The following is a 72,089-nucleotide window of genomic DNA, read 5'->3' on the forward strand; positions in this document are numbered from 1 at the left end:
TATTTAGTGCCATACTATATTGTACAAAATTACATTTATAAAACGCCTTTTACGTTAGGAGGACGTCCCAAGGCGCTGAGCAGTCAGTGATTTCGACCCGAGCGAGGTGAGATGGGAAGTGGAGTTTAGGATCAGCCAGGGTGGATTTACTATTATTATTATTATTATTTATATTATAATTATTATTAATATTTTTATTCATATTATTATTATTATTATGTGATGAAGTCCCACAAAATAGTGCAGTTGGTGCAAAGTGGAGAAGTAGGATTCATTTGGACAGCTCTTTTGAAGAGCTGTCCTTCTCTGCTCTATCAATTTAATCATTATTATTCATACGCCTTCGCAATAGTTCAACAAAAACTGTATCATCCCTTCATTTGGAGTAGCGTACTGAAGCACTTCCTAGATCTTTGCCCCCTAATCATCTTCTGCCTTCTCTATGTTTCCCATCGTTCCACCACTTTCAATCCAAACTGCCAAAGTTAGATATTTGAAAAAGACACATTTGGTGGGCTACGGGGAGAGACTGGAAGAGTCGGATTAATCAAGAAAGCTCCCAGTTGCTCGTCTGTGTTATCAGGTTCTGCTGATAAGCCAGCCTGGGCCATGCTGTCATCAGCAGTGTGTCACTGTGTAACTGCGGGAAGCAATGAGGCAAGTAACTAAGAAATTATACAGTGTAAGCCACTAAAAAGGGGAAGCAGTAAATCAGACACAGAGCCTAAATTGAGAGAGTAAATCTGTGGTTCCTCCAATTTATATTTTGTTACATTTGACTCCAGGTCTTATCGCTCCGTCCAAACGTTTCGTATCGTAAACGCGTGACTGCATGTTTGCAGACAAACACACACACATACTTTGGGTACTGTAATATCCCACAAACAGGCGTGACGTGACTAAGCAACATTTAACTGAGAAATTGTCCAATGTGACACAAATCTCACTTCTTCTTTCCCAGACACTGTCCAGCTCAGCCCACATCTGCGTATCAGGCGTTTACTCAACGTATTGAAAATAACTTAGTGCGGTGTGTGTGTGTCAATGTGTGTACGTGAGAGCGAGAGGCCTGTGTTGCAAGGATTCCTGTAAAACAGCCGTTCTGATTCCGTATGATCTCAGCAGAAAGAGAGAGAGAGCGAGAAGGTGAAACACTGTGACTCTGCTTCCCAGCTCTGATTGTTGCTCAATATCGATCTCTAAGTCACAGCTCGAGATCACTTCTGAGTCTGTGTGTTTGTGTGTGTTTTTGTAAGTGTGTCAGACTGCTTCTCAGTATATGTGTTCCATAGCATCTCTGTGTGTTTCACAGTGAATTGGACATTTCGGAATCACAGAGATCAGTGATTCTGTAAATACTGCTCCTGAGATTTACTACGTGTGATTTACCTCCAAATCTACGGAGAAACCTCCCCATCGGACACACACGCACGTCTGCAGGCTACAGTCACACGAGCACCTCCTCATCCTCGACATGGAGCGATTGTTTCTCATCCTCGGTGAGTATAGTTTCTAACCCGATGACAGAGACGGCCCAGCCAGAGAGATGGAACGTGGAGAGGAATCTGAGGCCTCTTGTTTGACCTTCAATTGTCCTTTCTACAAATCTTCCGTGCCATAACACTGTCTGCCTTCCTACAACTCCACAACATCATCCGGCTCCACCGTTGTCTCACAACGCAGACTGCGTGACTCCTAATACATTGATTGATAACATCCAGGCTTGACTTTGCAATCTTCCTGCTTGGCGGCCTCCCCAACTATTTCTTCGATAGGCGGCAGGTCATCCAGAACACTGCATGTCGTGTACTCTTCTGCACGTTTCTCCATGATACTATCAACCCCATCCTCGCTTCACTCCATTGGATAATGTTCAAGATAATGATCTTCAGCTTCAAAACCATCTATGGCCTCGCTCCCTTCTACATCTGCAAACTCATAACCCCTTATCAACCTACCCGCTACCTCCGCTCAGCGAGCTCTCTGCTGCTTCGCGTCCCCCTGAAGAATGTTAGGAGGACCTGCAGCCGCCCAATGGGACTTTCCATTTCAAGAGATTCCTATTGATTCGCGATTCGATCACACTCCTTCGCCACCTTCTCTACACCCTCCTTAATCCAGACCCCAAGATCGGATCTGACGCACTGTCCGTCCAGCGATTTTGGACGTCAAATGCCTTGTACAAATGCATTTTTGTTGTTGAGAGAGGAGAGGCGAAATAGTAGAAAAGGGAGAGGTGGCGAGAGAGTGGAGAGTCGAGCGAGAGGAAAACAGACAGAGTATGGAAAGGAGAGAGGGGAGAGCAGTCCGAGAAGATAGAGCTGAGAGGGTAGAAGAGCGAGAGAATGTGGAGAGCTGAATGGAGTTAGAATAAAAAGTGGGTGACAGAGAGAGGAATGAGGTTCTGTAGAGGGATAGAGATGAAAGGCAGAGGGAAGACGGTCTGGGTGGACGGACAGAGGGAGAGATGAGGGAGAAAATGAGTGTCAATATAGAACAGATGGGGGACAAAGTGGAGGATAGGAAGGGGTAAATCGACGGTGTGAGGAAGAAGAAGTGGGAGAATAATGGGGCGAAGACAAGAGAAGAAAGGGGAGCAAAAGGGAGTGAGCGAGGAGGAGCAGGAGGGGAGAGTTAGGGGAGGATGGAGATGGAGATGGGATGAGTAGTTGAAGAGTATGGAGGGAGGCAAGAGCGAGCAGGAGAGGGAGCGAGTGAGTGATGAGGGAATGCAGTGCAAGGGAGGGTACTAGGGAGAGAAATGCGAGTGCTAAAAGCAGGTAGAAAGGCATGGGACGTCGGAGAAAGGAAAGAAATGGAGCTGTGCAAATGATAGAGAGAACGGTGAAAGGATTTTGGCAATGATAATGTCCGTCGGGTAGCTTTCCCGCAAAAAGCTATATTGTAATATTGCTACATAAATGCAAAGCGTCAAAATGCAAAGTACAGCCAGAGAAAACAACAGCGAGCGAGAACACTCATTTCCGAAAGGGAATAACAGTGTAATCTGGCTTGTAACGGGAGTTCAGATGAACTAATCTGTTTCTGGCAGAGGAGAGACGGAAGAGGGGGTAGAGGGGCATAGAGGAGAGAGGTGAGGGTGGAGAGGGGATCGGAGGAGAGAGGGGATAAGAGGGGAGTGATAAATGAGGAGGGATTGGAAGGGAGCAGAGAGACGGAAGAAGGTAGAGGAGAGGGGGGAGAGGAGCGGGGGGAGGAAATTTGATAGAAGGGATAAGACGAGAGGGGGCATGAGAGGCGAGAGGAGACAGCAAAGAGTGGAGAGGAGATTGGAGATTGCTGCTGGGAAAGGACAGCGCAGAAGAGCGTAGAGAGGAGGGAGTGGAGGAGATGGAATTTCGGTTTCTGGGATGTCACCACATCTCATATTCTCCAAGACTTGAAAGAGAAACAGAAAGGATCCTTGGACAGAAAACGCCGATCAGCCCAATGGTGTGTTTGTGAATCTGTGAATGTGTTCCTTCTTAGTCCTCTTGTCTGCTTCCCAATTGTGCCTGTGCTGGTGCTTGCTTCCCCATTGGAGCTCTCAACGCCAGTCCCATTTTCTGCTCTCTCCATTTCGTAGCTCTGCTCATGCTCTCTCCCCAACTAGAGTTCTCTACTCTAATCCCGTTCCCTTTCCTCTCTCTCCCCATCCTGTCTGTGCTAATGCAAACTGGGGCCTTTTAGGTTGATATTTGAATGGCTGCGCTGTTGTTAACAATCCACCACTTATTGTGTGAAAGGCCGGACCGATCAAATCTCCGATTGTGTAATTTACCATATTAATAACTTCTGCTTCGGTCTTGTTTCTTTTTTTGTGCAGTGATATTTCTGAAGAGAAAGATGGTGGAATGTGAAGGTTAGTGTCACAATCTCACAGCCAGAAGCTGCGGGAACAATAGCTGATGAGAGTGAGAATCGGCCTCTCTTCACGTCCATCTGTGGAACAAGAGAAGAAACCGTCATACAATCCACAGACAACGTTAATAGTCTGCTTCCAACCATACACTTGTCCGTCGTGCGCCATTGGTGACCGCGTTTTGAGCCGCTGCACCACGAAACCCTGATATAATTTACATCTATCCCTCTGCCTTGTCAATTCATTTTCAATCTTCAGATGGAGTCTGAAATCCTTCCTAGCGCACCGTACACAAGTCATCTTCCCAACCCCCCCGGCTCGATTTCGAGCTACGCCTGAGGGCACCATCGCGTGTGAGGGGCGCTGCATGAATAAAAGTTTATGTTGCGGTGCTTGCTGTGTGCCTGGGTTTACAGATGGTATTTCTTAAGGTGGCATCTTGGAGTACGGTGCAGAAAATCAGGGTGAGACGCGGAGACTTTGGAGTTTGCGATCACATGGCTGCCCCTTTGTTCGTTAATTATTGGAGCTGTGCTCTGAGTGGGGCTATGCAAAGGGTTGGTGGGTTGGTGGTGGCGCATGTAACCTGTGGAGTGGCTGTTGCCTGTGGATCTGTGCTTGCCGATGGGTGCAATGTTGAGGGGCTGTTCCCTGGTGTTCCGTGCCCTCGGGGGAAGTGCTGTGCCATTGGTTAATGTATAAAGCCCTGTGGGTTCTGTGCGCTTCGGACGGGCTGGGCTTCGGAGAGGCTGCGCCTCTGGATGTCCGTCGGGGAAGGAGCTGTGATCTGAGGGGTCGGATTGTTCCTGGAGCGGAGTGTTCGTACTGGTGTCTGGGCAATTTGCGTTCAGTGAGCTGGGCTGTGTCTGTTGCTGGAGAGTGCTGTGCTTGCGGTTGGTTTGTGGGCTTCTGACGAGGGTTTATAAACTGGTTGGATTGGGCTGGGCACTGGGGCGAGGGGCTATGCCCTGAGGGAGCAGGACTCTTGAGGGAGGGGGAGCGGTCAAGGCACTGGTAGGGTGGTGTGCCTGTTTTTTGTGTGCGGTCTTGCACTGTGGAGTGCTATGCCTTTTCGGAGTGACTGCCTCTTGCGACTGGGTTGTGGGGGTGGGGTTTCGGGCTGCTAGGGCGGTGTGGTGGTCGGAGGTGGCGAATGTACCAGGCGAATACTCTTTGCCTGGAATTAGCTGTGCTTTTTGGTGAGGCTGCAGCCTGTGGTGAGCTGTGCCTTGGTGTTGGGTTTGGGTTTCCTTTGTTCTGAGCATTTGTGACATGGGGCGGGGAAGGCAGTGCCTGGGGTGGGATGTGCCTTTGTGGATCTGTGGCTTGGACGGGTGTGCTTATGCCGGGGGCATGGTGTTTTGCCCTGGGGGAGATGGCTGTGATTTTGCGTGTGGCTGTCTCTGTGTGGAAGATGTTGTGCCCACAGGGAGGTGCCTGTGCTCTGGGGGGAGGGGCTGTACACTGGGTGGACGGGTCTCTGTGCCTGGGCCGTCTGTGAGTGATGCTGAATTGTGATGCACCCCATCAACCCCAACTCCCATATATTTTACAGAAAGTGTGAGTGTGAGGCTGGTCAGTGGCAGCAGCCGTTGTGTCGGGACAGTGGAGGTTTACCATAGAGGAAACTGGGGCACAGTCGATGGCGATGGCTGGGATATGCTGGACGCGGCTGTGGTGTGTAAGGATTTGGGCTGTGGAGCCGCGCTGACAGCATCAAGGAGAAGTACCTTTGGGAAGCCATTATCTCACATTGAGACTTATTATGTCCAGTGCGATGGCAACGAGTCTGCTCTGACAGATTGCCACCCAAAGCCCTGGAGTGAATATTCCAGTATGCCACACTCCTCTGATGCCGGCGTCATGTGCTCAGGTAAGTAGTTCATTCTTTGAACATATTTCGGTTCTCCTGTTTCCCGTAATGCGGAGTTTGAGAAACTTTGAAAAAGAAATTATCCACAATATGTCAGTTCTTTATCATTAAATCTGAGTGGTGGTATGTGTTTACACACATGGGCCATTGGAATAGCTGTTCAGCATCACACACGTATGACGTCGGAGTCACCTATTCAGGTAAATAAGTCTGTCTCTGATCATCAGTTCGTTCTCGGGTGGCGTAGTGAGAACAGGGGGCTGGGTAAAATGTGTCAGCAATAACATTTGAGTACAGGGTGGGGGTTGAGTACACGGTGGGCGGGCACAGTGGGTGAGTACAGGAGGGTGAGCAAAAGGGATGAGCACAGTGGGTGATTACTGTGGGTGAGCACAGTGGGCGACCACATGGTGGTGTCGCAAGGGTTCTGAGTAAATGCATGCGAGCACACGCGGTGAGCTCATGGTAGGGTAGCTCATGTGGTGAGTAACTGGAGGATGAGAACAGAGGGTGAATACAGGATTTGGGCACATTTTCGGTTAGTATAGGAGGTGAATACAGATTGTGAGTACGGGGTGGATGAGAACACGAAGTAGGGTGAGTACAACGGGGATGGGGTGAGGGCAGTTTCGGTTGGCTGAGCACATGGGGCGGAGAACATTGGGTGTGGAGGACAATGGTGTGAACACATTGTGGATGAGCAAAGAGGGATCACCACAGTGATGATGGTGGGGTGAGGACGGTGGCGAAATGAGCAGTGGGTGTTGAGAACACGGTGGAGTGTGTGTGCGTGGTGCGGTGAGCACAGGGTGAGAGAATACAGTAGTGGTGGCCACATTGTGGAGCACATGGATGCGCGCACAGGCCATGAGCAGATAGAGGGATCGTGTGCAATGTTGGACGCAGCACACGGGTGTTGAGCACAAATGGGTGTGTTCACAGCGTATGAAAACAATCAATGTGGACACAGTGTAGAGGAAACTCGGTTTGTTAAGCACAAGCGGATGAGCATGGTGTGTTTGAGAATAGAGCGGTGGGATCACAAGAAGATTGTGAGCATAGTGGCGTGTCTTCGATGCGAAGAGCGCAGGGTTTGAGCACATTGGCGTCAAATGAAGTTCAGCAATTAAGGTGAGCACAGCGAGTTGAGAACAATGGGTTTGGAGCATAATGTGGGGTTAGCACTTGGGGGTTGAGCACAGGGAGCTGAACACAAGGACGATGTTCACAGCGCAACAGTGAGCACAATTGGTGCGAGCAGGAGTGGGTGTGAGCACAGTGGCTGAACACAGGAGGATGAGCACAGGGAGGACGAGCAGAGGGAAGGGGAGTACAGGGAAAGGCGTGCACAGCGTGGGCAGCAAAGAGGAGGGTGTGTATAGGGTGTGAGGATTCGCGGGGAGCACGATAGTGTGGGCAACGTGGGCGTGAGCATTGGGGTGGTAAACAGTGGTGTATGCAAAGTGGGCTTGAAAGTAGGGTCTTGAAGAGCCGGGGATTTCAGAGCAAAAGGGAGTTGAGCACAAGTCGGAGATCACGTGGGGTAAGCACAATTGCGGTGCTATAACAGGGGAAGCTATAACAGGGTGGGGGTAAAACAATGGAGTCAATTCAGGAGGTGAGGATATGAACTGTGCGCACATGGTGATTGAGCAAAGGGGGTGTGAGCAAAGTCTGGTAGAGAACGGTGTGAGTGATCACAGGGGTGCGTGATCACAGATGGGGTAAGCAGAGCGAGAAGAGCCCGAAGTGGGAGGGAGCAGGGTAAGGTGGGTGGGGAGGGAGGAAGGGACGTGCTAACTTGGACGAAGCACAGTTGGGAGCAACAGTAGCTGAGCAAAAGGTTTGGGGAGCATAGGGTTCAGCACAGGGCCGCATAATGGGATTGACGTTAAACCGTTGAGTTGAGCACAGGAAGGGGTTTCAGCACATGGATGGGGGTGAGCACATGAAGGGTTGAGCACAGGGAGGGGTGGTGTTGCTCAGGGACGGAAGCACACGATTTTGTTCAGTGAAGGTGGGTGTGCAAACAAGAGATTTGATCACAGACTGGTTAACATGATGGGGTTCAAAAGTGGGTAGAGTACAAGGGGGGGGGGGGTTGGGGGACAGGCTGTTGAGTATAAGAGCATGAATAACAGTGGCTGAGCACAGGGAGGGGGGTGAGCAGAGGAAGGGTTTCAGCACATGTGTGTGAACACAGGGTTGGTACATTGGGGGTTCGGGGGAGAGGTGGCGGGAGCACAGAGGTTTAAGCAGAGGGTTGAGCAAACCGATTTGCATATGGGTGGATCACCGCGGGGCGAGAACAGGTGTGATGAGCACAGGGTGGTGTGTATAGAGGGGTGACCACAGTTGGAGAGGGAGCAAAGTGGTACTGAGCACAGGGGATACAGCACCAATGGGGGAGCAACGGGCTTGACCATAAGGGGGGAAGCACAACGTTGTTGAGTACAAACGTGTGACAGCACAGAGTGAGGGCAGTGGGTGAGCATAGGGATTAGTTGTATGCACTGTGGTTGAACGCAGAGAGCGCGGGGGCTGAACACAGTTGGAATAAGCACAGGGTGGGGTGAGCACAGGGAGTGTGAGCGCACTGCGGGCTGAGCAGAGGGCACAAACCGTCGCATAGGCTGAGGCTCAGGTTATTGTCGATCCTGGTGGTCAATGTCACAGCACAGATCAGAGCAAGTGTTCGTAAGATTATCTTTACAATGCTTTAATTCCAGATTCGCTGCAGAAACCTACCATTTCCATGAAACCAGATTCCCGGGTGTTCGTCAGAGGGGAAAGCGCTCAGATCTCATGTTCTGGGAATTTTCCTGGCAGCAGTTTCTCTTTATACAGAGACGGCGAATTTATCACATCACGAACAGCTCCATTGAATAGCAACACGACCACATTGACACTTTAGGAGATCAGGGCAGGAAATTACACGTGTAAATATGCTAAGAAAATGGAAGGACGAGAGCTCACTTTACCAGAGAGTGAGCAAGTGGGAATCTCCATGTGGGGTAAGAGCGAGAGCTTGGACTTTCGCACAAATAGCCTCTCACCGATCCCTTGTGTCCAATCCCAAGTGGCTCCCCCAACACATCCTCCCTCTTGTTCCACACTCGTCCACATTTGTTGACACGTGTATCTCCCCATTCCTCGCTCACTTTTCCTTCACTCCACACCCTTTATCCTTCGCTTCCTCCCTTCTTCTCTCACACTTTATTCCTACCACCCAAAACAGTATTCCCCACTCCTTCATTTCCACGCCCTCTCCAGGCCCTTCACATGTCCCTTACTCTATACGCACTTCCTCCCACACCACCACTTCCACCATCACTCCCACACACATCCTCCCACAACCTCATTATCACACAAACCCTCTTTTCCAATCTTTCTATTGTGAAGTTCTCTCTTCCTTTCGGATGTATCTACAGTATTTGATTGCAACCCCGCTTTTGCGTGAAGTCGTTGCTCATAAATTTTCCGTTTGAACACTGGTGATCTTACCATCTTGTTAAAAAACACGACTGAAGATCGTAAGAGAGTTTCGAACTGATTTCACTGCCTGCCGTCCCAGGTTGGAGCTGTGTGTTAGCCCAATTCCCGGGCTCACTGGCATCCCTCGCCACACAGGTCAAAGCCGTCGCTCCCACTCCATCTGTGTAAATAAACACGAGATCAGATCTGTCCTGAATTTGACCCTCCAACCCCACTCCTCACTTCCCACCCACCCCAACTTCATCCTGACGCCTCCTCCAGGCCGCGAAACAAGGAAGTGGTCACTTTTATTCTGGTCTGAACAGTGTCCATTTCACAGACTATGTCTCATGGAAAAATACAACGAAACGTGGTGAGTGTTTGTTATATTAATTTTACCATTTTTGTTTCCAGATCCGCTTCAGAAACCCACCATTTACCTAAAGAAAGACACTCGGGTAATTGAGAGCCGACAAAGTGCTGAGATCTCATGTTCTGGGAATTATCGTGGCAGCAATTTCTCTTTATACAGAGATGGCGAATTTATCGCATCATTTACAGCTACCGATAATAACAGCACAGCAATATTCACTATCTCCGAGATCAGTGCAGGAAATTACTGGTGTAAATATGCTACACACATAGACGGACGAGTGCTCACATCACCAGAGAGCGAGCGAGTGGGAAACTCTGTGTGGGGTAAGAGCTGAATAAAATCGCACATAATAACTTCGTTGTCTTTTGACTATTTATAGCAGGTCCTGTTGAAACCATTCTTTACATCACCAATCATAGTTTCATGCTGATGTTGGCTGGATTGCTTGACTCGGGCGGAAACCGATCCCCGTGGTAAAACAGTTTCCAAACGCAAATTCCCGAAGCATCCCCACACGGCAGGTCTCAGGGTAAACGTTCTCCCCTTACCCCAGAGGCAGAGTCTTAGCAGCTCATCTAATGGTCACCACTTTTCGGTGTGTTTTTCCATGTGACAATGATTGCATAATCTGGGACGAACGCCTGCTTGTCCAGCGAGGATCTCTCAAATGGCTCACACTGATTTTGTTATTAAATCCAAGTGTGAAGAATCGCAGCTCCCAATGATCAATCTGTTCCTCAACCACTTACCGATGAGCTGTCCTCAGTAGTGCACTAGAATCCTGCGGATCTGCATGGCTAAGGGAACGGACTTGAGACCACCATCAAGTGTGGACTTGATTCGAACTTCCAAAGCTTGGCAGGTCACCAGTGCAGCACCTAAAGAGAACCTGCTTAGCCAGCACTGTCCTGGTTTAGTGGCGAGAGGCTTGTCTCATGAGGACAGACAAAGAAAACGTGGGCTATTTTCAATGGAACAGAGAAAACGTTACTTTCTGTTGCGATTTCACATCAGGGGAAGGTGAACGTTAGTGAGTTCTTAAAATGATGACTTTTCTACCATATTAGCTGATCAAAGTCGACAAATTGCTGTTTGCCCATTTCCCCCTATAGCAAACTGGACTTGGATGCAAACTGCAGGATTGGCTTTGGGGATTGTCACCGCGATAGTGGTCAGTGTATATATACTGAGATTCTGGGTGCATAAGAGAGGTAAGTATCCATTAATAGGAGTGAATATAGTTTACAAGTATTGGGAATAAAGGAAGAGACAGCAACAGAACTAACCACTGTGTATTGCTGTTCTGTTGTGTTAATGAATGTAGACGGAGAACTGGGAACAAACCTACCAAACCAGTATTCGGTCTTTATCAACTCTTTTATTATTGGGGGGCTAAGACATTATCATTGTTCTGAGTTAGAAAGACATGTCTTTGTTTGTTTTAGCGCAATAGGCAATTGGCTGTTTTATACTTATCTTTGAGCAAGTAAGATATTGTAGCTTTAAAGTATTGATTTAATATTAAGTTCTTCCGTTTGTAAAACCAGTGAGAGGGTTAACCAGGTGGCCTGTCTGCTTTATCTTACGGATGTTACAGATCGTACAGCACCATTCGTAAACAGAAGCGCATTTGTCCCAGTATCCAAGCCAATATTCCCCGAAATAATATTGGTAACTCACTACATGGCTGTTTGTGGGAAACTTGTGTGCAATTGATTGCCGCATTTCATTAAGAAAGCTGCACAGTAACTACACTTTCAGTAAATCATCTGAAGTTCGTATTGACACCTCGACAAGGCATTCAGATACTGTATCGAAGGGAAGGATTACTAATGTTATTTTATCTTGGGCAAAACCAATGCAAGAGAAGTCTATCTGAACAGATATTGTCCTCTTACATTCCGTATATAAAGCTCAACATAATGCATTGTAGTTACCAGATTATATTTTACAACAAAATATAATAACTTAATAGATCGTAATATACAGTATATAATAAACTATAACAATTATTTACATTGGGCTTTATACTGAATATTAATATTATTATCAGACACGGTTGAAATGGTGTTCTAGGGGCAAGAGAGTGGGTGCGAGGTGTAAACCAGCGGCAATCCGGGAAGTGTTTCTGGAAAGTGGGGCGCCAAATACAACATTATGAATCCAATACTGTAGAAGGTTTACGATTTATTATATGTTACAGTTGCAGCTAAACAGAAGATTCGAAGAGCGGAAAGGTGAATGCATTTCTACACAAATCCATGCTCTCACTCTATCCTACGTGTGCAGGTGCACTGTATCTCTGTATTCTCGTCGCATCCCCTGCTCTCTCCACAACCTGTCTGTGCTGGTGCTCGCTCCCCAGTTGAGGTCTCCACTTCACTCCCTTGCTCCTCACCATTGGTGTCTTTGCCGGTGCTCACTCACACACTCATCGGCAAGACTTGCAAGAGCAGACCAGGCAACGGGGATATAGGGAATCATCGAACTCAACTCCTTCTGCTCGGCATCGAAAAGACCATCGTGTTAAGGAGATGCTCACTGGAGAAGAAGCGGGAAGTTTGCGAGACGGCGCTTCCAATAGCAGCAGCAATCTATGTGGTTTGAGCTTGTGGGCCGCCAGCAGTTACACCAAGACACATTTTGAAGTAGGCGGACCATGACACTCGCCAGCCTGCGTCTAGTCCTCATGGTGATTCAGTTGGTAGAGAAAAGGCACGTTCATTAGAAACGCAACTATTTCCATGTTTTGGAGTTGTGACTGGAACTCGTCACCTGGTGTAGATAGCGAAATCACGGCGATGAGTTTCAATACTGAGCAAATACCTGGCTTCACACACAGAATCTTAAATAAATGTCCTGGCTGGTAAGCCAGTTGAAAATCCCAGATCTGAGCTCTGCATTATTCATCAGCAAAACAGCAGAGAATTCATCGCTCTCTCTTTTCTCTCTCAGCGATGCCCCCACGGGAGGCGGCCCTCAAACCAGCAATGTCACCTGTGAGTATGAGATTTCCTGGGTTTGAGCCCAGAGGGAAAGGAGCTGATCAGAAACAGGACTGGTCAGCCGTGTGCCCGAGCCACACGTCAACACATCGCTTGCTCATGAGCCTCCCCCAAAGCCGACGGCACTGTTCTCTTTGCCTCTCTCTCTCCAGCTCTGTCACGACCCTTTTCTCTTTGTCCATCTGAATGTGTGTGTGAGTTGTGAGTTGCTGTTTTTCCGCGAGTCTGTGTGTCTGCGTGTCTGACTGTCTGTCTGCGTGTCTGTGTTTCTGACCGTCTGTCTGTATACCTATCTGTATATTTGTCAGCATATCTTTCTGCATGTTGACTGTATGCCTGCCTGCATTTCTGAATGTGTCTGTGTGTCTGTCTGTATCTTACTTATCTGAATTTCATCCGCTTCTTGTTTTCTGTCCATCACACGACGTTAAATTAAGGTTCCATCTGCCTGTTCAGGTGGACAATAAATTTCCATCGGCACTATTTAAAGAGGGAAATGCGTTTATTCCCGTTGTCGTAGTCAACAAAGTAAAGTTGGTCTTTCATCCATGTTAGTTTGGGTACAAATTGGATATTCGTCTCGAACAAAAAGCCGAAAGTCTCTCCACGACACAATGCACCATGTGAGCGCTTTGGGACTCGCGACGTGGCGATAAGTTATTATGCAGAGTTCATTGATATATAACTGCTTGTCAAACAGTTATTTTTCTCATCATCATTAAACATCATACATACTAATTACTAATATCATCGATAATAATATTACATAACGCTGAGCGTTAAAGAAACGTGATACTGTTAAATCACGCTTCTGCTTGTTTCAGACGCGACGGTGAGATTTTCTGCACGATCGGTGACTCGAGAGGTGAGTAGTTACGGATTCATTATTTCAGCCCAACTCAGCCCTGTGTCAGCAAAGCTCAGCCTTGTGTCAGCACAAATCAGCACTGTATCAGCCCAGCTCAGCCCTGTGTTAGCACAGCTCAGACCGGTGTCAGCCAACTCAGCCCTGTGTCAGCCCAGCTCAGCCCTGTGTCAGCCCAGCTCAGCCCTGTGTCAGCCCAGCTCAGCCCTGTGTCAGCCCAGCTCAGCCCTGTGTCAGCCCAGCTCAGCCCTGTGTCAGCCCAGCTCAGCCCTGTGTCAGCCCAGCTCAGCCCTGTCTCAGACCAGCTCAGTCCTGTGTCAGCCCAGCTCAGACGTGTCTGAGTACAGCTCAGGCCATGTGTCAGCCATTGCTGATCGTTGGGTGTGTAATTCTGTGTAAGTGTATACGCGCATGTGTCTGTACATGTGTGTGCGGGTTGGATCTGTGCAATCGGTTTTATGTTTGTGTGTGTGTATATGTTTCTGTCTGTCTGTCTGTCTGTATCTTTATGTTTTTATGTTTTTGCCTTTGGTCTGGCATTGGGAAACAGGAGTGAGAATCGCCGTGAAGACGGTGAGGACCAATGTCCAGTCCACGCCACACTCAGAGTGTAGCGCGGAGGCCGGTGGCCATGAACTGCTCTCTCTCCTCTCCATATCTCCCCATCGTCAGCTATGTTCAATACCAGCTTCAGTCTGATCTTAATAACTCTCGCATCATTCGTCACTCTGATATAAAGAGAAAGTGTGGCAGAGAAAGACAGAGACACAGAGTGAGAGAGAGAGAGAGAGAGAGAGAGAGAGAGATAGAGAGAGACTGAGACAGAGAAAGCGATTGAGTGAGAGAGCGAGAGAGACTGAATGAATGAGTGAATGAATGAGTTAGTAAGTGAGTGAGCGAGCGGAGCCTAAGTGAGTGGGAGTACAGAGTGAGAGAGACACTTATTGAGAAAAAAGACTTAGTGAAATTAAGAGCCTCGGAGAGATAGAGTCTGAGTGAGAGAGTTAATGAGAGAGTGTCAACGATAATAATAATAATAATAGTCTTGCATTTGATATAGCGAATTATCACTGCTTTGTGAATTTTCAAAACCTTCACAGAATGTACTCTCAATTGCATAGAACGTATTTATTTTTTTGCGAAATACGACAGATAATTGCGAACAGCATTTTCCCTTGCATGGTTGTGAACTAAAGGGACCAATTTACCATTGTCGTCATATTTTTTGTAGGAATTGTCACCCCCGGTAAAAGCAACTGCCAATTAACTAACAACTTGCCTCGTACTTCTTGATAGGCAAACAGAGACATGTGGGATAAGGAAACTTGCCCAACATTTCGCACGACCGGACATCGAAACCCAGATTCGGTCAGATAGAGGCAAATATAGAGACAGTTTTGAATGAGAGACAAAGAGGGAGACTTGTGTGAGTGAGCGTTGGAAACCGACAGTTATTGCCAAAATTACAGGGTGATCCAACAGGTCGGCCAAGAGGGGAAGTGGTGGAGAGAATGTGCCAGATTGATTGACAGAGAAATGAATGAATGAATGAATGAATGAATGAATGAATGAATGAATGAACGAATGAATGAATGAATGAATGAATGAATGAATGAATGAATGAATGAATGAATGAATGAATGAATGAATGAATGAATGAATGAATGAATGAATGAATGAATGAATGAGTTAGTAAGTGAGTGAGCGAGAGGGAGCCTAAGTGAGTGGGAATACAGAGTGAGAGAGACACTTATTGAGTGAAAATACTTAGTGAGATTAAGAGCCTCGGAGTGGGAGAGTCTGAGTGAGAGAGTTAGTGAGATAGTGTCAACGATAATAATAATAATAATAATAATAATAGTGCTTGCATTTGATATAGCGACTTAGCGAGAGAGAGTGGTCAGCGGGGCGAGAGGGATAATTATGGGAAACATGGAGAGTGACAGAGAGTAATTGAGAGAGAAGGGAAGAGATTGATTATGATAGAAGGAGAGAGATGTGGGTAAATGCGAGTTTTGAGAAGTGGGGTGTGAGAGGGGACAAAGAGATTGAAAGAGAGAATGAGTTACAGAGCGGTAGGCGAGATAGAGGTTGAGAGAGATTGTGAGGAAGAAAGAGGAGAAGGAGTGAAGGAAAGGAACGGAATTAAAGAGCAGAGAGAGAGAGAGAGAGAGCAGAGAGAGCAAAGAAAGAGAGGTAAGAAGTGGTAAAAAAGCAAAGCTAAGAAAGGGTGAAATAGGGGAACAGACTGACAGGGAAAGAGAGAGATTGTGTGAGAACGCAGTTGGAGTTTGAGGGCTGAGAGAGAATGTGATTGAGAGACTTTGAGAGAGCAGAAAGAAGATATGTGTGGGAGAGACGAGGGTGAAACAGAGCAATTGAGAGAGGGACAGAGAGATAAGAGAGAGGGGGAGTGATTGATTGGGTGGAGAAAGAGAGGGGATGTCAAGATGCAGTGAGAGGGGGATTAATAGAGAAAGAAAAGGCGAGGGCGTGAGACTGTGTGCGAGAAAGTGAGTAACAGAGTGAGTAAAAAGATTGAGAGGCAATGCATGAGGAAGAGGGGCCGAGTGAGAAACAACGAGAGAGAGAGAGCAGATAGAGAGAGATTCACCTGTGAAGTCGGGGTGGGTTTCGGTTCGATAAACTCACTTCAAACCTAACACTTGGACTGCGCTTTCTGTCACCTTTTCCGCACCTCATCCCACCCTCTTCGCCTTCCTCCACCAGCTCAGGTGTCCAGCCGGACATGTCGAGCGATTTATTATTTATAATAAATATTTTATTATTTATTTATTATTTATTATTTATTATAATTATTAAATCTAGATTATTTGACGTTTCCGAATTAGGGAATCCGGCCATCGGCTGACAAAATATAGGACACCCCACTTTTAAAATATGAAGTTAGTTTAGTTAGGATCACTTATATTTCTTCGCTGTAAAACTGACTGTTTGTACCATGTGAAGGTTTTTTTACCGTATTGGAAAGTTCTGTATCAATCTAATTACAATCAGCTAAATGCAATGTTTAAGTGTGATGTATGTTACGTAAAATTAGTAAAATTTTAGATACACTTCTCTTGGAATATGACCGTATGTTTGTACTGAAGCGACATATTGATCAGATNAAAAAAAAATATTGATCACAGTGGCAGCTATTTGTTAGTTGTTGATGTAACGTCCTGTGTTGATTAATCAGAATCAACTGTTGGGAAACGTAACCCAAGTGATTCCTATTCAAAACTACGATGTTGATCCGATCAGCCCATTGCAGTGAACTTTACTCAAGCATAGTAGCAATAAATTGATCAATAAACAAACTGCTAATCCCTCGTATGCATTCGCTTTTATTGATGAAATATGTAATTTTGATTATGTATAAGATTTTTTACCGTTTATTATATTTTAATACTTACATGGAAAGTTGAGTCAGTACATACTTCATCACAGGGTCACAATTTAAATAATACTTACAATGGGCAGTGTTTAAACAGTCCCAAAAAGGCTATTCATATGGGCAAAGCTATCAGCCTTATATCAAATGTAAGGTGAACTTCTCGGAGGGCGGTGTCAGCGGCCTTTGATGTCCTCAATCAATTTTGCGAGTTTCACTTCAACCTGACACATAACTCGAGGTTATTTTGCAAAATGGACACTCAGAGATCGGTCTGGGTGAGGTGCGCCAAGGAGACCCAGAAATCCTCCCTCCAAGGAGATTAATCGTCTGCTGTGTCAGCCGGAATGCATAAGCACTGGAAAAGTTTGACAGCCATTAAACTCAGTACCGTCATCTACGGATTTAGATGCTTACAATCCATCAGTACCACAGAAGCACAGTAAGGTCAGCAAAGGAGCAACATTTTGCCATGATCTTTCTGTATTTGTTTAGCAATGATTCACCCCTCCAGTGAGAATGTGCGCTTTGCATTCCAATAAATGGGAATACCCATTTTAAGTGGTTTGGGTTGAACTATCACGGTTTAGTTTGGATACTGGCAATCGTTACGTGCTTCAAAGTGACACACAGCTGAGCGCCATGAAAAATAGTGAACGTTTCTTACAATTCAGTTGTTCAATTATATTTAAAATATAACGCGCAGGAAGGAGGCTGGTCTGTGTCTTTGGAAAAGTGTCCACAGTGCTGAGGATGGGGCTGCGTTTGTGTGGGTTTGAAGCTGTAATGTGGCTCCAGTACTGAGAAAGGCACTATGAGTGTATGTGTCAGAGACAGTCTGTCGTGTGTCGCCAGCACTATGTGTGTGTGTGTTTGTGTCTAGAAGATGCTTTAATGGGCTGATTTCTGAGGAATCGCGCTGTGGGTGAGTGAGAGCCTGTAATGTGGAGTCCTGTAGCTCAGTGGTTAGAGCACTCGCTTTGCAAGTGAGAGACCTGAGTTCAATTCCAGGCAGAGGGCCAAACCTCGGGCAAGTTTCCTTACTCCACACAGAGCCTAATAATAATCCCTCCAAAACCAACAACAATAATTAAATTGGTCATTTTCAATCTACGACTGTTTGTGGGACATTGCTGTGCGCCATTGGCTGCCGCGTTCGCCCACAAATATACAGTCAATTCACTTTACAGTGTGTTCTGTGAAGCGCTTTGGGACGTCCTCCTGACGTGAAAAGCGCTATATCAAATGCAAGGATTATTATTATTATTATTATTATTATTATTATTAATGTGACGTTGGTGCTAAGGTTGACGCTGTGTGTGCGTGTGTGAGAATCTGTAAAATAACTCCAGTACTGAGGATAGCGATGTGTTTGCGAGAAAGGCTTCAAGGCGCCTGCAGTGCTGATGGTGGCGCGGTGTGTGTTTGTGTGTATGGGTGTGTATGTATGAGAGAGACTGTAAGGTGCCCCGAGTGCTAAGGATAGCGCTGTTATGTGAGAGGTAGAGAGAGCGGGAGAGTGAAAGCGATAGGCTGTAATATGTCTCTGACTTTAGTGAACATGAGGGGAATCNAAAAATTGCAATTTCGAGTCCTGCCGTTGATGAATGTCCTGAACATGATCCTTTGTTAACAACTAATCGCTTTCGTTTTGTCCATTTCAATATCGTTCATAATTCTGAACCTGCTTCCAACCTTGGGCAAGTTTCCTTACTCCACACAGAGCCTAATAATAATCCCTCCAAAAAACAAAACAATAATAAATTGGTCATTTTCAATCTATGACTGTTTGTGGGACATTGCTGTGCGCAATTGGCTGCCGCGTTTGCCCACAAATATACAGTCAATTCACTTTACAGTGTGTTCTGTGAAGCGCTTTGGGACGTCCTCCCGACGTGAAAAGCGCTATATCAAATGCAAGGATTATTATTATTATTATTATTATTTAGCTTACGGTAAATAAAAACTGTCTGCAAACAATTCCTGTATGTTTCCAAGCTCACGGTTTGCAATGGAGAGGCCTTCTCCATCCTGTTCACGAAGTTCAGTATCAGTGAGGTAGTCCTGGGTAAAACAGCGGAAGCTGCCAGATGGAGGAAGTTCGGACAATACTGACCTGCTGCTGGAGGCTGTGTCAGTTTAAATTTTGGCACATCTGTTTGTCAAAAACACTTCAAAGTGGCTGCGGAATTGGCAGTTAGTGGAGAGTAAACCTGGTGTCTCTCAATGGACGTGGATCCAGTGAAAATTATGATATTCACTCGTCACAACTTAGCTGTTAAACCTCGCTGACGGGAGGTGTCTATCTGAGGCTGATGAGGTTAATGCTGTGTCTGGGCAGGACAGTATTGGGCTGGTCCCAGTTTGTGACCAACTTTAAAATGACTGAAATAGTGAAATAAAGCAAAAGAAAAGCAACGTTTTATTTTAAATGTAGGGTTTTATAAAGTCCTACGAAAACAAATTACTTTGCATCAATGTAAAAATATGAAGACCCTCAAGAGAAATTATTGCATTGGCAGTTACTGAACACGAGACCAAGAGTGATTTTGTTGGAGCTGAAGTGTCTTATTTGGGCGAGCGGTCGCCTGAAGAGTAGAACTCCCTGTTTCAAGGTCAGGTTCATGTATTTTCTGCTGAACTTGCCAGTCACTGACAGCTTCTCTTTTCCCCAATTAAATACTACGATAGAAGTAAACCTGAACCACTGTGTGGTGCCGCTCTTCCCTGTGTTTCTGTATGGAAATGTAGGCACACAAAATGGATTAATACCAAACTGCTGAGACCCTGAAGTGAACATGAAACTATAAACACCTTTGCTTGTGTTCCGTCTTCTGAAGCTGTACAAATGTAATGTGTTGTTGTTGTTGTTCTTATGGTGTTGCGCACTCTGGGCTCCCACAATATCAATTACAAGCCTCAGTTGTGAAGGCAGACACATTACATGTACTGATTGCCCTTAACAATCGTGTTCGCTGATGGTCTAGTGGTTAGGATTCGGTGCATTGACCGCTGCGGCCCGGGTTCGATTCCCGGTCAGGGAGATTATTACTTTCAACTATGAGCGAAAACACGATTTTCTATGACCTTTTTCTAGTCTTTCGTGACATTTGAACCTTGTCTCAAGGCAGCGGACTCTTCATTAAAGAAAATCTTTGTCACTCCCTCGAGCTTTCTGTACACCCATCCCACAATTTATAGCCACGCTTTACTGGCTCACCATCAAGGAACGGGTCGATTTCAAGACCCTCACAATGTTTTCCAGATCCCTTCAGGCCCTGGCTGCTCCCTGCCTTTCTGACCTGCTTTTTCAACAAACTAAAACCCGCTCCATCCGATCGACTGCCTCCAGCCTTCCCCATGTCCCTCGTGTTCTCCGTTCCACCATTGGCAAAGATCCGAAGCTCCGGATATCCCTTCCTCTATTCCTCCACCTTGCCCCTTGCTTTCCCGTCTTTAGTCTTCCCTGAAGCTCTTCCTATTCGACTGTGCCTACCGTTAACTCGTAGATGGACTAACTTGGAGTAAACCACCTCCTATTTCCAGCGCTCTGAATTGCTGCCCTGCCTGTAGGGCGCCGCATAATGGCAAGATCATAGAATCAAGAATCATAGAATCGTACAGCACAAAAAGAGGCCATTCGGCCCATCGAGTCTGTGCCAGCTCTTTGAAAAGAGCAATGTAAGTCAATCCCACTCCGCAGCCCTTTCCCCATAACCCTGCAAACTTGTCTTCCTCAAATATCCGTCCACCGCTTTTTTAAAAGTAGTTATCTTACTGGCCTCGACCTACCTCTCAGGCAATGCGTTCCAGATACGAAAAACTCGCAGCATGAAAACATGTCTTCTCTCTTCCCCTCTGCTTCTTTTAGAGACTATTTTGAATCTGTGACCTCGAGACCCCGACACATCCACCAGTGCACACAGTTTATTCCTTTCTAACCTATCAAACCCCATCATGATTTTGAAGACCTCTATTAGGTCTCCTCGTGACCTTCTCTGCTCCAGTGAGACTAATCCTCATCTCTCTAGCCTTTCCTCATAATCAGGATCCCTCATTCCTGGTACCAGCTGCGTAAATCTACTCTGCACCCGTTCCAATGCCTTAACATCCTTTCTATAATGTTGTGCCTCTTGTGCACTCTGCCCCTATTTACGAAGCCAAGAATCCCATTTTCCCTTTACAGCCTTATCTCCCTGTCCTGCCACTTTCAAAGATTAATTTGTCCGCACCCCCAAGCCTCTCTCTTCTTTTACCCCCTTAAGATTGTATTACCAGACTGTATTGCCTCCCCTCATTCTTTCTACCGAAATGCAGTACTTCGCATTTCTCTACATAGAATCTCATCTGCCATGTGTGTGACCAATTTACCATTCTGTCGATGTCTTCCTGCAGTTGGCTCCGATCCTTCTCACTGTTTACCATCCTACCTAACGTTATTTCGTCCGCAAACTTGGAAATGGTGCTTTCTATACCCAAGTCCAGATCATTTATGTATATTAAGAAGAGTGATTCTAATACCGATCCCTACACAGTACACTGCCTTCCAGTCAGAAAAGCAGCCGTTCACCACAACTCTCTGATTTCTGTCTCCCAGCCAGTTCTGCATCCATGCTGCTCCTGTCCCTTTTATACCATGGGCTTCTATCTTTCATACAAGTCGTTTATGTGGCACTTTGTCAAATCCTTTTGAGAGTCCATATAAACTACATCCACTACATCTTTATCGACGCTCTCCGTTAGCTCATCAAAAAATTATATGAGGTTTGTTAGAATATGGTGACGTCATCTTAAAATTAGCGTTAGGCCATTTAAGAGTGAAATTTGATAAAATTTTGTGGAAATCTGGAATTCTCTCCCGCAAGATGCTGTGGATGATAAATCCATTCGTACAGTCAAGACTAAGGTGGATAGTAATCCGAAAATATGGTTCCCGCACATTGTTCCGTAATCTTCTCCGTACCCCCATCACACCAGTTCTAGCCAAGGTTCCCGTCAACGATCGGGTCGATTTCAAAAGGCTCAAACTTGTTTGCTGAACCCCTCATTCCCAGCTACCTTCCAACATTTACCACGTGTTTACAACTCAACACCCAACAAACTTTGTTCCCATCGATTTGCTCCTGCTTTCTGCATAGAGCTCGTGCTCCCCATTCCACCATTTGTGGTCGATTTTTTGAGTCACTTCGCCCCGAAATCCGGGAACACACTTCAACTATCCCCTACCTTTGCCCCATCCTTCCCGTCTTCTGGTCTCTCCTGAAGAACTTCCTAATTGACCTTGACCCTGTTATTCCCCGTTCACCCCGGCTCATAGCGGTGCTCCACAACTTCACTACGCTTTGAAATGCCGCCCTATGTGAGAGGCGCTCTATAATTGCAAGATATATTTGTTGTGTACAAAACACCGGCTTGACAGCACTAACGCTCTGATTGTGAGCTTTCACAGCTCTGCCCTGCACAACCGGCCAAAGATCAAGATCTCGGTAACTCATGTCTTTTGGAATAGAATAATATCCGAAATACTGAAGGGATAAAAATCAAGATCCATCTAGTTCGCCTTCCACGTGCCATGCGCTCGCATGCAAATATGTCCCGTAATCCTGTGTGCTATATCCCATAGCGTTATTTCCTCAAATAAAACTATTTAATCTATGTTTGAAAGAATCAACATTTCCTGCTTCAACCGTCTCCCTCGGGGACCTGTGACACAAATGCGCTATTCGCTGACTGACATAGTGCTTGCGTAGGTTGGTGCTGAATTGAGCACTCGAACCGCAAGCAGTCCGCTGGATTCCGCTGTGTACAAAAAATACACGACCAGCTAGTAAACCGCTGTCTAACTGTCCTCCTTTGACTGTCCATGCCCCTGTCCATCAGGATCAAAGCTTCGCCAACACCCTACTTCTGTCAGATCCAGATAATAATAATAATAAAAATAATAATAATCCTTGCATTTGATGCATCGCTTTTCGCGTCTTCTCGACGTCTCAAAGCGCTTCAAAGATTAGACTGTAAAGTGAGTTAACTGTATATTTGTGGGCGAATAGCGGAAGCCATTTGCGCACAGAAGGATCCCACAAAGAGTCGTGGATTGAAGATGACCAATTTATTATTGTTTTGTTTTGGAGGGATTATTATGTGGCGTGTGGAGTAATGAAACTCACCGAAGATTTCGACCTGCCTGGAACTAAACACAGGTGGCTCAATAGTAAGGAGAGTGCTCTAACCACTGAGCTACAGGACTCCAAAAGCAAGAAGGTACTCTCTGCGCTCCAATATTACGCGGCTGCATGAATACCTCACATTACACACACCGTGGGGCTTTCAGCCATTCTGGACACACTCTGTATCCCAATTCCGCAGATGTTTTGTCTGACACCCTGGTTTAACTTATCCAAGTTTGTCTCAAGACCTATATCATAGGCCTCGCCAGGGATCAATTTTCTCCAACTTACCCAGTTCAGCTATGACCCCCCACTTCGATGAATGCGGTGAGCATTTACCTTGACCTCCCAAATTGATACGCGGTCTATGAGTGTAAATTTGTAATCAAATTGCAACAAATTTGTTTCAAGGATTTGCAATATTATTGTATCGTATTGTGAAAAATGTAACTGGTATGATGGCCTTCAGTTTCTTTAAGAAGTCCTGATAGGATCATCTTGCTACCTGAGCCCCAATGTGTCTCGCTGACGATCAAATGAAGAACTTCAGGGCTCACACCTGTCCCGTTGTGTGACAGTTCAGAACCAGACTCAATCTTGGATTGTGACTGAGAATTGGGGATGAATATGAAGCTCTGACCTCACCTGGTACCCGCCTGAGAGAGAAACGCTGGTCCTGGGAGTCCACCTCGACACTGGGGTGGGACAGGTGGCATTCTGCAGCACTGATAATATGTCTCAACCGTACGATCTCAAACACACTTGCACAGAAAAGTTTATTCTTACTTCAGTCCCTGTGCAGATGATTGCGGGATCAACACTGATTCGTGGCGAATGTTCCCGCTGACAGTTTAATGAGCAGGAACCATTAGATATGAACGGCGTTTGACTTTATTTCACCGCTGTCTGGGATACGATCATAAGAACATAACAAAATAGGAATTTCCTGAGCCAAACATGAAATCCCTCTCGATTGCCTTCCAACCTTCTTGCAGTCCCTTGGCATGACTTGTACAAAACTTTCCAATGCATCTATGTCTGTGTGTGTCTCTCTCTGTCTGTGCGTATGTAACTGGGACAACCCTTGCCAAGGAGGGAGCTATACAAATTTATGTTTTCCTTGTTGTTGTTAGCGACTCTGCTCGTGTCTGTGTGTGTGTTTTGTGAGTGTGAATGTGTGCGTCTCTGTTTGCATATGTGCCTGTGCATTTCATTCGCTCTTTACATATCTGTGTGCGTTTGTGTGTGTTTATCTGTCTTTGATTGTAATTCTGTGATGTTGTGTGTGTGTGCGTCGGTGTGTGTGTTTGTGGCTAAGTCTCTCTATATATATTTGTTTGTCCATATTCTGGAGAATGACATGTATCAAAAATAGAAGTGAGTTTCTCCTGGTTTCCTGGCTGACAACACCACCAATAAAAATTGGACGCTCACTTCACTGCAATTTGATAACTACAATCACTTACGCAATACACTGCCTCGATACTTTACAAAAGGCATGTCCAAATGGCGTCACGCGGGCCACATGTGTCCCGGTGGTGAATTTTTTTGGCGAGATACCATTTCCAACCTTCAACCATCCCCTCCCTCCCTGTTGAACGTCCTCGTGTGGCAGCAGGAGGACCCGGCGGTTGGGAGGCCTCAGTGTGGAGAGTGGAATAATACCGGCAATTGCTGCAGTGGCTCAGGAAGGCGAGCATTTGTCTAATCAATCACACCGTTAGCCACCGCCAACTCCTCCAGATGCAGATAGTGATTGCCGCGTGGCTGATAACAGCGATAACAAACTCCAGCATTGCTGGGGTCAACGCACCTACAGACTCGAATTGAATTTCCAAACTTTAGAGTAACAAGAGAATACAATATGAAACAGTTGCTTTGTTCAAATCAGGTAAATTGTTTATTAGCTGATAAGGTAACTCAGCAAATAACGAAAGGCGGAACAGAAACTGTATACAATTCAGCTACAAGTACAAGTATCTTACAGGTAAATTTTCAGTGTGTATTTGCAACATAATTTGTCACAACTCTCGAAGCATCTGTAAATGACTAACAAAGCAGTCCTCAAGACAACACTCGATTTTCTTCCTTTTAAAATTAACCAAAGACAATACACGATTAAATTCCTTTATTTTAGAAGCCACCTCGATCCTCTCCTCACCCAATAGCCCCACATAAACGAACAAGCTGCTGTTCCTTCCCAACTGAACCACGTCTCCCTACTCTCTCTTTTGCATTTCTAACCTTCTTAACATATAGGGTTGGCCGTTACATCAACTTGCCTAATCAACAAGTATTTGAATAATCTATTCATTTATTTTTAGTCACATTTTTGCTCGTGATGAGTTTATGTTTAAAAAAACATTCTGGTTAAACAGCAACACGCATTTGCTCCTTGTTGATTTTGTCTGAGCGTATTTTGAAAGGAATCTGGAATAAAATAATAATAGTAGTAATAATTATATCAAAGTATCTGGAAGCAATTTCACTGAGCAACAAGGGGGCTTACAGATCATGAAGCCCCATTCATTCGTTAATTGGAACCTATTTGACAGTATATTCTGTGAAAGCCTTTCAGATGGCGTGGTAATGTTCTATATCCATTACAAGGATTATGATTATTGCAGCGCACCGATTTAAATAAAAGCCAGGCTATCAGTTGCTCATTAAATTATGATTCGTTTTCAACTTTTCACAAATTAAACGAGTGGCACACGTTTCACTTTACTTATTTAGATTAAATATGTGGTTAAACGGATAGATGACAAGATAATTGACATTCTCTCTGAACTTAGATTGTGTTAAAGCATAAATGACTGTATTTGTGCAGCAACTCAAAACCATCAGCATGTCTGTCACTTGTTGGACAATAAACACTGGGTCATTGTAACTGATGTAGAAATAATTGTCCAACGTTCGTAATAATATGAACTCTAAAACATACATCAGCCATAACACGATGAAGCTGACGGATATGGCGAAGAGTAAGATAATGGATTTCCTTCGATTCCCCATCTCTGCATCACTGAGACTATTGCTTCTCTGGTGCAGGAGTTTTCTGCGGATTCTGTTGGCCGCTAAAATGTGACTGACTGTCACCACGTTCATCAGCAAAATCAGAAAGAATGGAACAAACGGGGATATTATAGTGTCAAAGCAGTGGAACACAATCCATGTGGGAGAGGTGTAGAAAACCGCTTTGGCCTTGCAATACCAAGGCACTTTGTTCAGTATCTCTCTGGGCTCAAACATAAAGTACCAGGGAATGCTGATGAAACAACTCAGAGCAGAAATCTCTCCGACAACCACGGCTGCTGTTCTCTCGGTGCAATAACGTGTTTTCAGTTTCACCCAACAGATGGCGACCAGACGATCAAAGGTGAAAGCCACTGTGAACCAGACTGACATGTGTGTCACAGCCGAAATCAGCACCAATCTGAGTGAACACACGGGAGTGATTTCCAGAAATGTGTGATTGAAATAAAGAGAATGTATCTGGTTCAAAACCACATCGTTGATGGCGAACAGGAGATCGGCCACTGCCACACTTTCCCCGGGACAGGACCACAATGGCCAACAGATTCGCTGTGAGAAAGTGGAACAGCAAACAAACATATTTACCTGTGCGCTGCGTAAGTTGATGGTATTTAGCTCAAAGTTCATTCACGCAGCAGTTTCCCATCAATACTCATGGATTGATGGGCTCATTTAAAAAAAAAATTCAAAGCATTAATAAGGAATATTGAAACGATCAAACACAGGAATCTCGCTTCACAGGCGACTTCGGTAACCAATGAGTTGCAGATATTATTTAACCAATGAAATACAGACGAAAATATCCGGTAACATGTAAGACGTTCTGCCGAATTCCCTCTCTGTCGCCTGCTCTGTTGAACATGAAAGATCTCCTGTGACACTACCAGAAAATAGAATGAACTATGTCCACATTTCCTGGCCATGTATACACCAAATAAAGTGTGTATCCTCAAATATGTATTGCGCTTCTCTGGTTACAATCATGTTAACATCTGACAGGACATTGTCAAGTGTATGAATTGAATATAATCTTAAAGATGTGGAACTTATTTAGTATCAACATGTATTCCTGCAGATGAGAACATAAATCCGAATATTCACCTCAACTAATTGAACATGGCGTTAAAAATTCCACTGTGGTAATGTAAAAAGCGTTCGCCTCACGTACAGCATAATTCGCAATAACGTCAAAATAAATGAAGGGCTCAATCGCGATATTTATAATCAGACACCGAAAATTTCGAGATTCTCCAATATTTTTCTCACTGGGCACCTCAAACCCCTCCATTCACAACATCCAACTCATTGAAAACAATTCCAAACATGTCCAATCTCACACAATCTCCGCACACACGTCACTCCAGTCATTGCCAGGATTCCCTGCCTCCTTTGCAGAAAACACATTGATACAACGATACTCAAAATATTTGCAAACCATTCCCTGCCCTGGCATACCTCTGTCTCTCAACCTACTGATATAATTGGCTCGCTCATCTGATCAATCCTTCCTCACCGCCAGACATTCTTACAGCAAATGTGTCCTGAAACACTGGAGGCTCAATGTCTCCAACTCACAACCTTTTGAGCGACCGTCAGATAAGAACGAAAGATATTCTTTTAGGACTGTACCTACGGTCACCATTGTAACACGCGTAGTAATGAGAAGACCCTCAATGAAGAAGGGACACACTATCAGTCTCACAGCGAGAGTGGAGAGGGTTCAGCCAACGACAATATCTTATCTTTATAGAGACATCAAAAAAGACATCAGCGGATCAGAAGTCACAGCTGGAGAAGTAGAAGTAGATGTGTGTGCCATGCGCAAACTTGTGGTACATCGGGATACAAGTAAAATTTGTATCTAACTAATTACCTGCAATACCAATAGCTGCAATAATAGGATAATAAACTATCATTATCCGAAAAAGTGTTGGCAGATACTGCCAAGGAAAGAAGGCTAACGCTCTCAACATTTTGTATCACCAGCATATACGCTGTCAGTGCTGGACACTCAAATCTGTCAGTGTTAATATGCCAGAATTGTCTCCACTGGGAATAGGCTACTTGCAGAAATGATTGTGAAACACCAATATTTCTCTTCTGGCACGAACTGCTGACTGGATTCCTTGGAGGATGTAAGCAGGATCTCATGGGGGCTGAGGCCGCTTTAAGGTGACGTGTTCAACAACAGGAAGCAGGAATGAAATCTAAACCGTGTTGTGGTCAGTGTGTGACTGTCTGAGTTAGGCCAGTTACATGTTGCATTTAATGACTGTGATTTTGTTTTTTGATCAGAGCGCATGAATGGCGGCTGAGGTCACTGTAATCAGATAGGTTTCATTACCAGGCTCGTGGGGTGGGTAAAAAGAAAGGGTTGGTCTTGTCCTGGCCCAACATCCACCACAAAGAATTGTTCTTTCCCAGAGAGAGAGAAACCAATATTTTCCCAAACTGTGAGAGAATGGATGCACCCATTGCACATTCTCTCACTTTGCTAAATCATATCATGTTATTTCATAAGAGAAAACTATGTGATCCGTGCTTCAAAGAATCAACACTCCCTGCTTGAAGCTTCCGACTCCCTAGGGTGCATTTTCCACAGATTAACTATCCGCTAACTGAAACAGTGTTTGTGTAAATGTATTCTGAATTTCGCTCCTTCAGCTTAGTGAAGACAGAAATCATGTCTCCGCGAAATCATCTTTTTTTGCGTTTGTACATGGCCAATATATACTTAGCCACTCCTCATAGTCCAGGCCCTTCAGTCAGTCAATTATTTTGGTTGCTAACCTCTATATCTAATAGCCGGGGTCATCAGCACACTTTCCCCTGTGGGTAGACATGCTGTCCATCCTTTGCCTCCTATACTGTGCCCAGCAACGTCAATGTCAAAACGTCTTGGGTTTGGCAAGAGGGACAGTAGGTGGATTATTTGCCAGCTGTTTCCGTCGTTGACCTGCTTTGAAGTTTTTACTATGTCATCTTCAGCCGGGCCCAATCACTCACTCTATTTTGGCTGGCCTGGACTTCAAGAGATTTTCTCTGTCTTCAGACAGATGGCCACCGAACCTCAGGTAACGACAATGAGCCATTGACTACACAGGCCCACATCCCTGGGATCATTCTGGTACATCTCCTCAGCATCCATGCCAACAGCTAAGTATCTTTCATTGTATGAGAACGTGCACATATGAAAACAATGCTGCAGGTGCAATCTATCGAATGATATGCACATACGTGCCATTGCAGGTTGACTTTCTTTACCTTTTGGTTCTACCTATAAAATCCAGTACACGGTCAACTTTTATATCGACATTTCGACACCCATTGATGGGAAGTATATACAGGTTCACATTCTCAATTGCTTGGGAACTGCCAGCCTCCAAGTCCAGTTCCTACTCTGCACCAAGCAAAGCACTGTCAGTTGTCGTCCTACATTGAATATTTGATATTTCGAGCTCAAAATCAGCAGTGGTCCCAATAAAGAACATTGGCGGACAGCACTGCAGACTTCCCTCTTTTCAGGAAATCAAACGTTCACCAAACGTTGCCTTTCTTCTTTCAGTGAACTTGGATTCATCCCGTCTCGTCCTTGTGACTTATCTACTCTGAGCACCAATTGATTTTCAGTAACTTGATTTTTTTCTTGACCTATCCAATTTCTGTTCCCTCTTACCTAATCCTGTGGCATTGGCTGCATCCTCATCTTCTGCGACCACTGGAGAAACATCCGTCTATTCCTTTGAAGGTTGTGTCCCCAATGACAATCTCACTCAAACTCTTCTCTGTGTCCAACTGTGCATCCATTTGGTTCGGCTCCTCTCCTCTGTGTTGCCATCACCCTGACGAATTTTCAGTACGTTGGACAGGTTTCTGAGTTCCACACTTGCATGTGAATTGCGGAGTGCACTTCACCTCTTCCTACTGCAATCAAAAACTCCCTTTCTGAGCCCTCTGTGGCTGTTGGATGAAAACCACCTGAAACGTTAGGTCCATGAACACATCAACATTAACAACTTACACTTATGCATCGCCATCCACACATGTTGGCCTTTCAATGGCTGATTTGTAGACCTGGAATTCGGTGCAGTGGTGTCCGTAAGCACGGTTGGAGTTCCAGTGCAGTGGTGTCCGTAAGCACGGTTGGAGTTCCAGTTTTTCAGGCATGGCATGAAATGAGGGAGGATGTTCCAGATCTATGGGCGTAGTGACTGAAAATGTGAACTCTGATGCTGGGACGGAAGGTGTTTGGGTCCTTCAGGAATCTTGTACCAGTCGAGCCGAGGAGCCACGTTGTGTATTGTGGAGTGAGGAGATCGGAGATGTAGGGAGATGCCAGGGAGTGAATGGATTTGAACACGTTTATGAAGATCCTACAGTCGATCCTTTCGTTCATGGGGAGCCATTGGAGCAAGGCCCGAGCTGATGGGCTGTGGTTTGGGATATTGTCTTTCGGAAATTATCAATCGACAACAGGAAGGAGACATCATGATTGTCATCATCTCATTCACAAGTTTCTTCAAAACTAGACTTGCAAGGAGGATTGAGAAATAATGCATTTGGAACAACTCTATTTCGAATTTGATAATGCTGATGTTTATTTAGCGCTGGCCCATAGTTGAGATTAAGTGCATCCAATAATCTTTCAACATAGGAAATAGCGTGTTCGTTGGCAGTTTTTCAATATTTTGAAAAAAATTCATAAGATCTCCTCTGTCATGTTCCACAGCTATCAAAACGGCTCTGCACAAACTTTACATAGAAAGTAGTAAGAGATGCATAAAAGGAGTATGAGGAAAAAAGGTACACGGGAAAACAAGAGCAACAGGAACTGTTCATGTTAAAAAAGGAGTTTGAGAAATGGAAATGTGAGCCGGATAGAGACAGATAAGCGTCAGATTATATTGGAAAATAATGAAATGAGAATCCTGCTAAATGAATACTTTACTTCGGTTTTCAAAGAAGGTTGAGTGGCCAAGTTACCAGCGGAAAAATAAAATAATAAAAATAGCAATGCTTGCAATTGATTTAGCCCGTATCCCGTCTTCCAAACGTCTCAAAGCGCTTCACAGAATATACTTTAATCAATTGACCATATATTTGTGGACGAGCAGCCAATTGCGCATAGCAGCCTAACTCAAACAGTCTTGGATTGTAGTTGACCAATTAATTATTGGTTTGTGTTGGAGGGATTATTATTAGACGTTCTGAGTAAGGAAACTTGCCAAAGTTATCGCCCTGCCAGGAATTCAACCCAGGTTTCTCGCTTTCGGGAGAGTGCTCTAACCAAAGAGTTTCAGGACTCCTCGTGTACCCAGAAGTCACTTAAATGATGGAAGTGGATGTTTTTATTATAAATGAAAATGGTAATGGATAAAATGATGGGCTATAGAAAGAAAGATTTTGCCGTCCTGTTAAGTCCCACCCAAGGTGCGAAAATAAGTTGTGTATCAAATTGGGATCGATGCATTAGTCTTAATTTTCCAAAGCTTCTCTATATTCGGGAACTGTACCATTGGATTGGCGAATTGCAAATGTCACTCCATCACGCAAGAATTGTGGGAGGCAGAGAGAGGGAGACCAGGTGACAACAAGCGTGTCAGCTTAAGTTCAGTTGTGGGAAAGTTACTGGAATCTCTCATCAGGTTTGAAAGGATTGAGTACTTGGACAAATATGCGCTGATCAAAGAGAGTCAGCATAGATTAGTGAATAGTGTGAAATGCCTGACGGTTCCAATTGTCATGTTTAAGGCGGCCAATAACATGGTGGTGAGAGATGGATGGTTTCGACATGGGCTTCCAAGAGGTCTTTGATAAGGCTCCGCCGAAAGAGGTTATTTGCAAAAAAATAAAGTGCGTGGAATGGTAGATAAATTGCGATATGCTGGTAACTGAATAGGGAGCAGGAAAAAGATAGAAAGTATAAAGGAAATTTCTCTGATTGGGAGGACCCAAAAACTCCGCATTTTATATTGGTTTTTAGTCAACTCTCGTCATGTTCATCAATCTCTATACCAACTTCCCTCAAAACGTTCTTCATATGGAGGCAGCGTGTACAAAACAATGCCTTTGTGTCATTGTTTTCTCCATTTTCACTTCGTTGATATTAGTTAGTTTGTTTATTTGTTTATGTTTTTTATTTATTTTATTTCTTTTTATTTCTTTCATTTTTTTTATTACTTTAAGTATTTATTGATTTGTTTGACAGGGTTTTTATTTTTCTATGTATTTATATAGAATTGACTTGTGAGAAGGAACATAGAGATGTGTACTCAAATTTCAAATGAAACAAATTTAGCAGACACGTTTAATTGTGTAGATGGGTGCAGCAAGATGCAAAGGGAATTAGAATAGATTTAAGGAGTGGGCAGCACGGTGGCAGGTGCAATTCAATCTTGGGAAGTGCGAGGTCATACATTATAGGTCCGAAAATACAAAATAGTTTATTTACTAAGTGGTGACAATATTAGCACTGTAGAAGAGCAAATGTGGTTGGATGTCCACGTACAGAACTTACTAAAAATAAGAGTACATTGGCAAGAGGTTATAAAAAAGTAAAACGGGATCTGGGCCTTTATCTCACGGTGGTTGGATTATAGAGGAGAAGAAATGATCCCTCAAACATATAGAATCTTGGTCAGATTCTCTCTGGAGTAATGCGTTCAGTTTTGCGCATCGCAACTCAGGAAGGATATGTTGGTACATCGAAGACTAAACAGAAGGACAAAAAGGCTGCAATGGCTAAATTATGCAGACAGTTCGCAAAAACTTGTTGTCTAATTCTTTCTGCTTATAAGGTTGAGAAACGATTTGCTTGAGGTTTTGAGATCGATAAATTTATTGATTAGGGTATGTACTGACGCACTATATCCTCTTGTTGGGGAATCCAAGACAGGGAGACACACATTTGAAATGAGAGTTTGGCCATTTTGGGGTGAATTTAAGAGGCCGATGATCCAAAAATGTAGTGAAAATCTGGAACGTTCTGTCAAAAAACGCTGTCGATGCCCCCAGTCTGTTGACATATTCGTGGAGTTCTCTCGCTCAGTGGTTAGAGCACTCGATTTACAAGCGAAGAGACCTGAGTTCAATCCCCGGCACGTCAGGGCGAAACCTTGGGCAAGTTTCCTTACTCCACACAGACTCCTGATAATAATCCCTCCAAAACCAAAAACAATAACAAATTGGTCATATTCAATGTACGACTGTTTGTGGGACATTGCTGTGCGCAATTGGCTGCCGCGTTAGCCCACAAATATACAGTCAATTCACTTTACAGAATGTTCTGTGAAGCGCTTTGGGACGTCCACCCGAAGTGAAAAGCGCTGTATCAAAAGCAAGGATTATTATTATTATTACTATTATATTGAAGGCTGAGTTGGATAGATATTTGTTAGGTGAGACAATTAAGGGATATTGGGATGGGTGGCTGATGGGACTCGAGTTGGAGACCAGGATTGATGTATAGAGCATGCAACAGGCTCGAGGGGCACAAATAATTCCTCCTGTTTTTGTACTTCCCTCCATATCCTGAATCACTCTTGTTGCCCACTCGACCATGCTTTCTTCACCGCCCGACAGGACTTCTCAAATACAGTCTTTGTCGATTTCCCCAGTTCCACCAGTCATAGGATCCAACTCATCCAATACAGCAATATCCCACAAGCAGTCGCAGATTGAAAATGACCAATTTATTATTGTTTTGTTTTTGGTTTTGGAGGGATTATTATCAGGCGTGTGCAGTAAGGAAACTTGCCCAAGGTTTCGCCCTCTGCGTGGAATTGAATTGAACTCAGATCTCTCACTTGCAAAGCGAATGCTCTAACCACTGAAGTACAGGACTCCATAAACGCCGTCTGGCGTGGGAGGCGCTATTAAAATCTAACTTGTTATTGTTGTTGTTGCTGACTTTGTGAGAGACAGAGAGAGACTCTGTGTGCGAGAGACAGAGAGAGACTGTGCAAGTGAGAGAGACAGAGAGAATATATGTATTTGAGATAGAGACTCTGAGTGTGAGAGACAGAGAGACTATGTGTGTGAGACAGAGAGAGACTGTGTGTGTGAGACAGAGAGAATATATGTGTTTGAGACAAAGACACTGAGTGTGAGAGACACAGAGACTATGTGTGTGAGACAGAGAGAGACTGCGTGTGTGTCAGCGACAGATAAACAGTGTGTGTGTGTGAGCTGCCCCTGAATCTGTCATTCCCTTACACCAGCACAAACACTGCAGATCAACACCAGAGAGTCAGGACATGCCCCTCATTCCCAAACTCAGTCAGTGAGAGAGACAGACACAGAGACACAGAGACAGAGAATGTGTGGACATGTGTTTGCCTCTGTGTCCCTGTCTCTCACTCTGACTACTGCTCCCAGGATGCCCCGCGCGGCCCGGCCCCGTCACCAGAGGGCTCTGAGCCGTGAGGCATGCCGGGAACTGTAGTTTCCGGGTCTGTGCCGCAGGCTGTGCCTGTGATTGTGACGGCACAGCGAGAGAGGGACAGAGAGAGACTGTGACTGACCAGTGGCCGCCGTGTCCTCTCTCCTTAGTAAGAATAATAATAATAAGAATAATAATCGTTGCCTTTGATACAGCGCTTTTTCTCGACGTCAGATTAAACTGTTTCGTGAATTGACTGTGTATTTGTGGGAAAACGCGGCAGCCAATTGCCCACAGCACTGTCGCACACAAACAGCTGTGCGTTGAAACGAATAATTTTATTATTGTTTACTGAGGATTTATTATCAGGCTTTTAAATGATTTTGAATTAGAGAAAATAACAATCAATAATAGATAATAGACAATAGAAAATCGATAAACAATAAATACAAATAATCATAAAACCTGAGCGTTTGAAAATTTGTCATCACTTTGTAAAACCTTTCGCTCTCTTACTCTCTCTCTCCCACTCTCTCTCTCTCTCTTTCTCTCTCTCTGACTCTGTTGCCGCCGCCAGGTTTCTGTTTTACAGAGACCGGGCTATTTAAACAGAGAGCAATATTTTACACAGAAACCCAGACTGTTGTACAGAATACAGGTCTGTTATACAGAGACCTGACCTGCAATACAAAACCTTGTACTGTTATACAGTGACCAGTTTGTTTTACACAGATCTTGTCTGTTATACAAAGAACAGGATTGTTATACAAAGACTAGGCCTCTTAAACAGAGACCAGGCAGCTGTATGGACACCACGACTGTTATAAATAGAACAGACCTATTATACATAGATTAGGCTGATTATACAGAGACTTGGGCTGTTATATAGAATGCAGGCCTGCTATACATATGCAAGGTCTGTTTTACAGAGAAAGCACTTTTATATAGGGAACAAGCCTATTATACCTAGACTAAGCCGTTATGTAGGTTCCAAGTGTTATATGTAAACCAGTGCTCTTGCAAAGATACTTGGCCTCTTAAACGGAGACTACACGTTTTATACACAGTCAAAGACTGTTATGCAGACACCAGGACTGATCCACAGAGTACAGAATGCGATACAGGAAACAGGTCACTTAAATACAGACCAGGCATGTTGTGTAAATACAAGGCTGCTATTGATAGATAAGGCCTATTATGTAAAGAACAGATTTGCTATACAGAGAACAGTGCTATTGCAAAGAGACAGGTCTGTTGTACACATAACAGTGTTGTTATACGGAGAACCGGACTGATATACCTAACCTAGGCCTGTTTTAGAGAGACTGGGCTGTTATACGGAGTCCAAGCCTTTTATACATATACAAGGCCTATTATACAGAGACCAGACAGTTTTACAGACACCAGGCCTGTTATACATAGAATAAGCCTATTATACATAGATTAGGCAGATAATACTGAGACTAGGCAGTTTTACAGAAAGCAGGTCTGTTATACATACACAAGGGTTGTTTTACAGAGACGAGGCTGTTATAGAGGGCACAAGAATATTATACATAGACGACGCCAGTTAGAGACGCGGCCTTTTATAATAGTAATAATAATCCTTGTATTTGATATTGCGCTTTTCACGTCAGGAGGATGTCCCAAAGCGCTTCACAGAACACACTGTAAAGTGAATTGACTGTATATTTGTGGGCGAACACGGCAGCCAATTGCGCACAGCAATGTCCCATAACCAGCCGAAGATTGAAAATGACAAATTAATTTTTGTTTTGCGTTTTGGAGGGATTATTATTTGGCGTGTGGAGTAAGCAAACTTGCCCAAGGTTTCGCCCTGCCTGGAGTTGAACCCAGGTGTCTCGCTTGCAAATGTACAGTCTTGGCCTGTTAAAGAGGAACCAGTATGTTTCACAGAAAGCAGACCTACTATAGATAAACAAGGCCTGTATTACTGAGGGACCAGGCCTGTTATATGTAGACCAGGCCGGCAATACAGGGTACTGGCTATTATATGGAAAACAGTGCTCTTTTATAGAAACCAGGCCACTCATACAGAAACTAGGCCTTTTGTTGATATGCAAGGCATTTTGTACAGAGACCAAGCTTTTACACAGATATCACGTCCATTACACGGAGACTCAGCCTCTTATACAGAGGACAGGCCAGTTATACACAGCCAGCTGTTATACAGAGACTAGTCCAGTTATAGAGAGACCATAAATAGTCCAGAATTGTGACAAAGAGACCAGGCCAGTTACACAGAAACTACGCAAATTATACAAGAATCAGTCATTTCAAGGAGCTTTAGACTGATAAGACGTGTTATCCAGTGATCAGACTGTTACATGGAGACCAGGCCTCTTGTATACAGAACAAGAAGTTATAGCGAGCAAAACACAAAATACTGCAGATGCTGAAATCTGAAATAAAAACAGAGAGAGCTGGGAAACCTCAACAGGTGAGGCAGCATCTATGGAGAAACTTAAGAGAGTCAAAGTTTCTGGTCCACCACCCTTCGGCAGAAGTTTATAGCGAGACCTGGCCCATTAAACAGAGACCAAGTCTATTATACATAGACCAGATCTATTACACAGACTTCAAGCTGTGAATCAAAGACGAGGCCTGTTAAAAGGCCTAGAAGTGCTGTTCTATAGAAACCAGGTTTGTTATGCAGAGCCAAGGTCAATTTTACTAAGGCCAGGCCGGTTATACAGAGACCAGACCTGTTAAACGAGACCATGACATATATACAAAAACCAAGCCGGTATACATATAAGAGGTTGTTATACAGAGATCAGGCCAATTATACGTAGGCTATGCCTATTATAAAGAGACCAGGCCTGGTATGCAGAGACAAGGGCAATTTTACAGAGACCGAGTCTATTATGCAGAGACCAGAGCTTTTTAACAGAGAACAGTGATGCTGCACAGACATGAAGCCAGTTGTACACCGTGCAAAGATTTCCTACAGAGACAAGAATTGATATAAAGAGCCATGGTCAGTTATACAGAGGCCAGGCTGCTATACAGGATCCAAGCTGTTATACAGAAAACAGGCCTGTTATACAGAGACCAGACCTGTTATACAGAGAACAGACCAGTTATAAACAGACCAGGCCTGTTATTCAGAGATCAAGCCTTTTATGCAGACCAATGGTGAATTATATAAAGACCAGGCATTAATACAGAGATAAGGCCAGTTACATAGAGACCAGCCCAGTTGCTCATAGAACACGTTTGTCCTTCATTCAAGGCACCTCCATGGTCTTATTCCCCCCTACTTCTTCGACTTCATAAAAGCACATCAGAAAGTCTGCTCCCTCCACTCGGCAGAAACCGGCCTGCTTTAGTTCACCTGCAATTCCTGCCCCACCTTTGGAGGTCAGACGTTCAGCATCTTTGTCCCAACACTCTGCAACTCTACCCGCATTTCCTCTGCCTCACATCCTTCAAGTCCCACCTGAAGGTCTTTGTCGTCGACCATGCCTTCAATTTCAAAAGCCCTCATTGACTTACACGGCCCTTCGTCCGCCACCTCCTTCAACACAACTGACCCGTCTACAACATTCACTCAAAAAACGCCGGCAGCTTCATATCACCTCCAACCCAACCCAATATCCGCCACACCGTGTGAGATTTCAGCCATTGTACACCCCGCGCTCCCGAAAACCATCTCAGAGATATTAGGTCTGTCTCAGAGCCTCAAACTAATCCAATTAATGGCGCTTTTTGTTATACTCCCACCCCTTCCCCCCCATCCCCACCCCAACGTGTACACCACGCTTCACCACAGTCCAAAGCCTTCCTTGCTCGGGTGTCCTTGTCACTGTACAAGGCTCACTCATCTTCTCTTGGGATCCAAGTCACAATCAGTTGATGTCACAAGAAAAGATTAAATGAGACGAATTGTCAGTTCAGCGACTGGGAGCCGCCGACACACTCACACTGAAACCGAAACCAGTTTCAATCAGAAAGTGCTGAGGTTCAAAATGGCTTCTGGACTGCCAGGCTGAGACCTGGACCGAGGAGATCATTTGCCCGGTTTGTCTGGATTTCTTCACTGACCCTGTTAGCCTGGACTGTGGGCACAACTTCTGTCGCTCCTGTGTCACCCGGAGCTGGGAAAAGCAGGAGAAAAACTGCTGTGCTGTTTGTCAGGAGACATTTCCAGAAAAGCATCTCACAGCCTGTTGGGCCTTGGCGAGTCTAGCAGAGAAAGCTCGAAAATTGTGCCTGAACCCGACACAGACGGCAGTTAACCTTCAGTGTGAGAAACACCGGGAGCAACTGAAGCTGTTCTGTGAAACTGACAAGAAATTGATCTGTTACATTTGCAGAGATGAGAAGGAACACAGAGGTCACAGCTTCCTGCCGATTGACGAAGCTGCTGAAATCTACAAGGTAACGGTACCCTCAAGAGGGATTAATTCTGTTTCCACATCAAGTTTTCACGTCAAACATTTTTATTCTGTGCTGTTATTCCAGGATCAAGTGAAATCCTCCTTGGCTTGTCTCACAAAGAGAAAGGAAACTGCTCTGGAAGCTGAAACCAAACAGAGAGAAAAGATTTCACAAGTAAAGGTAGATTTTGTCGCGGCTGACATCTAGTTTATCAGCGAGTCTCTGTTTGCTGTCTGTGCACGGTGTGATGTCTCAGTGTCTCTGGTTACTGTGTGTACACGGTGTGATGTCTCAGTGTCTCTTGTTACTATGTGTACACGGTGTGATGTCTCAGTGGCTCTGGTTACTGTGTGTACACGGTGTGATATCTCAGTGTCTCTTGTTACTATGTGTACACGGTGTGATGTCTCAGTGTCTCTGGTTACTATGTGTACACGGTGTGATATCTCATTGTCTCTGGTTACTGTGTGTACACGGTGTGATGTCTCAGTGTCTCTGGTTACTATGTGTACACGGTGTGATATCTCATTGTCTCTGGTTACTGCGTGTACACGGTGTGATGTCATGTCTCTGGTTACTGTGTGTGCACGGTGTGATGTCTCAGTGTCTCTGGTTACTGTTTGTAATGCTTGAATGTCTGACATTTGCAGGAACAGGTGAACAGTCTGCAGACCCACGTCATGGCTGAGTTTGCAAAAATACACCAGAGTCTAACTGACAGAGAGCAGCGAGTGATGCGAGATCTCAAACAGCGAGAGGAGGAGATTTTAAATCGAATGGAGACAAATCTGCGAGAGATTCAGGGCAAATTAGATTCTGTTGAACAAGAACTCTCTTACTTACAGACACAGATTGGGAAAGACGCTATCACCTTCCTGCTGGTAAAGGGATGACATTACAATGCAGCTCAGTATCAGTTACACACAATCTGGGGAATACAGTCTAATTGTGATTGATAAAGAGATCAGAGATTGAGTTGGCACATGAGAGATTCCGTACCCATTTAAGTGGTTGTTTTTGGTGGTGTCTCAGTGTGAGCTGACATTTGTCTGTGTTTGATTTCATTAGGAGGAAGCTGCTGTCAAAAGAAGGTATGAAATCATCTTTACCAAACATCCCAGAATTGAACCCACAAACTAACCATTTGGGCAGTTTCAATTTATAATTTGATCGTCTGTTATTTCAGCGTCAGTGACGAGGGACTTGATCTGTCAGTGTGTGAGGCTGAGCTCCCTGTGGCCAAGTACAAATGGCCTTTGAAGAACACAGTCTGGAGACAGATTATAGACAACATCAGCCCAGGTAAGCGTCTCCCTGATGCCGTGTCAATAGCCTTACAATCACCTGGAACCCAACACATAACCACTCGCACCCTCACACACAGACACACCCTCACTCACACCCTCACGCCCACCCCTCACACACCCCTCACACACACACACACACACACTGCTCAGACACACAGCCTCATGCACTCACACTTCTTAGACACTCACCCTCGCACACACAACCCTCACACACACTCACCTTCACACACAGACTCAAGCACACATAACCTCATACATACCGTCGCTCACACGCACACCCTCACGCACTCACACACAACACTTACACACACCTGAAACATACAGCCGTCACACACACACTCCTCGCACACACCACTCACCCATACCTCTCTCACACACACCAATTGACACACCGGCATACTCGCCTTACACTGAAACCAACTACGCACACCTATGAAACACAACTGACATTCACATCTAAGAAACACATATCACACGTACCTCACACATAACCCTGAAACAAACATCACACACACGCCTATCACACAAACCCCTCTCATACACACCACTCCCACACGCAAAAACACGCGCCTCAAACACACTCCGCACCACAACAGCAACACAATTATATTAGCAGAGCGCATTTCAGGTCGTGAGGACGTCCCAAGTCACAAAAAACTATCATACGCATCTCTTACACGCAAACACCTTCCTCACACAGAGCTCACTCAGCTACAACTCTCAAAAACATCCCTCACACACACGCCATACAGACGCTTCTCACACACATCTATTACACACACAATACGCTCAAACACATCTCTTTCTTACACTTCTGTCCACACACGACTCACACACACTACTCATGTGCGCACACCGCACATATTTCACACACACACTTTTCAGACTCACTCCTCACACACACAACAATTAAACACAACACTCACGCAACCCTCACATACACAACGCCCGTACACACACCCCTCAAAAAAAAACTTCTCACACACACACCCCTCACACACAGACCCTTCACACACATATCGCTCGTATGCACACTACTCACAAAAATCATCCTCACACGAATCTTCACGTATACCATTCACACACACTTCACACAAAACCATCACTTCCACACCCATTCACAGCCCGCACACATATACCCTGACCCACACTCCCCTCACATAGGAGAACAGAGGAGAAGTCTGAAGAGGTGGAGCAGGAGGGGGTGAATTGGAGTTTGAAGTGACCGAAAATGATGAGGGGGTCGGACAAGAGGTAGAGGGAGGCGAGGAGGGTGGGGATGTCAGAGATAAAGGTGGGGTATGATTTTGGGTGGCAGTAAATTAGGATTATTAGACAGAGGTAGGAGGGATGGCAGAGTGTAAGTGTTGAAAAGAGGGGAATGAGCCGGTGGAGTAGGTGGACAGGGCAAGTGACGCCCTGGAGATGAGGGCCACCCCACCGCCATCACGGTTGGGGCGTGGGACATGTTGGTAGGTGTAGCGGGTAGTGTGGCCTCAGTGAGGGGAAAGGTGTGACCTGGATTGATCCAGGTTTCAGTGAGGGCCATAATGTCAATACCCCCTCACACATAACCTCCACACACATCCTCTCACAACCCCCCACAATCACCCTCACCCACACTCACTTATCCTATCACACAAATACACTCACACACAAATTCTCACACTCCCCCTCAGACAGAAACTCATATAAACGCCCACACATTTTCTCAAACCAACCCTCAAATAGCCCCTCTCACACACACCCACACACACACTCTCACACATTCCCCCCCCCATACACACGTAAACCTCTCACACAAACCCTCACACACAAACTCACACCCACCGACACACACCGTCATATACAACGCCTCACACAACCCTCACTCACCCCTCACACACAACCTAACGTATACCCTGATACACACCCTCACACACACCCTCACACACGCCCTCACAAGCCACCTCACAAACACCATCACATCGTGACCCTCAAACATACGCTCACTCCCTTAACCTCATAAACTGTCTCACACTCGCGCACACACACCCTCACACATACCCTCACACAGACACTCACAAACAACCTCACACGTGCCCAAACACACCCCTTCAAACACCCCCTCAAACCCCCTCACAGACTACATCACACACAACCTCACACCGTAACCGTCACACAAACCCTCACACAGACCCTCACACAGCACCCTCATACATCACTTCGCACAGCCCCTTATACACACACTCACATACTATCCCTCACACACCCCTTCACACAGACCCTCATACAGACTCTCACATGCACGCCTACCCACTCACTCACAAAACCCCTCACAATCATCCTCCCACAGACCCTCACACAGACCCTCACAAACAACATCAAACACATCCCTACACATACACTCACACCCTCAATCTCACACCCTCCATCACACACACCCGTCACTGAATCCCTCACACAGACACTCAAACAGAACCCTCATACATCTCTTCACGCAGTCCCTCACACACATCCTCACACACAATCCTTCTCACTCTCCTTCACATGGAGCCTCATACAGAGCCTCACATACACGCCAACACACTCCCTCCGAAACCCCGTCTCACAAACCCTCACATATTCCATCACACAAACACACTCACACACAACCCCTCATAGCACCCCCCCCTCACACACCCTCATACACACCGTCACACACCCTTGCACACCTCGTAACACAGAATCTCACACATGCCCTCACAACCCCCTCACACACATGCTCACAAACCCACTCACACATAGCCCTCACACATCCTATCAGAAAGCCCCTCACACACAAACTCACACAGAACACCTCACACATCCCCTGACATAGACACTCATACAGACCCTCACATACACGCCTACACACTCCCTAACACAGAACCTCACACATGCCCTCACAACCCCCTCACACACACCCTCACAAACTTCCTCAAACACCTTCACATATCCCATCACACAAACACACTCACACACAACCTAACACACTCTCACACATCCCCTCAAACACACACAACTCTCTCACATATACCGTCACACAAATCCTTACACACCCACACACACACCGTCAAACATAAACCCTCACACACACCCTCTCACACACACCCTCTGACACACAACCTCACAACCTCACCCTCTCATACACCCTCATATATAACCCTCACACGCAGCCTGACCCACATACCTCAGACACACCATCACACAGGGCCTCACACACAAGCTCACACGCATCTTCACGCACACATTCACACACCCACTCACACACACACCTTCAATCAGACCATCACTTACACCCTCACACACGCTCTCACGCGTATCTTTCACACACACCTTCGCATGCATACCCTCACACACACCTTCACCCACACTCACACAAACCCTCACAAACATTGACACACACACAGGCTCACACACATTCTAACACACACTCACACAGACGGACACCGTCACACAACTCTCAGAACCCACTCACACCCCTCTCACACACATCCTCACAAATATTGACACAGACAATCTCACACACATTCTAACACACACTCACACACACGCACACCCTCACGCACCTCTCACAACCCCCTCACACCCCTTTCACACACACCCTCACACAAATACTTCACACACACACCCTCACATACGCACTCACGCAACAACTCACACACCCCATCTTAAACACCTTCACACACACCCCTCACACAAAATATCAGAGGCACCCACTCACACAAACACCGTCAAACTCACCCTTACAGACACCCTCATAAACCTTTCATAGAGACCCTTATACAGACCCTCACATACCGCCTACACACTCCCTCACACCAAACTCACACACACCATCAAACACACCCTCACACACATTCTCACACAACAACACTCACAAACAAAACCCACTCACACACACACTCACAAACACCCACATACACACAGTCAAACACACCAATCATTCACACCCTCACAGAGTCCTCACCCACACCACAAACAAACATCGATCAGACACCTGTCAGAACATAACCTCACACACACCGCTCACACACATTTTCACGCAAAACCTCACACACCAAACACACACACACACACACCCGCAAACACAGACACTCTCACACATACACTCACACACCCTCACACACAGACCATAACGCATACAACCTCACACACTCCCTCACACACACGACCTCACACACACACACCCTCACGCATTCCCTCACACACACACGCCTTCACACACATACAGCCTCACGCACTACCTCACAGACAAACCCTCGCATAGGCTGTGATCTTCTGAGCTGAATTGCATCCCCAGTTGTAGATGTGTTCACACACAAACTCACACAAGTCGCCCTCACACACAGACTCAAACACAAATTCACACACAGCCAAAAACACCCACTCACACACACACACACATATTCTCTCCCAATCAAACAACCTCACCCGCAATGCACAGATCCGCTCACACACCATCACACATAAACACCCAACCTCATCCACGTTCATCACACACCCTCCCATGGCCTCACACAAAGAGTCTCACACACTCACAGTTCACAAACACACCTCTCACACACACATTTGACATAACTCAAAAAAGCAACTGCTCACACACAAGACACCCATCACACCCCCCACACTCACGCTCATCCTCACACAACGCCTTACAAAGACTGTGACCCTCGCAGCTGGATTGTGTTCCCAGGTGCAGATGGGTTCACACACTCTTAGCTCCCAGACGTCCTCTCACTCCACTTTGTGCTGTTCCTCTCTCTCAGCTCCGGCCTCTCTGACTCTGGACCCTGACACAGCGAATCGCTGGCTCATCCTGTCTGAGGACCTGACCAGCGTGAGACTCGGAGACACACGGCAGCAGCTCCAGGAATGTCCGAAGAGGTTTAGTAAATATCCCATTGTCCTGGGGTGTGAGGGCTTCACATCAGGGAGACATTACTGGGAGGTGCAGGTGGGCAGCAAGACTGAGTGGGATGTGGGATTGGCCAGAGTGTCCGTCAACAGGAAAGGAGAGATCACAGTGTCACCAAAGGATGGATTCTGGGCTGTGACACTGAGAAACGGGGATGAATGTAAAGCTGGTACGAACCCTGATAACCTTCTGTCCCTGAGAGAGAGACCCGGAAAGCTGGGAGTTTACCTGGACTATGAGGGGGGATAGGTGACATTTCACAACGCTAACAGCATGTGTCATCTCCACACTTTCAACCAGACTTTCACTGAGAAACTTTATCCTTACTTTCGTCCAGATTTGAATTATAGCGGCAAAAGTTCTGATCCTCTGAGGATCTGCCGGGTGACAGATTAATGAGGAGGAAACCCTGAGCCATAACCTGTGTTTGGCTGTGATGGTCACCTGGCTGAACCTTTTGTATTCTGTGTCGTTGTACAATAAATCTTGAAGTTTATATTACACCTTTCACACTGGGCCCACAGCTCAAACATTTCTCAGGATTAACAGTGAAGCGACAGTTGTGTTTGTCAGTGAATGTGGAGTCAATTTGCAAAGAGCAAAGTCTGCAACAAGTCACGTTTCACACTATAAACTTCAGGCTGGAGATGTCAGCTTCTGATCTCGACAAATAATAATCCTTACATTGCACACAGCTCCTCAACACGTCTGCCAGACGTCTCGATGCCCTTCCCAGGCTTCCGACATCTGCATTAATCCCAAATGTATCCACCGCTTTCTATGCATTAACTCTCTCCCTCTCTCACACACTCTCTCCGTCCCTCTCTCTCTCTCACTCACTCTCTGTATTTCGCTCAAACTCTCTGTCAATCAGCCGCTGGAGAACAGGAGACAAATAGGGGCGGGTTTGGGGGCGGGGCTGGGTTTGTGGGCGGGTCTGGGGTTGGGGGCGGGGTTGGGGGCGGGGCTGGGGTTGGGTCTGTAGCTGGTTTTGGCGGCGGGGCTGTATTTGGGGGCGGGGCTGGGGTTGGGGGCGGGGCTGGTTTTGGGGTGGAGCTGGGGTTTGGGGGCGGAGCTGGGGTTTGGGGACGGAGCTGGGGTTTCGGGGCGGAGCTGTGTTTGGGGGCGGGGTAGAGGTTGGGGGCGGGGTTGAGGTTTGGGGGCGGAGCTGGTTTTGGGGGCGGAGCTGGTTTGGGGTCGGAGCTGGTTTTGGAGGCGGGGCTGTGCTTGGGGGCGGGGCTCCATTTGGGGGCGTGGGTAAGGCAATATTATTTTTATTACATTATATTTGGGATTATATTTGGGAATGAGGCTTTTAAAGGGGAGGGGAGTTTCCGGGTTTAATACCCTTATTATAATAATAATAATTATTATTACTATTCTTCTTTTCAAACCAACTCATGATCACATCACAGTGGAGTCCTGTAGCTCAGTGGTTAGAGCACTCGCTTTGCAAGTGAGAGACCTGAGTTCAATTCCAGGCAGAGGGCGAAACCTTGGGCAAGTTTCCTTACTCCACACAGAGCCTAATAATAATCCTCCAAAACCAACAACAATAATAAATTGGTCATTTTCAATCTACGACTGTTCGTGGGACATTGCTGTGCGCAATTGGCTGCCGCGTTCGCCCACAAAATATATAGTCAATTCACTTTACAGTGTGTTCTGTGAAGCGCTTTGGGACGTCCTCCCGATGTGAAAAGCGCTATATCAAATGCAAGGATTATTATTATTATATTATTATTATTCTGTCTCAACACGTTTCACAGGATAGTATAGTGACAGTGACTGTGTTTTTACAGAATTCACTGTAAAGCGGCGGTGAAAAGGGTCCTTTAGCTCAGGGCTTAGACTCACAGAAACACACACAGGGACAGACATACACACGCGCACACACACACAAACAGAAATACACAGACACACACATACACAAATACACACACATAGACCCTCACAAACAAGCTCACACGCACACAGACACATATAGACGGAGACATAAACGCACGTACACGCACACAGACGGAGACACAGACAGTCAGACACACACACAGAGATACACAAACACACACAGCTCGGGATCGCAGTGTCCACCCGAATGACCATCACACAGGACTGGCTTCATTTCCACAATAGTTGCCGAGCGGCAGATCAGCACCAGGGAGACTCTGGTCACCTCCCCTCAAGGAGAGGAAGGGATTTGACTAAACAAGCGCTTTGAGGCGTCTGCAGGACGTGAACAGCGCAATATCCAATGCCAGGATTATTATTATTATTATTGTAATTATTATTATTACTGAGAACATCTTCTTCGCCTTCCAGCATTATTGTTGTCGCTTGGCATGACTGGTTCCCAAATTTCTTATGTATCTCTGTCTATGCGTGTTTCAATGGGACAACAACTGGAATGGAGGGCGCTGTACAAATGTCTTGTTTTTGGGAGCGACTGTGTTTGTGTCTGTTCGTGTGTGAGTGTTCTGTGAGTGTCTGTGTGTTTGTCTCTGTTTGCATATGCACCTGTGTGTTTCATTCCCACTTTACATATCTGAGTGTGTTTGTGAATGTTTATCTGTCTGTGGTTGTCATTCTGTGCTGTTGTGTGTATGAGTCGGTGTTTGTGTGTGTGTTTGTGGCTAAGTCTGTATATATGTAATTGTTTGACAATATTCTGCACAATAACATGTATCAAAAATAGAAGTGAGATTCTCCTGGTGTCCTGGCTGACAGCACCATCAATAAAAATTGGACGCTCACTTCACTGCAATTTGACAGCCACAATCATCTGTACAAAACGTTGTCTCGATACTTTCCAAAAGCGATGTCCAAATGGCGGCACGCGGGCCGCATGTGTCCCTGTAGTGAACTGTTTTGGCGAGATACCATTTCCAACCGTCTACCTTCCGCTATTTCTCTGTTGAACTTCCTCGTGTGGCAGCAGCAGGACCCGGCGGTTGGGAGACCTCAGTGCGGAGAGTGGAATAATACCGGCCATTGCTGCAGTGGGTCACGAAGGCGAGCATTTCTCTAATCAATCACATACTTAGTCACCCACAACTCCTCCATCAGCAGATAGTGATTGCCACGCGTTTGATAACAGCAATACCAAACTCCATCATCGCTGGGGTCAACACACTTACAGACTCGAATTGAACTGCCAATCTTTAGAATAGCAAGAGAATGCAATATGACACAGTTGCGTTGTTCAAGTTATGTGGTTTGTTTATTGACTGATAAGGTAACTCAGCAAATAACGAAAGACAGAACGGAAACTGTGAACAATTTAGCTGCTAATACAAGTATTCTGCAGGACAAAATTCCAGCGTTTATTTGCCACATAATTTGCAGAAGTCTCGAAGCCTCTGTCGTTGACTAAAAAATACCAACGTGAAGAGAACACTTGATTTTCTTCCTTTCAACGTTACCCAAAGAACGATACATGATTGAATTCTTATATTTTAGAACCCACCTCGATCTTCTGCTCACCCAATAACCCAACTTAAACTACACATCTGTGTCTTCTTCCCCACTGATCCACGTCTCTCGCAATCTCTCTCGGTTACATATCTAACCTTCTTAACATATGACTTTGGTCATCAGTTCAACTTGCCTCATCAACACCTATTTGAATCTTCTTCTCATTTATTTTTTATTTACGTTTGAGCGCATGATTAGTTTATGCTTAATACAATTTTCTAGTTAAACTGCAAATAGTATTTGCTGACTTTGGGTGAGCCTAGTTTCAAAGGAATTTGGAATAAAATAATAATAAAAATAATATCAAAGAATCTGGAAGAACGTTCACAGAGCAAAAAGGATGCTTAAGAACCAGGGAGACGCATTCATCCGGTTGACTCATTAAATTATGATTCGTTGTCAACATTTCTAAATTTACACCGTGTGGCACACATTTACCTTTATTTAAATAGTTTAAATATGTGTTTAAACGGATAGATCACGAGATATTTGACATCCTCTCTGAACTTAGATTGTGTTGAAGCGTAAATGACGGTGTTTGTGCAGCAACTCAAAAGTTTAAAAATGTCTTTCACTTGTTCGACAACAAATACTGGGTCTCTGTAACTTAGATAGTAATAAGTGTTTAACGATCGCATTAATATGAAATGTAAAACTTCTATCAGCCACAACAGGATGAAGCTGCCTGATATGGCGAAGAGTAAGATGATGGATCTTCTTCGGTTCTCTATCTCTGCATCATTGCCACTATTACTTTTCTGGTGCAGGAGGTTACTGCGGATTCTGTTGGCCGCTAAAATGTGTCTGACTGTCACCACGTTCATCAGCAAAATCAGAAAGAATGGAACAAACGGGGTTATTATTGTGACAAACCAGTGAAATACAATCCATGTGCGAGAGGTGTAGTAAACCGCTTTGAACTTGCAAAACCAAGGCACTTTGTTCAGTATCTCTCTGGGCTCATACATAAAGTACCAGGGAATGCTGATGAAACAGCTCAGAGAAGAAATTACTCCTACAACCACGGCTGCTGTTCTCTCGATGCAATAACTTGTTTTCAGTTTCACACAACAGATGGCGACCAGGCGATCAAAGGTGAAAGCCACTGTGAACCAGACTGACATGTGTGTCACCGCCGACATCAGCACCAATCTGAGTGAACACACGGGAGTGATTTCCAGAAATGTGTGATTGAAATAAAGAGAATGTATCTGGTTCAAAACCACATCGTTGATGGCGAACAGGAGATCGGCCACTGCCATGGCCACCATGTAGAGGGTGATACATTTTGAGAGCCCACACTTTCCCCGGGACAGGACCACAATGGCCAACAGATTCGCTGCAAGAAAGTGGAACAGCAAACAAACATATTTACCTGTGCGCTGCGTAAGTTGGTGGTATTTAGCTCAAAGTTCATTCACGCAGCACTTTCCCATCAATACTCATGGATTGATGGGCTCATTTTTAAAAAAAATTCAAACCATTAATAAGGTATATTGAAATGATCAAACACAGGAATCTCGCTTGACAGGCGACTTCGGTAACCACTGAGTTGCAGATATTATTTAACAAATGAAATACAGACGAAAATAACCGGTAACATGTCAGAAGTTCTGCCGAATTCCCTCTCTGTCGCCTGTTCTGTTGGACATGAAAGATCTCCTGTGACACTAACAGAAAATAGAATGAACTATGTCTACATTTCCTGGCCATGTATACACCGAACAAAGTGTGTATCCTCAAATATTTATTGCGTTTCTCTGGTTGCAATCATGTTAACATCTGGCAGGACATTGTCAAGTATATGCATTGAATATAATCTTAAAGATGTGGACCTTATTTAGTATCAACATGTGTTCCTGCAGATGAGAACATAAATCCGAATATTCACTTCCACTAATTGAAGATGGCGTTAAAAACTCCACTGTATAAATGTGAAAAGAATTCGCCTCACACACAGCATAACTCGCAGTAACGTCAAAAGAAATAGAGGGCTCAATCGCGCTATTTATAGTCAGACATCGAAAATTTCGTGATTCTCCAATACTTTTCTCACTGGTCACCCCAACCCCCTCCATTTACAACATCCAACTCATTGAAAACAATTCCAAACATGTCCACTCTCACACAGTCTCCGCACTTCCATCACTCCAGTCCTCGGCAGGAATCCCTGCCTCCTTTCCAGAAAACACATTGACATAAAGATACTCAAAATATTTGCAAACCATTCCCTGCCCTGGCATACCTCTGTCTCTCAACCTACTGACAGAATTGGCTCGCTCATCTGATTAATCCTTCCTCACCGCCAGACATTCTTACAGCCAATGTGTCCTGAAACACTGGAGGCTCAATGTCTCCAACTCACACCCTTTTGAGCGACCGTCAGATCAGACCGAAAGATATTCTTTTAGGACTGTACCTATGGTCACCATTGTAACACGTGTAGTAACGAGCAGACCCTCCAAGAAGAAGAGACACACTATCAGTCTCACAGCGAGAGTGGTGAGGGTTCAGCAAACGACAAAATCTTATCTTTAAAGAGACATCAAAAAAGACATCAGCGGAACAGAAGTCACAGCTGGAGAAGTAGAAGTAGATGTGTGTGCCATGCGCAAACTTGTGGTACATCGGGATACAAGTAAAATTTGTATCTAACTAATTACCTGCAATACCAATAGCTGCAAGAATAGGATAATAAACTATCATTATCCGAAAAAGTGTTGGCAGATACTGCCACGGAAAGAAGGCTATAGCCTTCAACATTGTGTATCACCAGCGGATAGGCTGTCAGTGCTGGACACTCAAAGCTGCCAGTCTTTATATCCCAGAACTGTCTCCACTGGGAATAGGATATTTGCACAAATGATTGTGAAATACCAATGTTCCTCTTTTGCCACGAACTGCTGACTGGATTCCTTGGGGGAGGTTGGCATGATCTCATGGGGTCTGAGCCAGCATTAAGGTGACGTGTTGAACAAAAAATGCTGGAATGAAATCTAACACGTGTAGTGGTCAGGGTGAGCCTGTGTCTGAGTCAGGCCAGTTACATGTCGAGTAAATGACTGTGGTTGTGTGTTCTGATCAGAGAGCATGTCTGGTGGCTGAGGTCAATGTTATAAGACGGGTTTCCTTACCGGCCCGGGGGTTGGATATAAAGAAAGGTTTGGTCTTGTCCTGGCACAATATCCAACAAAAAGAATTGTTCATACACAGTAAGAGTGAAAACAATATTGTCCTAAACTATGGCAGTGGGTGAATCTATTGTGCAATCTCACTCTGCCAAATCTCGTGATGTTATTTCATAAGAGAAAACTATGTGATCCGTGTTTCAAAGAATCAACACTCCCTGCTTCAAGCTTCTGACTCCCTGTGGTGCATTATCTCCAGATATACTATTCGTTAACGTTGTCGTCCTACAATGGAAATTTATATATCGGTATCAAAAACAGCACTGGTCCCCATGCACATCACTGGGGGACAGCATTGCAGTATTCCCTCGACAGAGAAAAACAACCTTTCACCACCACTCTCTGCTTTCGTTATCCGAGACAATTCTCTTTCCATGCTGCCAACGTCCCTTTAAAATCGTGGTCTTCTGTTCTGTTACAAGTGTCTTACATAGGACTATATTATTAGCCTGATGAAATTCCACGTAAACTGCACGATCTGTATAAGCTTCTTCCACCCTCTTCGTTACTTCATAAATAATGTATCCGCTTTGTTAGACCGTGTTGCCTGTTCTTTATTAAACCATATATTTCTAAGTGAATATGCCTTTTGTTTCTAGAAGATTGTCGTCTATGGAAGTTGCCCAACAACTGAAGAGCTTATGACTGGCCTCCAGTTACCAGGTTAATCCTTCTGCCAGTTTTTGAACGGGGACTATCAGTTGCATCTCTCCCGTCCTCTGGCAGCACACCGGTGTTCAAAGTAAATTGAGATATTTTGCCCAGAGAATCCCTTATTTCCACCCTTACTTGTTTCAGTAAACAAGAATGCATTCCGTCCGGTCCGGATGGCTCATCCACCCGGAGCACCGATTATTTTTTTTACTAACTGCTATCTATTGATTCTTGCTGGAAGAAATGTTTGGGTCCCAAGAGTAGTTGCTTAGGTGCGTCTTAGATTGTTTTCGAGTTTAACAAGATCAAAGTGAATCATTTGTCACAGATAAATATATTCCATAGAATTTCAAAATGATTTCAATACAGTATTTTAACAGCTTTTGAGATATTGCTGTGCAACTGCACAAACGTGTATGTTTACAGATGCAAACGACCTCATGTGAATCATTTAGATATTCGTTTGACGTGAAAAAAGAAAGCGCATTTGACCAGAAGTCATGCTACACGAGAAAAAATGGTGCATCCAGTTCGTCCAACTCTCTGGCGGTCAAGTGCACATATGCCCCGAACAATCTATGTACTAAATTTCATATTGTTATATTCCGAAAAAAATCACTCTTTTGTGTGTTTAAAAATCAACTGTTGCTGTTTCAACCATCTCCCATGGGAATCTGTTCCACGTGTTCACTAGTTGCTCGCTGAAATTTTTTTTTCCTTGAATCGTACTGAATTTACCCCCTTCATTTGCAGGCCGTGTCCTCGGGTTTTGCTATTCTGGACAAGTTGAGACAGCCTGTAATGATCTGTGTTATATGGCCATGTTAGAATATTAAGGACAGCAATCACGTTGCCTTTCCATGTCCTTCTTCCAGTGTGAACATATTTACTTTGTCCCTTCTCTCAGTCCAGTACCTCTGTTCCCTAAATCACTTAATTCGCCCTATTCTGTATCTAACAGTTCATCAACACATCCGACGAAGCGATATACATTCTGACTATATTTACTCTCCTATCATGTACCCAGTTTCCCATAATATATACAGGTTTGGTGATGCGACAAGGACAGGCATCTGGACGCTTGCCAGCCAGTTCTCTCAGTGACAGGCTTTGAAGCTGTCACTGGCGAATCTGCAGCCGAGCTCAATGACACAATTTGTATTGTCTGCTCTGGACTGATCAGACAGATGACCACCAAATATAAGGCAACACACAATCAGATATTTATTAACTGGCCCTCTTCACTGACATAATTCTTGGACATCTCCTTTGCATCCATTCCAATACCTTTTAATCTTTCCTAATACGAGAAATCTAAACACAGCGCTGCAGTTGCAATGTAACCAATGGTATGCACAAATATGCCATTGACAGCTGAATCTTGTTTTCTGTGATTCTACCTATAGAACCAAGAATACTGTCAGATTTCCACAGATATTTTGACAGCCAACATTCTGAAGGATGTGCTGCTTGCCGCTTCCAGTTACAGAGATAAAGCCACCTCTAATGTGCCTTTGCTCCTCTGCTACTCGCAGGATACTGCCAGTCAGTATGTATAACCTTCCCTCGTCCTTTCTAACCAAATGGTAATCGTACATTTTGCTTGATTAAACTTCGGCTTTCACCGATCGGCTCGTTCCGCTAATATATTGAATTTATACTGCTTGTACACGTTGATATGACATTCAATGTTCTCCTTTATATTGTGAGATAGACATCTTCGATTTGCGCCTGTTATCCCAAATGAAACTGAGCCATAATATAGTGACTAAATACAGTAGAGTGATTTTATGTTGAACATAGTTTCTTCCACTGCTTGCAGGTGTTAAAAGTATGACAAAGCAGTATTTTTACGAAAGCGAATCACAAAATTTATGATCAGAAGCCTGCACTATATTTATGCTACAAATTATATCACACGAAAGGAATTAAACGGTGGAATTTGTTAAAAAAAAGTCATTGATTAATGAACATGGAAGCTTCATGAACGAAACTTCCTATCTAAAGGCCAGTTTTTCAGTTAAGATCAGTTCAGTTGGTGCTCGGGACTGGATTTTGTCATTCGTTGAATCATAGGATCACAGCATAAAACATAAGAGAAGGAGACCATTCAGACCACACTGTCTTTGCCGGCTTTCTGAAAGCGGCTATCCAAACCAACTCTACTCACCTGCACTCTCCCAACAGTCCAGGAAATTTTCCCCCACCGCAATCCCCACCCCACTAGCCCCACCCTCACCCCCACATTACTAGTTTTGATTAAATCGGCTTCCAACACCCTTTCATGCAATGGATTCCAGATCGAAACAACTTGCTGCTCGAAAAAAAAACATCATCTCCCATCTGTTTCTTTCAGTAACTATTTTAAATTGTGCTCTTGCGTTGCCAACCGACAACCCAGTGAAAATATTTTCTCCTTGTTTACTATGTCTAACCCACTCAAAATTGGGAATACTTGTATTAACTCTACTCTTAAACTTCTTTGCTCCAGGGAGATTAATGCTTCCATAGCCTATCCTAATAACTGACGTTGGTATTTCCTGGTACCATTCTGGTCAATCTCATTTGCAACCTGTGCAAAGCTTTGACATCCTTCCTGACCTTTGGTGCCGGGAACCGAAAACAGCACAATAGCTGAGGGTTAACCAATGATTTATATTAATACGTCATATATACCTGACGTTTGTATAATATGTCCCTGTTGATCAAGCTTGGAATCCAGGACGGTTATTTGAAACAGTATTCTACCTGTCCTACCACCTTCAAACATGTGTTTATATGAATCCTCAGGCTTCCCTGTTCCTTCTCTCACTTTCAGATTGTACCATCAGGTGATCAAGCCTCCCCTCAGCATTCTACCTCTGAAAATGCATCACTTCGCATTTTTCTCAGTTAAACTTCATCTTCTATCTCTCTGTCCGTTTTACCAATCTGACTATATCCATCTGCAGTCTGCCAATTTCCAACTTACAGTTACCTACTTTTCTTAGCTAAGTATGATCTGCAATCTTGGAAAATTTAGAGCCTTTGAACAAGTCCAGGTTATTTTAGTAGATTAGAAAGAGCAGTGATCCCAATACTTACCCCTGTGGGAAACTATTGCACTTTTCGCTCCGGTCAGAAAAACAAGCGTCCACCAGTATTCTCTGCTTTCCTTCTGCCAGACCGGTCTGTATCCATGTCTAAAATCCATATGAGCTTCGTAAACTGCACTACGTTCATGCACCAAAACTCTCCAGCATCTCTGTGAGACACGAGTTGCCTTCAACAATTAGGTGTTGGCATCTCTTACATTGAACCATATTATTCTTAGTGATAATATGAATTGACCTGGATAACATTCCCTAGATTTTTTCGTGCTGCTGAATTTGGGCTGAATGGTCTGTTGTTCCCGGGATTATCTATCGGAATCTTTTTGTGCAGTAGAGTACCATTTGCGAAACACCAGTCCACGGGCAGATAACCATTATCCAATGAGGTTTGAAAGATTGTCGCTGGATGAAACAACACTTAATTTTCCAAGTCAAAATTTACTTTTCCATGGATTATTGCAACCCTCCAACCCTATTGAATCCCCTGTTGTCCAAGGAGGATTGAAAGATTGTGGCCAGAAATTAGTTGCAGTTATTTCAACACTTACTTCCCTCAGTAATCCAGGATGCATCCCGTATTGAGCGAGTGAATGATCCAAGGTGAGCACCGACAATCATTTTATTAGCTCCTCTTGGTTTATTCTTATCTTATACAACTTATTTACCCACGCCTCCGGTAATGTGGCATTCGCTGCATCATCTTCTTTTAATAAGGCAGATATAAAATACTCATTCAGCATGGCAGCCATGCCCTCTACCTCAAAAGAAGATTTCGTCGTTTGTCCCTGATTAGGTCCAACCTAAAGTTAATAACTTTATATCATTAATATGCTTATAAAATACATTGGGTTTCCCATTAATGTTATCAGGTACTCATTTGTATACAATCACTTGACCCCACTTGTTTGATAAACTTAATAAAGAAAATACTAAGATGTGAAAAATCGACTAAGGTCAAAAACTTGCAAGGCATAGCAATGGCAACAGTAGAGTTTTTATAATAACGCTAAGAGAAAGCGAGTACTCAAGTGAGGTGTGGGAGAGTTAAAGCCAAATGAGGACGAACTATAATGCGCAATAAGGAAGCGGGAGGCTTGAAGAATGTATTGTTTCCTTGTCTTTTCTCAGTTGAGGAAGAGGACAAAATAACGGTGGTACAAGCGAAAGCAAAAATAAGCAAAACAGAAGCAACAGATGGTTTCGATGTGAATAATAACACAGTAATTGTGCATATAATGGAAATAAGGATGAACACATCGCCACGACCCGACATATTGCAACCTCATACATGAAAATAAATATTGGATCAAATTCCAGATGATTTATGCATAATTTTTCAAACCTCTCTACATTTGGGAATTGTCCTCTTTGATTGGTGAATTGCCAATGTCACTCCTTTATTTAAGAAGGGACAGAGGGAGAATCGAAATAACTACAGGCTTTTCAGCTTCATTTCGTTTGTATGGAAATCACTGGAGTTTCTCATCAGGAAAAGTGTGACTCCGCATTTGGAAAATATGAACTGATCAAAGGGCCTCAGCGCTGATTTGCGAAAGGAAGATCATGTCTTACACATCTGATTGATTGACTGAAAAAGCCCACTAACATGGTTCTTAAGAGAAGACAATGTATGTCGTCTAATGCTCTTTCAAACGGCATTGGATTAAGTTCCACACAAGATGTCAAACGCAATAAAAAAAGAGAATTGGTTTGGGGGAAACATCGCACTTTGGCTCAGTAATTGGGTGCGAGGCAGGAAACAGTTGGTTGGACAGAAAGTGAACAATCTCTGATTAAGAAGACGGGAAATTCGGTTTCCTCCAGGTGTTTGAGCTTGGTCATCCGCTTTTGGGCAGATATAAACGACATGGATGAAGGATTTGAGAGATATGTATCCAAATCTGTAGAAGACACAAAATTAGGCCGCACAGTAAATTCTTAGAGAGAAGCAGAAGGTTTCAAAGTGAGTTTGAGAGATAAAATGAGCGGACAAAACTGAGGCAGATGGAATTCAATGTGGGGTTTTGTGAGACCGTCCACGATGGCCCCAAATATAGCAATGCAGAAAATGTCTAAATCGTGAGAAGCTGAGCACTCGGTAAGGCAAAGGGTTTTGTGAGCCCACGTACACAGTTCACTGAAGCCAAGCTCACAGTCACAAAAGATTATCAATAAAAGAAATGCAAAATGTTATGAAACTTTCCCAAATCTCAACGACCCTGTTTACTGAGCAGTAAGTAGGAACCTGGTTCTTAGTCGATTGGCCGATCGCTTTTCCGGGGATAATAATACAACAAACAAAAAAATATTAATACTATAGTCACTTATTACAGGACTGTTTGTGAGACACTGTTGTGCGCAAATAGCTGCCGTTTACGACCTTAAATACATAGTCAATTTACTTTATTATATATACTGTGAAGCGCCTTGAGACTTCTAGGAAAAGTGAAAGGCGCTATAACAAATGCAGTGATTACATATATATTATTATTATATATTATTATTAATATATTATAGTATATTATTACTACTATTATTATTTATTATTTAGAAATGAGATATAGGCTGGAATATAAAGGATAGAAAATGATGCCTCATCTTTATAGAACGGTCTGACCCATCTGAAGATCAGTTCAGTTTTAGGCATCGCACCACAGAAAGGATATATTGGGTCTGGAGTGGGTACATGGCAGATTGAACAAAACTATACCTGGGCTAAAATAGGTAAATTAAAGTCCAGGTTATTTTAGTAGATTAGAAAGAGCAGTGATCCCAATACTTACCCCTGTGGGAAACTATTGCACTTTTCGCTCCGGTCAGAAAAACAAGCGTCCACCAGTATTCTCTGCTTTCCTTCTGCCAGACCGGTCTGTATCCATGTCTAAAATCCATATGAGCTTCGTAAACTGCACTACGTTCATGCACCAAAATCTCCAGCATCTCTGTGAGACACGAGTTGCCTTCAACAATTAGGTGTTGGCATCTCTTACATTGAACCATATTATTCTTAGTGATAATATGAATTTGACCAGAAGTCATGCTACACGAGAAAAAATGGTGCATCCAGTTCGTCCAACTCTCTGGCGGTCAAGTGCACATATGCCCCGAACAATCTATGTACTATATTTCATATTGTTATATTCCGAAAAAAATCACTCTTGTGTGTGTTTAAAGAATCAACTGTTGCTGCTTCAACCATCTCCCATGGGAATCTGTTCCACGTGTTCACTAGTCGCTCGCTGAAATTTTTTTTCCTTGAATCGTACTGAATTTACCCCTTCATTTGCAGGCCGTGTCCTCGGGTTTTGCTATTCTGGACAAGTTGAGACAGCCTGTAATGATCTGTGTTATATGGCCATGTTAGAATCTTAAGGACAGCAATCACGTTGCCTTTCCATGTCCTTCTTCCAGTGTGAACATATTTACTTTGTCCCTTCTCTCAGTCCAGTTCCTCTGTTCCCTAAATCACTTAAGTCGCCCTATTCTGTATCTAACAGTTCATCAGCAAATGCGACGAAGCGATATACATTCTGACTATATTTACTCTCCTATCATGTACCCAGTTTCACATAATATATATAGGTTAGGTGATGCGACAAGGACAGGCATCTGGACGCTTGCCAGCCAGTTCTCTCAGTGACAGGCTTTGAAGCTGTGACTGGCGAATCTGCAGCCGAGCTCAATCACACAATTTGTTTTGTCTGCTCTGGACTGATCAGTCAGATGACCATCAAATATAAGGCAACACACAATCAGATATTTATGAACTGGCCCTCTTCACTGACATCATTCTTTGACATCTCCTTTGCATCCATTGCAATACCTTTTAATCTTTCCTCGTACGAGTAATCTGAACACAGCGCTGCAGTTGCAATGTCACCAGTGGTATTCTCAAACATGCCATTTAAAGCTGAATTTTGTCTTATATGATTCTACCTATAGAAACAAGAATACTGTCAGCTTTCCACAGATATTTCGACATCCAACAATCTGAAGGATATGCTGCTTGCCGCTTCCAGGTACAGTGATAAAGCAACCACTAATGTGCCTTTGCTCTTCTGCTACTCGCAAATACTGTCAGTCAGTATGTATAACCTTCCCTCGTCCTTTCTAGCCAAATGGTAATCTTACATTTTGCTTGATTAAACTTCAGCTTTCACCGATCGGCCCGTTCCGCTAATATATTGAATTCTTCTGCTTGTACACGTTGATATAACATTCAATGTTCTCCTTAATATTGTGAGATAGACATCTTCGAGTTCCGCCTGTTATCCCAAATGAAACTGAGCCATAATATAGTGACTAAATACAGTAGAGTGATTTTATGTTGAACATAGTTTCTTCCGCTGTTTGCAGCTGTTAAAAGTATGACAAAGCACTATTTTTATGAAAGCGAATCACAAAATTTATGATCAGAAGCTTGCACTGTATTTATGCTACAAATTATATCACACGAAAGGAATTAAACGGTGGAATTTTTAAAAAAAGTCATTGATTAATGAACATGGAAGCTTCATGAACGAAACTTCCTATCTAAAGGCCAGTTTTTCAGTTAAGATCAGTTCAGTTGGTGCTCGGGACTGGATTTTGTCATTCGTTGAATCATAGGATCACAGCATAAAACAGAAGAGAAGGAGACCATTCAGACCACACTGTCTTTGCCGGCTATCTGAAAGCGGCTATCCAAACAACTCTACTCACCTGCACTCTCCCAATAGTCCAGGAAATTTTCCCCCACCCATCCCCACCCCACTAGCCCACCCTCACCCCCACATAATAGTTTTGATTAAATCGGCTTCCAACACCCTTTCATGCAATGGATTCCAGATCGAAACAACTTGCTGCTCGAAAAAAAAACATCATCTCCCATCTGTTTCTTTCAGTAACTATTTTAAATTGTGCCTTGGGTTGCCGACCGACAAGCCAGTGGAAATATTTTCTCCCTGTTTACTATGTCGAGTTCCCTCAAAATTGTGAATATTTCTGTTAATTCTACTCTTAAACTTCTTTGCTCCAGGGAGGTTAATGCTTCCATAGCCTCTCCTGATAACTGACGTTGGTATTTCCTGGTACCATTCTGGTCAATCTCATTTGCAACCTGTGCAAAGCTTTGACATCCTTCCTGACCTTTGGTGCCGGGAACCGAAAACAGCACAATAGCTGAGGGTTAACCAATGATTTATATTAATACGTCATATATACCTGACGTTTGTGTAATATGCCCCTGTTGATCAAGCTTGGAATCCAGGACGGTTATTTGAAACAGTATTCTACCTGTCCTACCACCTTCAAACATGTGTTTATATGAATCCTCAGGCTTCCCTGTTCCTTCTCTCACTTTCAGATTGTACCATCAGGTGATCAAGCCTCCCCTCAGCATTCTACCTCTGAAAATGCATCACTTCGCATTTTTCTCAGTTAAACTTCATCTTCTATCTCTCTGTCCGTTTTACCAATCTGACTATATCCATCTGCAGTCTGCCAATTTCCAACTTACAGTTACCTACTTTTCTTAGCTAAGTATGATCTGCAATCTTGGAAAATTTAGAGCCTTTGAACAAGTCCAGGTTATTTTAGTAGATTAGAAAGAGCAGTGATCCCAATACTTACCCCTGTGGGAAACTATTGCACTTTTCGCTCCGGTCAGAAAAACAAGCGTCCACCAGTATTCTCTGCTTTCCTTCTGCCAGACCGGTCTGTATCCATGTCTAAAATCCATATGAGCTTCGTAAACTGCACTACGTTCATGCACCAAAACTCTCCAGCATCTCTGTGAGACACGAGTTGCCTTCAACAATTAGGTGTTGGCATCTCTTACATTAAACCATATTATTCTTAGTGATAATATGATTTGACCTGGATAACATTCCCTAGATTTTTTCGTGCTACTGAATTTGGGCTGAATGGTCTGTTGTTCCCGGGATTATCTATCGGATTATTTTTGTGCAGTAGAGTACCATTTTCGAAACACCAGTCCACGGGCAGATAACCAGTATCCAATGAGGTTTGAAAGATTGTCGCAGGATGAAACAACCCTTAATTTTCCAAGTCAAAATTTACTTTTCCCCGGATTATTGCAACTCTCCAACCCTATTGAATTCCCTGTTGTCCAAGGAGGATTGAAAGATTGTGGCCAGAGTTGCCGTTATTTCAACACTTACTTCCCTCAGTAATCCAGGATGCATCCCGTACTGAGCGAGTGAATGATCTAACGTGAGCACCTACGAACATTTTATTACCTCCTCTCGGTTTATTCTTATCTTATACAACTTATTTACCCACGCCTCCGGTAATGTGGCATTCGCTGCATCATCTTCTTTTAATAAGGCAGATATAAAATACTCATTCAGCATGCCAGCCATGCCCTCTACCTCAAAAGAAGATTTCTTCGTTTGTCCCTGATTAGGTCCAACCTAAAGTTAATAACTTTATATCATAATATGCTTATAAAATACATTGGGTTTCCCATTAATGTTATCAGGTACTCATTTGTATACAATCACTTGACCCCACTTGTTTGATAAACTTAATAAAGAAAATACTAAGATGTGAAAAATCGACTAAGGTCAAAAACTTGCAAGGCATAGCAATGGCAACAGTAGAGTTTTTATAATAACGCTAAGAGAAAGCGAGTACTCAAGTGAGGTGTGGGAGAGTTAAAGCCAAATGAGGACGAACTATAATGCGCAATAAGGAAGCGGGAGGCTTGAAGAATGTATTGTTTCCTTGTCTTTTCTCAGTTGAGGAAGAGGACAAAATAACGGTGGTACAAGCGAAAGCAAAAATAAGCAAAACAGAAGCATCAGATGGATTCATTGTGAATAATAACACAGTAATTGTGCATATAATGGAAATAAGGATGAACACATCGCCACGACCCGACATATTGCAACCTCATACATGAAAATAAATATTGGATCAAATTCCAGATGATTTATGCATAATTTTCAAACCTCTCTACATTTGGGAATTGTCCTCTTTGATTGGTGAATTGCCAATGTCACTCCTTTATTTAAGAAGGGACAGAGGGAGAATCGAAATAACTACAGGCTTTTCAGCTTCATTTCGTTTGTATGGAAATCACTGGAGTTTCTCATCAGGAAAAGTGTGACTCCGCATTTGGAAAATATGAACTGATCAAAGGGCTCAGCGCTGATTTGCGAAAGGAAGATCATGTCTTACACATCTGATTGATTGACTGAAAAAGCCCACTAACATGGTTCTTAAGAGAAGACAATGTATGTCGTCTAATGCTCTTTCAAACGGCATTGGATTAAGTTCCACACAAGATGTCAAACGCAATAAAAAAGAGAATGGTTTGGGGGAAACATCGCACTTTGGCTCAGTAATTGGGTGCGAGGCAGGAAACAGTTGGTTGGACAGAAAGTGAACAATCTCTGATTAAGAAGACGGGAAATTCGGTTTCCTCCAGGTGTTTGAGCTTGGTCATCCGCTTTTGGGCAGATATAAACGACATGGATGAAGGATTTGAGAGATATGTATCCAAATCTGTAGAAGACACAAAATTAGGCCGCACAGTAAATTCTTAGAGAGAAGCAGAAGGTTTCAAAGTGAGTTTGAGAGATAAAATGAGCGGACAAAACTGAGGCAGATGGAATTCAATGTGGGGTTTTGTGAGACCGTCCACGATGGCCCCAAATATAGCAATGCAGAAAATGTCTAAATCGTGAGAAGCTGAGCACTCGGTAAGGCAAAGGGTTTTGTGAGCCCACGTACACAGTTCACTGAAGCCAAGCTCACAGTCACAAAAGATTATCAATAAAAGAAATGCAAAATGTTATGAAACTTTCCCAAATCTCAACGACCCTGTTTACTGAGCAGTAAGTAGGAACCTGGTTCTTAGTCGATTGGCCGATCGCTTTTCCGGGGATAATAATACAACAAACAAAAAAATATTAATACTATAGTCACTTATTACAGGACTGTTTGTGAGACACTGTTGTGCGCAAATAGCTGCCGTTTACGACCTTAAATACATAGTCAATTTACTTATTATATATACTGTGAAGCGCCTTGAGACGTCTAGGAAAAGTGAAAGGCGCTATAACAAATGCAGTGATTAATATATTATTATTATATATATTATTAATATATTATAGTATATTATTACTACTATTATTATTTATTATTTAGAAATGAGATATAGGCTGGAATATAAAGGATAGAAAATGATGCCTCATCTTTATAGAACGGTCTGACCCATCTGAAGATCAGTTCAGTTTTAGGCATCGCACCACAGAAAGGATATATTGGGTCTGGAGTGGGTACATGGCAGATTGAACAAAACTATACCTGGGCTAAAATAGGTAAATTATGAAGACAGATGATATTAATGTGTTCTCTGTTGTCCTGATTTGAGAAAGTTGCAGATTGATCTCATTGAGGATTTTTAAATTGGTACTGTGATTGAATAGGGTAGATACAGTTACACTAATACCTCTGGTTGGGAAATCCAGAACAAGAGGACATATAGTTATAATTCAAGCTCGGCCTTGTAAGATACAAATTAGGAGGATTTTTTCACCTAAACTTCAATGGAAATCAAGAATACTTTCCCGAAAGTGGCTATGGCTGCTGAATCCATTCGCATCGACAAGACTGAGGAGGATAGATATCACAAAATACCGTGCCCGCATACTGACTGGTACTGTTCTCCGAGCACCTGTCACACTCGTTCCAGCCAAGGATTCCTGGTTCTCCGTCAACCATCAGGTTGACTTCAAGAACCTCAAACTCGTTTACAGAATCCCATCTTGCCCAGACACTTTCCTGCATCTGTGACTTGTTTACTACCCAATACCCCACACCATGTGTCCTCTCGATTTGCTCTCCATTACACAATTTCTGGTCGACTTTTTGAGCCTCTTCGCCCCGAAATCCTGGAACTCACTTCCCCTATCCCCTACATTTGCCCCTTCCTTCCCGTCTTCTGGACTCTCCTGAAGAACTTCCGAATCGACATTGCCCCTGTCATTCCACGTTCATCCCGCCTCATAGCATTGCTCCACTACTCTCCAACCCTATGTGAGAGACGCTTTATAATTGCAAGATGTATTTGTTGTGTACAAAACATCGGCTTGACAGCACTCACGTTCTGATTGTGAGCTTCCACTGCTCTGCCCTGCACAACCTGCCAAACATCAAGATCTCGGTAACTCATGTGAGCAGAATAATATCCGAAATGCTGAAAGGAAAAAGATCAAGATCCATCTACTTCGCCTTCCACTTACCATGCGGTCCCATGCACACATGTCCCGAACTCCTGTGTGCTATATCGCATTGTGCTATTTCCTCAAATAAAACTATTTAATCTGTGTTTCAAAGAATCAACAATTTCTGCTTCAACCATCTCACTCGGGAGCCTGTTGCACAAGTTCGCTATTCGCTGACTGAAATACTGTTTGCGTAGATTGGTGCTGAGTTGAGCCCTCGAACAGCAAGCCATGTCCGCTGGATTCCGCTGTGTACAAAGGATCAACGTTTCTCCACCAACCTACTTCTGTCACATCCAGATAATTATCATATAATAATAATAATAATAATAATAATTATAATAAAATTAATAACAATCCTTGCATTTGATATATCGCTTTTCACGTCTTCTTGACAGATTAGACTGGAAAGTGAATTAACTGTGTATTTGTGGGCGAGTAGCGGAAGCCAATTGTGCACAGAAGCGTCCCACAAACAGTCGTGGATTGAAGATGACCAATGTATGATTATTTAGTTTTGGAGAGATTATTATGTGCCGTGTGGAGTAATCAAATTACCAAAGGTATCGCCCTGCCTGGAATTGAACTCAGCTGCCTCGCTTGCAAGGCGAGTTCTCTTGAAATACCTCACGTTACCCACACATGGGGCTTTCAGCCATTCTGGACAAATTCTGTATCTCCATTTCGCAGTTGTTTTGTCTGACACCCTGGTTTAACGTATCCAAGTCTGTCCCAAGACCTATATGTTTGCCCTCACCAGGGATCATCTTTCCCCAAATCACCCCATTCAGCTCTGATCCCCAAGTTGATGAATACGGTGAGAATTTGCCTTGACCTCTCCAATTGATACGCGTTATCCTATTATAAATTTGTAATCAACTTAAAACAATTTTCTTTCATGAATTTGCAAAGTTGTTGTTCCGTACTGTGAAAAATTAAATTGATTTGATGGCTGTCAGTTTTTTTAACGCCGTCCTAACTCGTTCTTCTTGCTGCCTGAGCACCAATGTGTCTCGCTGACGATCAAATGAAGAACTTTTGGGCTCGTACCTGTCCCCGTTGTGCGACAGTTCACCACAAGATTCAATCTTCGATGGTGACTGAGAATTGGGGATGGATATGAAGCTCTGACCTCAACGAGTAACCGCCTGAGAGAGAATCACTGGTCCTTTGAGAGCACCTGGATATTGAGCGGGGAGAGGTGGCATTCCGCAACACTGATAACAAGTCTAATCCTTGTACATTCAAGCACTTTTGCACAGAGAAATTTATACTGAGTGCAGTCCCTGTTCAAATGATAGCGGGATAAACTCTGATCTGTGGCGAACCTTCCCGCGGACCGTTTAAGGAGCAGGAACCATAAGATATTAACGGCGTTTGACTTTGTTGCACATCTGTCTGGGATACGATCCTAAGAGCATAAGAAAATAGGAATCTCCTGAGCCGAAGATCACGGAAATCCATCTCGTTTTCCTTCCAAACTTCTTGCAGTCGCTTGGCATGACTTGTATCATACTTTCCAATATACCGTTTCCTGTGTGTTTCTCTCTGTCTGCGCGTATGTCACTTGGACAACCCGCGGCACGGAGGGCGCTATACGACTTGAAGTTTTTCTTGTTGTTGGTTGCGACTGTGTTCCTGTCTGTGCGCGTTTGAGTGTTCTGTGAGTGTGTATGTGTGTGTGTCTCTGTTTGCATATATGCCTATGTGTTTCGTTCCCTCTTTACATATCTGCGTGTGTTTGTGAGTGTTTATCTGTCTGTGTTTGTGACTCTGTGCTTCTGTGCTGTTGTGTGTGTGTGTCGATGTGTGTGTGTGTGTTTTCGGGTAAGTCTGTATATGTTTATTTGTTTGACAATATTCTGTACAATGACATGCATCAAAAATATAAGTGAGTTTCTCCAGGAATCCTGGCTGACAACACCATCAAGACAAATTGGACGCTCACTTCACTGCAATTTGACAGTCACAATTACTTGCACAATACACTGCCTCGATACTTTACAAAAGTGGTGTCCAAATGACGGCCGCATGTGTCCCGGTGGTGAACGTATTTGACTAGATACCATTTACAACCTTCTAACTTTGCGCTCCCTCCCTGTTGAACTTCCTCGTGTGGCAGCAGCAGGAGCCGACTGTTGGGAGGCCTCAGTGTGGAGAGTGGAATAATACCGGCCATTGGTGCAGTGGGTCAGGAAGGCGAGCATTTCTCTAATCAATCACATGCTTAGCATGTGATTGCCAAACATTAGAGTAACAAGAGAATACAACATGACACAATGGCTTTGTTCAAATTAGGTGAATTGTTTATTAGCTGATAAGGTAACTCATCAAATAAAACGAAAGGCGGAACGGAAACTCTATCTCGATCCTCTCCTCATCCAATAGCCTCACATAAGCGTACAAGTTGTTGTTACTTACCAACTGAGCCACGTCACCCTCCTCTCCCTTTTGCATTTCTAACCTTCTTAACATATGAAGTTGGCCGTTACCTCAACTTGACGAACCAACGATTATTTGAATAATGTTTCATTTATCTTTAATTCACGATTTTCCTCGTGATGAGTTTATGTTTAAAACAATTTTCTGGTTAAACAGCAACACGTAATTGATCCCTGTTGACTTTTCCTGAGCGTAGTTTGAAAGGAAGCTGGAATAAATTAATGATATTAATAATAATAATACAAATATGAATGTATCTGGAGGCACTTTCACGGAGCAACAAGGAGGCTTACAGACCAAGGAGCCCCAGTCATCCGTTAATTGGAACCTACTTCACAGTATATTCTGTAAAACACTTTCGGAAGCTACCAATTGTCCCAATAGACGATGGCTCGTTGTTAATATTTCACAAATTACATCGAGTGCCACGCATTTTCCTTTATTTAAATAGGTTAAATATGTGTTTAAACGGAAAGATCACAAGATATTTGACATCCTCTCTGAACTTAGATTGTGTTGAAGCATAAATGACGGTGTTTGTGCAGCAACTCAAAACCTTAAGCATGTCAGTCACTTCTTGGACAACAAACACTGGGTCTCTGTAGCTTTGGTAGAAGTAATTGACTAAGGTTCGCAAAAATATAAAATTTAAAACATACATTAGCCACAACAGGATGAAGCTGCCTGATATTGCGAAGAGTAAGATGATTGATTTTCTTCGATTCTCAATCTCTGCATCAATGCCACTTTCATTTTTCTGTTGCAGGAGGTTTCTGCGGATTCTATTCGAAGCTAAAATGTGTCTGACTGTCACCACATTCATCAGCAGAATCAGAAAGAATGGAACAAACGGAGTTATTATAGTGTCAAACCAGTGAAATACAATCGATGTGGGAGAGGTGTAGTAAACCACTTTGAACTTGCAAAACCAAGGAACTTTGTTCAGTATCTCTCTGGGCTCATACATAAGGTACCAGGGAATGCTGATGAAACAGCTCAGAGAAGAAATTACTCCTACAACCACGGCTGCTGTTCTCTCGGTGCAATAACTTGTTTTCAGTTTCACCCAACAGATGGCGACCAGGCGATCAAAGGTGAAAGCCACTGTGAACCAGACTGACATGTGTGTCACCGCCGACATCAGCACCAATCTGAGTGAACACACGGGAGTGATGTCCAGAAATGTGTTATTGAAATACAGAGAATGTATCTGGTTCAAAACCACTTCGTTGATGGCGAACAGGAGATCGGCCACTGCCATGGCCACCATGTAGCGGGTGATACATTTTGAGAGCCCACACTTTCCTCGGGACAGGACCACAATGGCCAACAAGTTCCCTGTGAGATAAGTGAACAGCAATCAAACATATTTAACTGTTAGCTGCGTAATTTGAAGGTATTTTGCTCGAACTGCATTCACAGAGCTGTTCTCCACCAATGTTCATGGATTGAATTAATCATTTGTTTTCAAAAATATTTTGAATGCATTATTAAGAGAGATTGAAGGGTTCAAACATAGTTATCTCACTTGTTAGGCGACTGCGCCAACCACTGAGCTACATATATAATTTAACCAATGAACTACAGACTAAGGAAAACCGAATAACATATAAGATGTTCAAACTCATTCTCTGCCTTTCGTCTATTCATTTGGACACAAACGATCTCCTGTGACATTACCATAAAATAGAATGAAGTTTCTCCACGTTCCCTGGATAAGCATCCACGAAATAAAGTTGGTAGATTGCAATATTCATCATTCTTCTATATTCAGAATTATGTCAACATTTGGTAGGATCTGGTGAAGTAAATGCTTTGACGATAACCTGAAATTTGTGGATCAAAATTAACATAAATATGTGTTCCGTTCATACGAGAACATGAATTGGAAATCCGCCTACAATTGTTTAAGACGAAGATAACATTTCCACTATTATTGCTAAAAATATACATTACGAAAGCATAATTCACAATAAAATCAAAATATGTAAAGGGCACACACGCATTAAAATTTCGCATCTAAACGCAAATAAACTTGATCACATGTATCTGTTCTACTTGGTTATTTTATTTTGGGAAAGAAAGCTTCCAGCATTTCTTGCATTGATTAAAATGAAGTTACAAAATAATTGAAAACAATTCAATCATTCTATTGATGATCAGATACCAATGATTCCGTGGTTCTCCAATGCTTTTCTCCGTGGACTGCCCAGCTATTCTGTTCACAACATTCATCTCATTCAAAGCACCAACATATCCTCACTCCTATAATCTCCGCAGTTCCATCAATCTAGTACTTGCCAGGCTTCCCTGCCTCCTTCCTAGAAAACACAATAATAATAATCCTTGCATTTAATATAGCGCTTTTCACGTCGGGAGGACGTCCCAAAGCGCTTCACAGAACACACTGTAAAGTGAATTGACTGTATATTTGTGGGCGAACGCGGCGGCCGATGGCGCACAGCAATGTCCCACAAACAGTCGTGGATTGAAAATGACCAATTTATTATTGTTTTTGGTTTTGGAGGGATTATTATTAGGCTCTGTGTGGAGTAAGGAAACTTGCCCAAGGTTTCGCCCTTGATACAAGGGTATCAAGATTGTCAAAACATCTGCAAACCGTTCCTACCCTGGAATCTCTCTGGCTCTCAACCTACTGACAGAACTGGCCCGTCCAGCCGCTGACTCGCTCATATACTCACACATCCCCCACCGTCAGACATTCTTACAGCCAATATGTCCTGAAACACTGGACGCTCAATGTCTTCACATCACACCATTTTGAGCGATCATCAGATCAGACCGGAAGATATTTCGCTTGGATTGTGTCTATGGTCACCTAAGTTACACGCGAGGTAGCGAGCAGGCCATCAAACATAAGGGTCACACTATCAGTCTCACAGCGAGAGCAGAGAGGGTTGAGCCAACCACAGAATCATATCCTTCTGGAGACATCAAAAAAGACATCAGCGGAATAGGAGGCACAGCTGGGCAAGGAAACGTAGATGAGTGTGCCATAAAAAAGCTTGTGGTACATAGGGAAACAAGTAAAATGCTGCTGTAACTTATTACCTGTAATACCAATAGCTGCAAGAATAGGATAATAAACTATCAGTATCCGATAAATTGTTGGCAAATACTGCCACGGAAAGTAGGCTACAGCCCTCAACATTGTCTATCAGCAGCGGATAGACTTTCAGTCCTGGACATTCAAAGCTGCCAGTCTTTATAACCCAGGACTGTCTCCACCTGGAATAGGCTATTTGCACCAATGATTGTGTAACGCCAATGTTTCGCTGCTGGCACCAACTGCTGACTGGATTCCTTGGGGGAGGTAAGCAGGATCTCATGGGGGCTGAGCCACATTCAAGGTGACGTGTGCAACAACAGAAAGCTGGAATGAAATCTAACCCGTGTTGTGGTCAGGGTGTGTCTGTGTCTGATTCAGGCCAATTGCACGTTGCATTAAATGCCTGTGGTTGTGGGTTGTGATGACAGGGAATGAATGGCGGCCGAGCTCAATGTTATAAGACGAGGTTCGTTATCAGGCTAGTGAGTTGGAGATAAAGAAACTGTTGATCTTGTTCTGGCCCAATATCCATCACACAGGTTTGATCTTACCCAGTGAGAGTGAAACCAATATTGTACCAAACTATCACAGAGTGGATGCACCGATTGCGCAATCTCTCTGTGCGCTGAATTACATATTGTTATTTCATAAGATATGTGATTCGTGTTTCAAAAAAACAACACTCGTTGCTTCAAGCCTCTGACTCCCAAGCGTGAATTTTCCACAGATTAACACTCCGCGAACTGAAATAGTGTTTGTGTAAATTTATTCTGAATTTCACCCATTTAGATGACTAAAGAAGCAATCATGTCGCCTCCCAAAAATCTCTTTTGCGGCGTCAAAATGGCCAATATACTTAGCCACACCTCAGAGTCCAGGCCCTCCATTCATAGAATCATTTTTGTTGCTCACATCAATATCTAATATCTGAGGTCATGCACACGTTGCGCTGTGGGTACACATTCTGTCGATCCTTTGCCTCCTATTGTGTGCCCAGTGATGCAACGTCAAATCTTCTCGGGTTTGGCTAGAAGGACAGTTGCTGAATTCTTTGCCAGATGCTGCCCTTGTTGACCAGCTGTGAAGTTTTTCCTGCAGCCGAGCTCAATCTCTCAGTGTATTTCGGCTGCTCTGGACTGCAAAGAGATTTGCACGGTCTTCAATCAGATGTCCACCAAACATCAGGTAACTAAAATGAAACATTTACTGAACAGCCCACATCCCTGGTATCATTCTGGTACAGCTCTTCTGTTTCCATTCCAACACATTATTATCGTTCCTAATGTGAGAACTTGCAGATATGCAAACAATGCTGCAGGATTTAATTTCTTAATTACTAGCAGCCTCCATGTTCCGTTCCTATACTTCACCTAGGAAGGCGCTGCCCGTTTTGTTAATATATTGAATATTTATTATATATATCGATCAAAAACAGCAGTGGTCCCAATACAGACAAATGGAGAACACCGCTGCAGACTTCCCTCCAAACTGAAAGTGCCACCAAGTGAAACCTTTCCATCAATGGGTGTCGAAATTTCTATGTGAAAGCTGCCAGTGTACTGGGTTTTATAGGTAGAACCAGAGTGTGCACAAGTCCACTGGCAATGGCACATGTGTGCATATCATTCGATAGATTGCACCTGCAGCATTGTTTGCATATCTGCAAGTCCTATATTAGGAACGATATAACCGTTCACCTCTACAGTCTGCTTTCAGTATCCGCGACAATTCTGTTTCCATGCTGCCACTTCCCTTTAAAATCGTGGGCTTCTATTTTGTTTACAAGTGTTTGTATGATACTATCTAATACGCTTTTTAAAATGCATAACAACACCAACTGTAGAACCTTATTCCACCCTCTTCGTTAATTCATAA

At 44.0% G+C, this 72,089-nt stretch overlaps 1 protein-coding gene across 1 annotated transcript; it reads left to right on the forward strand.

Moving 5' to 3' along the window:
* The first annotated feature begins 38,407 nt into the window (after positions 1–38,407).
* Positions 38,408–45,565, forward strand: LOC103173285 (zinc-binding protein A33-like). The gene is made up of 6 exons (XM_042346060.1): positions 38,408–38,839; positions 38,924–39,019; positions 39,490–39,720; positions 39,908–39,930; positions 40,026–40,141; positions 44,916–45,565. The coding sequence occupies exons 3-6, from the start codon at positions 39,520–39,522 to the stop codon at positions 45,311–45,313; spliced, it is 738 nt and encodes a 245-aa protein (XP_042201994.1). The 5' UTR covers positions 38,408–38,839; positions 38,924–39,019; positions 39,490–39,519; the 3' UTR covers positions 45,314–45,565.
* The last annotated feature ends 26,524 nt before the right edge of the window (positions 45,566–72,089 follow it).

Source organism: Callorhinchus milii, unplaced genomic scaffold (assembly GCF_018977255.1).
Source record: "Callorhinchus milii isolate IMCB2004 unplaced genomic scaffold, IMCB_Cmil_1.0 Scaffold285, whole genome shotgun sequence".
Taxonomy (NCBI): domain Eukaryota; kingdom Metazoa; phylum Chordata; class Chondrichthyes; order Chimaeriformes; family Callorhinchidae; genus Callorhinchus; species Callorhinchus milii.

Coding starts and splice junctions, on each gene's coding strand:
- LOC103173285 (XM_042346060.1), top strand. CDS start 39,520: ATGGCTGAGTTTGCAAAAATACACCAGAGTCTAACTGACAGAGAGCAG. Junction 39,721..39,907: donor ACGCTATCACCTTCCTGCTG/GTAAAGGGATGA, acceptor TGATTTCATTAG/GAGGAAGCTGCTGTCAAAAG. Junction 40,142..44,915: donor TATAGACAACATCAGCCCAG/GTAAGCGTCTCC, acceptor CCTCTCTCTCAG/CTCCGGCCTCTCTGACTCTG.